General features: G+C 37.6%; 3 protein-coding genes and 2 pseudogenes across 3 annotated transcripts; 2 read left to right on the forward strand and 3 right to left on the reverse strand.

The window, feature by feature from the left end:
* Nucleotides 1-9,869: 9,869 nt before the first annotated feature.
* On the reverse strand, nt 9,870-10,863 carry LOC141587275 (protein P21-like; annotated as a pseudogene).
* A 16,084-nt stretch (nt 10,864-26,947) lies between these two features.
* Nucleotides 26,948-27,968, reverse strand: LOC141587276 (protein P21-like). Its single transcript, XM_074408726.1, has one exon. It carries the CDS (start codon nt 27,834-27,836, stop codon nt 27,156-27,158), a length of 681 nt encoding a protein of 226 aa, XP_074264827.1. The 5' UTR covers nt 27,837-27,968; the 3' UTR covers nt 26,948-27,155.
* A 20,477-nt stretch (nt 27,969-48,445) lies between these two features.
* Nucleotides 48,446-49,066, forward strand: LOC141588667 (uncharacterized). Its single transcript, XM_074410097.1, has one exon. The coding sequence runs from the start codon at nt 48,446-48,448 to the stop codon at nt 49,064-49,066; it is 621 nt and encodes a 206-aa protein (XP_074266198.1).
* Nucleotides 49,067-52,123: 3,057 nt separating this feature from the next.
* Nucleotides 52,124-54,974, forward strand: LOC141588668 (uncharacterized). The gene is made up of 3 exons (XM_074410098.1): nt 52,124-52,246; nt 54,036-54,179; nt 54,276-54,974. Exons 1-3 carry the CDS (start codon nt 52,124-52,126, stop codon nt 54,972-54,974), a joined length of 966 nt encoding a protein of 321 aa, XP_074266199.1.
* A 1,098-nt stretch (nt 54,975-56,072) lies between these two features.
* LOC141587277 (thaumatin-like protein) lies at nt 56,073-56,949 on the reverse strand (annotated as a pseudogene).
* Between the last annotated feature and the right edge of the window lie 15,140 nt (nt 56,950-72,089).

The raw sequence follows: 72,089 nt of genomic DNA on the forward strand, positions 1-72,089 counted from the left end.
GACAGGGCGAGCGGTGGGAAGTACGTTTAGCTTGTGAATGATCACCTCCGCCACGCCGGCATCTCGGCCGCCGAGTAGGCGAAGACGTCTTTGTTTTCCCTCGCAGATCTAGGAGAGCGGCTCGAATTTCGGTTCCTGTGTCGACGCCGATAGTCACGGTGCGGCCTGGATCAATCTCTACCTCCTCGGTCTCCGCTCCCTCTATCATGCCGACGGTGGTATCCATGGATTTGCTATCCTGTCGTAAGGATGGGCTTTTCCCCTTTTCTGATTTCTTCGCCGCTTTGAAGGATTGCAGGTTGCACCCTCTGGCGGATACTTGGATATTCACCACCTCGTCGTCCTCGTTCTTCGAGGTGAGTTTATGCGCTTCCCCCCGGTCCGAGACATACATCAATGTCGAGCCGGATAGACATCACGCGTCGCCCGCACTCGGGTGTCTCGGCCTATGAGGACGTTGTAGGCGGATGAACCGTCAATGACCACGAATTCCGACATAACGCTCCCGGGCCGCATCTCGCTCTCCGAACATTCACGCGGTCCCGATTGATCCTGTGGGTACCATGCGGCCCAGAGAAGCAGTACAAATGGGCTGGTACAGGGGTCAAGTCTTCAACCCTCGCACCGAGGCTAAGAAAGCATTCTCCGTACATAATATTTGTGTACGCGCCTGTGTCAATTAGGCACCTTTTTACCAAGTGGTTGGCTATGTCCGGTGGATCGTAAGCGGGTCGGTTTGTGAGGAGCGACGACTCCTTCGTAATCCTTCTTTCCGATGGTCATATCGGGGATGTTGGAAGCGGGGGTTGCTAAGTTGGGCACAAAGTTGACGGCTTGATATAGCTCATTTAGGTGCCGTTTGTACCTACGAGCGGACTCGCCGCTCTCGTCGTCCCCGATGACGACATTAATTACTCCTTTCCGTTCTAAAGCGGGTCTCTTATTTGATCCGCCGGCAATATATTTGCCTAGGCTCCCCTTCCGGATCAGTTCCTCAATGGCATCTTTCAGATGTCGACAATCGTTGTTAAGTGGCGGTGGTGGAGCGTGGTACTCGCAGATTGGCTTGTGTCACCGTCGCCCCTCGGCCTAGGGGCCTTTCCCACTTCGACCTTCGCCCCGCTAGGCGAAGACTTCGCGCGGATACAACTAGGGGGGTGTGATCATTGTACTGCTTTCGGTAGTATGGTGCCGAACTCCCCCCGGCGCCCGTCGAGTTCTGTTTCCTGGTGGGTTTATCGGACCGTGACCTATTATCGCCACGGCGCCTTTCTTCCGGGCTGTCCTCCCGCGGCTTTTCTTTTCGAAGGTTGAGTCTCGCTGGGCCTACCCAGGTTTTGTGGTAGTCTTCTACTTTGATGGCACGATCGGTCATCTTCCCGACGGCATTTAGGCCCAAACCCCCGTGTTTGATGAGCTCGTCTTTTAAGTTTCCCTTTGGGAGGCCTTTCATTAGCGCGAAAGCCGCCAGTTCGGGGTTGATCTCCCGAATCTGTTGAACCTTGCCGTCGAACCTTTTCACGTAGCTTCGTAGAGACTCGCCCTCCTCCTGTTTGATAGTTAGGAGGTCCGATGTCTCCATGGCCCTCCTTTTGTTACAAGAGTACTGGGCCAAGAAGGCGTCCTTTAGGTCGGCGAAACAATATACCGAGCCGTCGGGAAGCCCCTTGTACCAACTCTGAGCCAATCCAAGTAGGGTCGTTGGGAAGACCCGGCACCAGACCTCGTCGGGCTGCTCCCATACCGACATGTGAGACTCAAAGGCCTCGGCGTGGTCGGTTGGGTCACTATCTCCTTTGTATGTGAGCGTCGGTAACCTCAGCTTGGGTGGCACGGCGGTCTCTAGAACATAATCACTGAGAGGCTGCTTGACTACGTGTCGGATGACACGCGGCGACCGACTCCTCGTGTTCCTGGTCCGGCTTCTCTCCTCGTAGCGGGAAGGACTCCTTCTTCGACTCGGACTTCTTCTACGGCTCTCCTGAGTCGGACTTCGCTGGTTCCCCCGGGGTGTTCCCCGTCGGTGTGGCGGCGACGCTGTCCTCTCCCGAGTGCGAGATGGACTTATGTTCACCACGACCACTCTGGGCTCCTCCGGCGTCTTGATAGGGTCTGCTTCTCCCAGTGCTTCGTTCAAATTTCTTGGAGTCACGCCCTGGGCCCTGGTTTTTTGGACGGTTTCCGCCGCTCGTGTCGGCGAGCCTGCGTGAGTTGGTGCACTCCCAATCAGGTCCAGGAGTGTCTTTGATTTTGCTATGTCAACCACTGTCCCATGATGGTGACCTGGTTGGGCGGCGATCGTCCGGCGCTATCGGCATTCCGAATTCCGGTTGGACTACTCCTCCGGTGGAGGGCTGCACTACTCCAGAATGGTGAAATGTATCATCCTGGTGTGGCTCGGTTTCGTCGGTCACGACTACATGTTGTTTTGACATCCTCTTGGCTTTTGGGGTGGGTTTTTCTTGTGTTTTTGTTTTTGTTGTTTGGGAATGAATGTGACTAGCTTTTAGTGATTCTCCCCACAGACGGCGCCAATTGTTCCGGGTATAGTTCCAGAGCAGATGTTTGATACCACTCGTAGCTAGTAGAATGATGTCCTTGCTGGAATCCTTCCTGCGGTCTCCTGAAACGATGAACAAACTGAGGGCTCGGCTTTGGCCGAGCGTACTCACTCCGACGCTCAAGTCAGTAAACTTAGAGGGGTAAGTTGTTGTTACTTGGCTAAGAGTGTATTGTAGAGAGATAAGGAAGATATTACCAGATGAATAGTGGTTATTAGGTCAATTTGTGGGATCCTTTCCTCAATGAAGGTTGAGGAGTATTTATAGGCATTCACCTTTTGTCACGTAGTGGCCAGGTGGCCACGTGACAAAAGGTGAAAAGACCGTTGTACCCTCGGCCGATGGACCTGTGGCAGGCTCGCCGAGGGTCTTGGATATGAGTACGCGGATTTGGGTCTCTACCGGCTAGTTGTCCGGCCGGGACCCAGGTGACAGGCCGATGGGATGCATCGGCTAGACTGTCTAAGTCGTTGACTTTGCTGTGGATACCCTTGACCTTGCTCAATATTGTTGACTTGGTCAGCGGTGCAGAATATGCCCCATCAAAAATAATTACACATTATAAAAATATATAACAAAGTTAAAGAGTTATTTTGTGTCATGATAAAGGTCATGAAAACGCATAAATGGGTACAGATTAGTGTTGTATCAATAACTTATTTAGAGACCATCTCAATCTCTCAATTTTTTTTGTTAGTTAATGACAATTTATATGGATGAGATTTGATTATGAGTAAGTTGACATTGTTTAAACCTGAATAAGGAGTCTACACTAGAGGGTTTTAATTATTTTAAGTTGTGTATTTAGCATTAACGAACATGAATAAGGGGTTTACACTTGGAGTGTAAAGGGCCAATTTCCAATCGCAAATTATATTACGAGACCGTTGTATGGTGCGACGAAATAACAATGACCATTTTATGGTAAAAATTTAGTATTTTATATTAAAAAGTTACCGCTAAAATGTGAGTAAAATGACCACTTTTTTTAAAAACAATCAATTTTTACATAAAATGTTTACTATTTCTTATAAATTGGTCACTTTTGTCGGTCTCATCATACGACGGTTACACACAATAAAGACGCAATCTAAATTGGAAACACAAGTAATACTTTAAATACTTTTTTATGATTTAATTTAATAAATAGTAAACCATTCTTTCAATAAATAGTAACTCACGGTTCACACATAGACGTGTGAAAAAAATTGCTTTGAATCGAATTGCACGTTATTTTTTTTTTTTTAGTAGTATGGTTAATTAGGGAATTTTCAATATATGTGGATGTTTGGTTGCCTATTGAAAAACGTATGAATTGTGAATTATGTAAAGATTAAGTTGGTTCGTTATCTCATATATTCAATTTATAAAATTTGGAACTATACTTAACAAATGGTAAACAGGGCAGGATGACTATAAATATACATATTAGGCTAAATCGGGGATGATATATTTTGATTTGGTTTTTTTTTGTTTTTTTTTTTGTTGAACTATGTTGAATTCTTATCATCTAACATGTGATAGTTCGGTTTTTAGTAATAATGATTATGTTATTATCATATACTCCGTATATATTTATTCATGTTTCCACGTTATGATCAATAATTTGAAGTTAAAACTTTTCACGTATGCTTATGACTATTTTACTCATATTTAGATATTTTACGCATATACACAAATTATTTTCAAATAACTTTGAATAATGTTTAAAAAATATTTACAAATATCCCCGTGCAACTTTGCACGGGTTTTAAGCTAGTACTCTTATATATTCTGAAATTTCGCACATTATGGATTTGCATATAGGTACGTATACTTAGCTTAATTAGTAATCTCTCTTAATACAAGAACTGTTTTGGAAATATAAGGGTTAGAATATAAAACCCACACATGAGTGTTCACACTATTGGAGAAAACGAGATTATATCACCTTATGACTAAAAGAGTTAGGCCCTGTTCTTTTGGATTGAAACTTATTTGATCTGAACTGAACTGAACTTATAGGATCTGAACTGAACTTAACTTAACTTATAGGATCTCGAATCGAACTTATTGATCTCGAATCGAATCGAACTTATAGGATCTCGAATCGAATCGAACTTATAGGATCTCGAATCAACCTATAGGATTCGAATCGAATCGAATGCAGAACTTATAGGATCGAATCGTATTTAAATTAAGTGATGTATATGATCTCGAATCGAACTTATAGGATCTCGAATCGAATCGAATCGAACTTATAGGATTCGAATTGAACTTATAAGATTCGAATCGAATCGAACTTATAGAATTCGAATCGAACTTATAGGATCTCGAATCGAATCGAATCGAACTTATAGAATCGAATCGAACTTATAGGATTCGAATCGAATCGAATCGAACTTATAGGATCTGAAGTGAACTTATATTAAGTGACTTTAAGTCCAAAAGAACAGGGTCTTACTCCTCTAATGCAATTCACAAATTCTCATTTATGACGGGCATATCCGCCGCAAACTTGCGACGGGCCAAATATAACCCACATGAGGAGATAAGACAAAAGCAAATTGTTTAGGGATTAACATTCTCTTTTGTCTTATCTACCCATGTGGGTAGTATTTGACCCGTCGTAAGCTTGTGACGGATATACCTGTCACAAGGGAGACTTGCTTAATGCATTTTTGTTTTAGGATTGAACTTCCATTGTGCTGTCGAGTAGTTCATCTCTCCTCCATTTGGTTGTTTGGGTGCGGCTCGACCCGTTTTCATGTTCTGTGGAGGATCTTTTGGAGGATTCGTTAATTCCCACTCCACTAAGCTCCCACGGTTTCGCCTTGGGTTTTAGAAGGACTTCACGTGTCCCACATTGTTGGAGAAAAAGAGATTCATGGCCGTATATTAGCGTGTTTAACCGGTTCTAAGAATCAGGGCCCAAACGACAAAGGGCCCAAAATAGAACCGGGTCCAAACGACAAAGAGCCCAAAATATATACTCCATCTATCTCGATCAATAGTTATCTATTACTTTTGTCATAAAGATTAAGGAAACAAATATGGATGAATTTTCGACCACACAAATCACTTGACCCCACATGCACATGCGCATGAGCCACAAAAGGTTGCCAAAAATACAAATATATAACTATTCAATGATACACCCAAAAATGGAAATAGAAACCTTTGATCGGCACGGAGGGAGTAGTATGTTTCAGTGTAAGTAAACATACACAATACCTTGTAGCCTAGCGGCAAAGTTGTACTCTCTTTGTCCCGATTATTTGTTGTCCTTTTTCATATTGGGGTGTCTCAGTCAATTCTTATCCTTTCTATTTTAAGAATAAGTTTGATGGGCAATTTGATTATTGGCCCTCTCCTCTTTCCTTAGTTTTTACGCCAAAATCAAATAACAACAAATAATCGGGAGGGATTATTTTTTTTTTCTGACAAACAACGCGGGATAAAATCCCTAGATACTGCATGGTTTTGTTCTCTTTTTGAATTAAGTGGGCCCACTATTATTTATGCATTGTAAATTAGGGCAGAGTACGGATCGGGTATTTGATCCAAGGTGCTAGTTCGGATCGGATATCCATATTAAAAATCCTGAAGTTAGATATCCAATATTCAAATCAAATGTTTCGGATATCCAATGTTCGGGTATCCAAAATAATCGGATCGGATGCGGATATCCATCGGATATCCATACTTTTGAATTTACTTTAAAATTAAGTTTGAAACACGATTATATTCAAAGCCTTACATGATGATTTTCTTTAGTATTCTTATTTCAATGTTCTCGACATAAAATTTAAGTACACCTAGATATTTCTCTAATATTTTAAACATTAATTAAGTTGTTGTATCAAATAAAATTTTATTTTCTCGAAATTATACTAGAAAACTATAGTTTCGGATCGGATCGGATATCCAAATGTTTTAATTTTAATATCCATATCCAAACCAAAACCAAAGATTTCGGATCAGATATCCAAACCAAACTTAACTTTCGGATCGGATATCCAAACATTCGGATCAGATTCGGATCGGATATCGGATCAATTTGAATAATCGGATTTTTTGCTCAGCCCTATTGTAAATTGTACTCCATTCACGACCATTTTTCTTGAAAATTCATAATTGTACTTGCAATTTATTAGATAAGTTTTACTTTTAAATTGGAGATTTAAAGATTTACTAGTTTTAAACCCGTGCAAAATTGTACGGCATGTATTTGAGCCGGTATTAATATTTTTGTATGTTTTTTTTTTTGCCTTTCTATTGTACTTATATAGTTGGTCTAAATCAGCGATCTACATAATTAATGTTTAAACTTGTTACAAATACTTGTTCATATGAAATGATTTAAGAGAAAATAACAAAGGATATATTTTTTTAAAAAAAATATATCGTACTATTTAGTTTTTAAAAATTATGCATGTAATTTATTCGCATTATATGTAATTCAATCCCGTAACTAAATGTAATTCCTTCTCGTAATTATGTAATTTTATTATTATTATTATTTTTAAATTATGTAATTCATTTATTTGTAATTAGTTTCATTTATTCCAATTTGTAATTCATTCCGCTTATATGCTATTAAATTCATTTATTCGGAATGTATAAAATTATTTCATAGTATTATTTCATAATATTTGTTCTAAGACGGAATTTGTCGCATGTTTGTATAGCCGGAATTCTGAAGAAATAAATACAATGCACACTAACGGGTCCCATCATAACATGTATTTCCAAAAAAAATTTAAAAAAAATAAAAGCCTGAATTAATGACGTGGCACGCCCTGGATTGAGTATTGTCTTCTGAATTAATAAAGATAAGATTTTACAACTAAAATAATAAAAATGAAATGTTTTTTTTTGTCGCGGAAAAATCACAATATCTTTTGAAACGTAATTGATCGTATACAATACAATAACTATAGATAGGATCCTTATTTAAAATGGAAAATGAAAGGACGTCATCGGGGGACACTCAATTTGGGCGTCATTCTCTCACATGGGGTACGTGAGGACCCATTAAATTAAAAATGCATGTGAGAGGGTGACACTCAATTTGGACGCCACCCGATAACGCCGTATCACTGCCCCTCGAGCTCTACCATTGCGTGACTCCCATCTTTTCTCAAGAGACCCAATTAAGAGGCATCAGTTTAGCATTTTGAAATAGGGCCCCGTAAATTCATTTAACGGCCATGTAAAGATTGTACCGCTTTATAACTAAGGGTACTTTCTGTTGTCAATTAGTTTTTTGGCGTTGATCAGGAGTATCCCTATCGACAATTGGGGCAATCTCTTTCGAGTTAGTGAAGGCAATTTAATGGGTTAACACCTCCCAAGTTTGCCTTTTTCATTCGCAAGAGTTAGGAATCGAACTCCTGACCACTTGTTTAAGAGATGAGAGCCCTTAGCCCCTTACCACTCACACCAGCCAACTTTGATTATTATCAATTAGTTTTAGGATAAAACCTATGTTATGTTATTAAGTGGTTTATTTCTCCTCCATTTGGGTGTGACCCGACCCGTTTTCATGTTTTGACGATAAATATCTTTAATTCAACGATTATATTTCTAAGTGGAAATAAGCCTTTGAAACAAATATTCTTTATATAATATTCCCTCCATTCAATTATTTCACACCATAACCTTCTATTTTGTACATTATTCACAATGAAACATTCAATTTCAATTTTCTCTCAATATATAAATGAAAATATATTTATGTGAGATCTTATTTATTCGTCTTTACGAGTACAATAAAAATATCTAATTTTTATATTTTTGCAAAACCTTAGCTAATGATATCAGACTATTGATTTCTTATTCTCTTCATTCATAAGGATATCACTTATCAATACGCGAAAGTGATAATTAGCCCCTTAAGTTTGGTCAATTATGAGACAACCCTCATAAATTACAAATGTAATCCCTCTGTCACGGTTATTTGTTGTCCTATTTCATTTTGGGTGTCTCAGTCAATTGTTGTCCTATTCCATTTTGGAGTGCCTCGGTTAATTGTTATCCTTTCTATTAGAGTAAATTATCAATTACACCCACGTCAAATACACATTTTTACATTTACTCCCACGTCAATTTTTTTTATTAAATTACACCCAAGTTAATAGCTCAGTTTACAAATTGCACCCAATATCGGAATCCGGCCACTTTTCCGTCAAAATTCAATTTTTTTTAAAAAAAAATTGATTTTAGGACGATTTTGCCCTTGTTCTTTCCTCTTCTTCTTCCTTTTCTTGACTGTTCTAATTTATTCTTCCTCTTTCTTTATTTATTCTTCATCTTTCTTCTTCTTCCATTTCATTTTCTCCGGATTTATTATTATTTTTCTTTCTTCAAATTTCTTTTTTTAATTTCTTCTTTCTTCTTCTTTCATTTCAAGTTCTCCAGATTTATCAACCCAAATGCACATTATGAATTAGGGATAAATAACATAAAGTAAATAATTTCCCTCACATCAAACAAATCCAATCAAAATAAAAAGCAGAAGAATGAATTAGGCGGTGCGAATCTGGGTTGATGAGCAACTCTTGGTGGTCGTGCTTGAGCTCGGTGTACGAATTGCAGGTGGTTTGGGGAGATTTTTCAATATTTGTTGGGTTTGGGGAATAAAGCAGACAACAACAAAAAGTCGAAAACAACCACCCAAAAAGTCAATTGATAAAATTAAGGGGAAATAATTAGAAGTAAAATGGAGGAGATATCAATTAAGGTTGGATCAATGCTTATTGATTTTAATTTGTGTATGGAGTATAGGTGTTTGGATTTTTTATTTATTTGATAAGGAAAAAATGATTGAAATCGGGGAAGGCTTCATGGTTATTGTTGTAATGGAGGAGGAAGAAGATGAAGTTGTAATGGAGGAGAAAAATGAAGCTCAAAGGTGGAGGAGGAAATAGGGGAAGTAACTCAAAATCACACAAAATCAGACTAATAGATTCGGGGGCAAAATTGTCATTTCATAATTTTTTTCGCCGGAAAATGGGGTTGGGTGCAATTTATAAACTGAGCTATTAACTTGGGTGTAATTTAAAAAAAAAATTTGACGTGGGAGTAAATGTAAAAATGTGTATTTGGCGTGGGTGTAATTGATAATTTACTCTTTCTATTATGATAATAAACTTGATGAGCAATTTGATCATTCACACTTAGTTTGTTCCACTTGTCATTTAATAATTAACTCCTCCCTTTTCTTTCGCTTTTGTGCTAAAACTAAAGGACAACAATTGAGCGGAACGGAGAAATAATAATTAGGCTCCATAATTTTAATTAAAAATTGAAATTCAACCCAATAAGTTAACTAGCATGTAGTCTGTATTCATCAACGTTACTCCACGTAACATTTCAGTAACTCACTGAAATGCATTAATATTACAATATACGGATAATCATCATTTATTCATACATAATATTGTCCTTTTAAGATACTCATACATAATTACTCCGAACATATTCCCTTCAATAATCAACAAGTAATTAATTACTCAAGGGCAAAAAGTTACCGCGTAATTAGTACCACTGGGACAAGTAAAAGTACTAGTAGCATCATCTTTAGGGTAACTATAAGCACTAGGGCAAGCATTCTTGAAATACTGTGAAAATGGCGTAGGTCCACAACTACCTGAATTGCAACAATATTGGTCTGTCTTGAAAACCGTGCATGGGTTGTTACACCCACCTGGGGCCTGTAGCTGACTTGGGCACTGCCCAATCAGGTTGGCCCGACAAGTTGGCCCGGAGGTGCAACCATTGGATACGGGCAGGAATGTCATGGGCACGTTAAAACCGTCGACTAACGATATGTCAAAAAAGTCGAGGTTGTTAAATTGCTTAAGGGCGTATTCAGCTAGGGTGTTCGGTGGTGTACCGTAACCGGTGCACTGGAGGACCCCACCGCAGTCTCCGGTGGTGCAGCGGAGTCCGTTGCCCCCGGTTGAGGTGCACCCGGTCCGGGGCCAAACACGGGCTCTGTCGACCCGGGTTGGCACCGATAGTCCAGGTATCACCCTGGTTCATCTGTCGCCCACCACCTGGGACGGCAGCGGCCCAGACTGGAAAATTACAATTACTTTTAATTGTGAAAGTAGCAGCATGGGTGTGTGTAAGGAAAAGGGATGTCGCTAAGACGAGACACAAAATTAGGACGGAGTTCAAGTGACTCATCTTTTGTGACCGGGGAAGAAGTATGTGAAGTGTTTTGTCTAAATTATTTGAGGAGTAGTGAGTAGTGTGAATTTATTAGTTAAGATGGCTTGGTTTATATAGAAAAAATGGCAAGAATGGATCTTTGAATATGCTATGTTTTGAGTCCTCTATCTGACTTTTCTCGTCATTTAAAATCGTTGCCAATAACTCTACTCCGTATTTGTTTATAAGATTTATTTGTTCTATATAAAATTAGTGGCGTGATCAATTGTGATAACACTGATCAAAAGATTTCTAGACTTTTTTAATGTCAATTGAATTCAAAAGATAATGATAGGGCGTCACCTGGTGGTGCCCAATGATGAGTTAGGCGCCACCAGGTGGGCTAACTCATTTTCAATAAATTTATTATCAATACATTTTCGCAGTGGTGGACGCCAATTACGAATATGCATTCATGCATGCATGATGCATTCACTGACTGGGAGTTTATACCGCTTATAGTCAGTTCTGCCAAACTGCTGAATTTCCTCGTCTCAACTCTCATTGTCAATACACATTTGCGGCAATATCTGTTATACACCAACAGTCTAAACTATTTGTTCCAGCTGCCGTTTACGACTAATGGGACTTGTAACTTGTTTGCACAATAAATTAGCGCCTAACAATTTTATCGGAAATTCGGCAACTTCCTAAACTAAACCATTGAACGTAAAGTTATGTATTTATGTTAAACACAGCATACAAGAATTTCTGGGAATTTGAGGAAAAAGGTACCATATTATCGGTTGTATAAGAATATTGTACAACTGTATTGAATTTAATTGAGTTTATGTATATATTTTTTTGAAACTTTTAAAAAACTTTGGGTTATATTTTCATATTTTAATATTAAAACTAAATAAAATTGAGCCTATATGATTATTTTTGAGTGTCGTTATAATTTTTGGAGTTCAATAGTTGTATAAGAGAGCTCGTACACTTTACATTTAAAAGTCAAATCAATAGTATATATATAATCCGCAAAACAAGGGATTTCAATGTAATTAAATAAATCTATACAAATTAATTATAATATATAATTTTTAATCGATAGTGCCGTGTGATAGGCCTAGGAACTTCAATGTATATATTATATAGATTTTGGTTGGAGTATAAATTAAGAAAATACCAGAATATCGTGATTTTCCTTAAAATAAAGGGTTATTTTACGAGAATAATCCAAACTAAGGCCCCTCTTCTCATATTAACCCAAACTAATGTTTAACTCAGAAAAATCCAAACTATTGCATCATTTAACTTGTACTAATCTCATCCCATATTTGACCTGATACAACCTGTTGCCCAACAGGTCATGAGGTGAGCCCACTGCTTTTCTATTTTTTCTTCTTCCTTTCTTCATGGTCATTCACATCTTCTTCCTTCTACATTTCTTCATTCTCTCTGCAACTTTTACAAAAGCCAAAACCCCTCCAAGTTCTTCACCTTCCTTCTCTCCATTTTTATGTAACCCTAAAATTGCAAATGTTTCCCAGATATAATAACAAAACGGTTGTCTTCATCATAACCTCCTTAACCCTGTAATTCTTATTTAATGCTTATTTAGGACAATTCAACCGTTAAACCACCCTAAAATTCCAAATTTCAAGTATACTTCACTGTTACAATCAAGATTTTTCAAAAATGGAAGCAAACTGGCTCATATCCTGAATTATATCCCAAATTAAGTATCAATTATAAGCAAATATCTCGATTTAATGAACTAAAAATACCGAATTAGGCCTAATAATTACCATGTGAGAGTGAAGAGAATCAAAGCCCCAATTGAAATAATGGCGCAAAACGCCATAGATTGAAAGCATTCAACCAGCAATTCAATTCAAATTTGACGATTAATCAATTATTCTCGCTGTATTAATTGGGGAAGAACAGGGAAAAGTGAGGAGGCAGAAAAGAGAATAAGGTATTGTGAAGGAATTAATTGGCGCAAATGGAAGTTCATATGTTTTTCATATTGCCCAGATTTTCTAGGTTATGTTTTAATTTGGTGAAGAATTTTAATTTTTGTTTTATTTTTGTTAAATGTGACTTGATTAGTAGGTAGCCGGTTACCGGTTTTATTGTGAGAAAAATGAGGGCATAATTCGGATTATTATAAGAAGGAAGGACATAAGTTGGATTATTCTTATGAAATAATCCTAAAATAAACATGTCTCATTTATGATATTAATTAGTATAAAGATGTTAATTATTTAATATACACAAATATAATATAAGTATGGTATATTTTGGAAACTATTAAAAGTAAATAATCAAGTTAGAATTCCAAAAAATATAATATTCCATAATTAAAATAATTAGCATATTGATTGGTCAAACATGCTAAAACCCTTGAATGTGCAAAAAATTGGCCAATATGCCGTTTACCAAACAGCGCCATAAGCCTCTTAAAATTGCATGCCTAAATAATAAAAATAATTCTGTTAGTAGTGAAAGGAATTGTAGTAACATTAGATATAGTAATATTAGCAATCACTCATTTGAATATTCAAATTAACAATATTAACAGCGAGCTAGAGTAGTGAAAATAATAGACGTAACAACGAGAGTAGTGAAATTATCAATATTAATGTGGCACTAGTGAAAGTAAAAATAATTATGTAACAATACTAACAACAAAGAAGGTATATATTAACAATTAGCAAACCAATCGATTTAATTAAAATATTAATAGCAGGAGTCGTGAATTTGTCTCATAATTTATTTCATCGTAATTTTAAGATATGTCATAGAAAAATATATTAATGATAAATTTATGAGTTATGCAACTCTAATGTAGTTTTATTTAATTAAAAATATATTTTATTGATAGATAGAGATAACTCGGACAAAATTGGGTACAATACTAATCAATACTATATATTAATTCCAGAAACCAAGGGACTTTAATGTAATTAAATAAATTTATACAAATTTATTATATTATATAGTTTTAAATCAATAGCACTGTGCGATTGACATGAACAAGGGATTTCAATGTAAATATAATATAGTTTTGGTTGATGGTATAAATTTAGAGAACACCGGAATATGGTGATTTTCCTTAAAATAAACATGCCCACTTATGGCATTAATTAGTATAAATATGATAATTGTTTAAACATAAACAAATGTAATATAAGTATATTATATTTTGGAAAATATTAAAGATTAAATAAATCAAGCTAGATTTACAAAAAAAATATAATATTCCATAATTATTTCGACTTAATTAATTTATTGCATATATGTAATGAGAGTAATAAAAGTAACCTTGGATATAGTAATCACTCATTGGATACTTAAAGAGTAAAATTAATAATTCTGTTAGTAGTGAAAAGAATTGTAGTAATAAAATTGGATATAATAATATGATAGTAATCACTCATTTGAATAGTCAAAGTAATTATATTAGCAGCGAACGGGTGTAGTGAAAGTAACAAAAGTAGCAACAAGAGTAGTGGAATTATCAATATTAATGTACAAGTAGTGAAAGTAACAATAATTACGGCGAGAATAGTGAAACTAAAAGTAATAATAACGAATGTAATAAAAGTAACAATACTAAGAACAAAATAAAGTATATATGAACAATTAGCTAAGGAATCGATTTAAGTAAAATAGTAATAGCGGGATTAGTGAATTTGTCTCATAATTTATTTCATTGCAATTTTAAGATATACTCCGTATCATAAAAAAATATATTAATGATATATTTATAAATTATGCAACCTTAAAGTAGTTTTAGTTAATTGAAAATATTATTTAATGCTAAATAGTGTAAATATTATATAGTTTTGGTTGAAGTATAAATTTAGAGAATATCAAAATATGGTGATTTTCCTTAAAATAAACCTGCTCCATTTATGTTATTAATTAATATATCATATAATTATACAATTATTTAACATACACAAATATAATATAAGTAGGTTATGTTTTGGAACTATTAAAAGTTAAATAAATCAAGCTAGATTTCCAAAAAATACAATATTCTATAATTATTTCGATTTGATTTAATGCATATATGTATTATATTTATAAATAGATAACCTCTTAAAATTGCATGACTAAATAGTAATAGTAATTATGTTAGTAGTGAAAATAATTGTACTAACATTGGATATAATAATATGTTAGTAATCACTCATTTGAATAGTTAAAGTAACTATATTAGCAAGAAGAGTAGTGAAGTAATAGAAGTAATAACGGTAGTAGTGAAATTATCAATATTCATACAACAGTAGTGAAAGTAACAATAATTACGGCGGGAGTAGTGAAAGTAACCGTAGTAATAATGAATGTAATAAAAGTAACAATATTAACAACAAAAGAAAGCATAAATGAGCAATTAGCTAACTAATCGATTTAAATAAAATATTAATAGCGGGAGTAGTGAATTTGTCTCATAATTTATTTCATCGTAATTTTAATATATGGTATAGAAAAATATATTAAAGATAAATTTACAAATTATGCAACTTTAAAGTAGTTTTATTTATTATAAAGCTTAGAATTCTATCACAAGTTTAAGCCCATCTATTAGAGTGTTTAAAAGATTCTAGGAACCGGAGATCAAAAGACAAAGGGTCCCTCATATATGTTTCAATGTAAATAAGGTAAAGTCATTGTTGTTTTTAACAAACCACGAGGGATCAATTCCTGGTGCTGCACATTTGTTCACTACCATTTTCTCAAGAATACATATTTGTTTTATATTAATATTTTTTTTTTGGAGATAATTTGTTGGATACTTTTTACCTTTTTAATTGAAGATTTAAAAATTAATTTTACAATTAATAGAAATGAGATGTACCTTTTTTTTGGTCGCGAAAAAATATTCATAGATACTAGGGATATCACAGGGACGGGTTTTGGTGAGTCTCGCGCTCCACACTCATCCCACTTAGGGAGGATGCTGATAATGATTGGTGGGTGGTGGGACGGAGATGGGTATCAAAAGCATCATCTGACGGCTGTCGCGGGTCGTGGGACCGGTGCGAGTATCACAGTATCACATGAGACCCTCGGCAGCCTCCCCACGCCCACTTTGCAAAATTTGCGGGCTTTACTAGTAGTTAATTAAATGTTAACTTGTTTTAGACCACTTTGCGAACTTTGCGGCCTTAAAAACTACTACTCGCACGGGTGGTAAGGCGGGTGTGGGTACACATTTCAGTTCGCGGATACGGGTGCGGGACACAATTCCTCTGAACCCACCCCGTCTCAATGACCTCCCTACTCACGATAATTACCAATATACTGTATTCATCAACAATATAGTCGTACTATATTGTGAACGGTTTTTTATTATTTAGCAAGAATAAAAATCGACCCTATACGGCTATACCACTTGTTTATTAAGTGTATAAGGCCTTATTCCGTACCCTAACTTTAATTTGTGACAAGGTAATTACGCGTTGTACGATTTGAGTTGTAGGACAATGAAGGCTCATTTATTAGTCCGAGACTACAAACGTTGTCGAATTCGTTAGCTTATGGAGTTATCATCGTGTTATTTCATCCACTCAATCTCAGTCCTGTCCAAATGACTTTGATTAATCAGTTTGACATTTCAAAACATCTTGAGGTTTACGGAAACGTTTTCCACATCCAATGTCGAATTTTTCCATTCCTGAGCACGACTGGCTTGACAACTACTCTATACGAGAATATAAAACAATACTCTATAAAAATAGGGTGATGCTACCGTTATATTTAATGTAACTCAAATACAAGCTAATTTTATGCTTATTTTATCTCTCACAACTAAAACGATAGCTGATTTATGATCATTACCCTAAAAAGAATAGCATATGAATTAGAGAGTTTCAGATTTTGTTATTCAAGCACATCCGATAGTTGAGCCGAGTTAATATTAGCACCTCGAAAAGCTTGGGATCGGTGTGGATTGTATAATATTTTGCTCTTATTTTAGAGACACTAGAATTTTGGAGAAAGGATGCCTCTAAATTATTGAGAGATCACTTTTATCGTACTTCTTTATGTATTTTACTCTTTTTATTATTTATTATTTATTGTGACTCAAAATGTTTTTTTTTTATTTGGTACATGCATGTTTACATAATAATCATAACTCTTTTTATCATATATTGTAACCATTTTTATTAGTACCTCATATTAAAGTATACATACCTATTTTATTACATTTTATACCATTTTAATTTGTAAACAGTATCCCAATAAGTTTATTCAGAAACCGTCTCACTGAAGAACTAATCTTTTATAAAAAAAATAATTTATCGTTCATATATATTTGTTTCACCCTATCAAATGTGTGTATTAACTCCCCCAATAATATTTTAAAAAATAACCTTCAAATCCCAGTTACTAAAGTATATCAAAAGAAAAAATAAAACTTTTAATAACAATTATATATAAGCATGACTTAAGTTTAATTCAATTCAAGTTAGACTTAGTTTAAGTTTTTTTTTTTTTTTTTTTTTTTTGGATAAAGGGGAGCATTAGAATTAAAATAAACGGTTCAAGAGTTTACAATACATCACGGGGGCGGGTCTGGGGATAGAGGCACGCAGGCCAAAACAGAATCAGAAATACAGAGTTCAACAACAAAAGGAGGGGGGTAATCCCACTCAAAGCAGCCTAACGAGGAACTGGTGTCACAGAAGGAATGATGGGCAAGGGCATCAGCAACACGGTTAGCCGTCCTTTTTTCAAAAACCAGCGTCAAATGGGGGGAGTCCTGCAAGAGGTCCCTACACTCAAGAATAATGTTAGAATACGGACCACAGGGGGGGGAGGGGCGTAAAATAGAGGTCACCGCATCAAGACAATCAGAAGCAATCAGGACATTGTTCACATGGACTCTAGAGCGAATGATCCCATCACGGATGGCAAGAACCTCACTAAGGAAAGGGTTAGGGGCAAGGAGGCGGGTGGACCAACCAGATACCCAGGAACCAGAAGGATCTCTAATAACACACCCCAGGCTAGCAAAGGAGGAGGAGGGGGAAAAGGCCGCATCAACGTTGGCTTTAAGCCAACCAAGCGGCGGAGGGGCCCAGCTCAAAGAGTAGCTAAAGGCATCAAGGGGGGTGGTAATCACAAGGGGGCCAGGGCGGGTGTGGTCAGAGGCATGGGTCCAGGCAGAGGCCTGGGAGGTCACGGAGGCACAGAAGGAGGATGGGGTAAAAGTGTTGGGAGTGGAGAAGGTAAGGTCACAACGTCTAAGCCAAAGACGCCAAAGGAGGAAAGTGAAGAGGGTATTCCAGGAAGAGGAGCGAGACGAACAGTTAGTAAGGAGCCAAGGTTGAAGATCGGAAGTGAAGAAAGAGTCAGGGACATTAAGGAGAGTCCAACAATGAGAGGCAAAGCAACAGTCTCTCAGGGCATGGAGGGAGGTTTCAGGGATAGAAGGGTTGGGACACAAGGAGCAAGATGGGCTGGGGAGGATGTTTCTCCCAAAGAGAGAGGCTTAGTTTAAGTTTGCATGCTTGATAATGAGTTCAATTATTTCAAACTCGAATGACCTCAAGATTGACTTTAACTCGAGTTTTGTTTCATGGCTACAAATCGAGCAACATTTGACTTGGTTAATTCATTGTTGCCTCTAAAAACGCAACGATATGTGCTAGAATAATACGAACGAATTCGACGGTCCAATTGATTACGCATTCATATGCTTGTATAGTTGTGTATATGGTTCGTACTTCTTACAACTTTTGTTATCTTACTATAAAACAGTACCTCATGCGGAAGAATCAGAAAATCGACAACTAAACGTCTGGATAAATTACGTACGGAGAATATAGTAACATTTCAAAAAAAAAAAAATGTTTAGTTACATTTACTCAGTTGATTTTACTTACATTAATTTTGCTCATTAACAAAAATATAATTATTAGTTTCACCACATCAACAAGGTCACTAACAATACCATCGCATCAAAGTTTTAAGGGGCATTTGGTTGAAGAAATTGGGTTGAGGTTGGAATAAATTTGATCCATTTTAATATTTGATCCTGAAAAGGTACCTGAAACCTGATAAGGTGACTGAAATTAAAAAGGTACCTGAAAAGTTAGCTTAAAATTGGAAACTGATAAGGTAGCTGATTAATTGTAAAGTGTTTGTAAAACTAATCAAAAAGAATCGATTTTTGTAAAATGACATAAAAGGACATTAATAATTATAATAAATTAATTTAAATAAAGGGTAAATATGTAAAGTAGAACATTTCAGCTACCTGAAACTTTAAAAAGCTACCTGGAGTAGCTTTTCATTTCAGGTACCTAAAAAGTCTGAAATGACTTTACCAAACAGTACTAGGTAAAACAACTACTTGAAATTAGACCTGTCAAACGGGTCGGGCGGGTCGGGTCCCGGGTCGGGTCATACGGGTCGGGTCAAATACGGGTCGGGTCATACGGGTCACGGGTCGGGTTAGGGTCAAAATACGGGTCAAGAAATAATTTTTAACGTCTTTTTTAAACGATTTTTTTAATTTAAAAAATATTTTTTTAAAAATTAAATATATTTTAAATTATTATATTAGTCATATTCATCATATACAATAATTATATTGATATAATTATTAAAATAAAGTTTTTTAATAATTATTTTATTATTAAATATTATAAAAGTTATATAAAATTGACTTTTTAGTTGACTTTTTAATTTTAAATAATAAAAAAATAATTTTTTAACTATATTTTCAAATATAATATATAAATAATAATATTTTTAATAAAATTCATGATTTTCCTTGACCAACGGTCGACCCGCTCAAGTCGGGTCTCGACCCTAAAATAACGGGTCATTTCGGGTTCGGGTCAAACGGGTCGCGGGTCGAGAAAACCGGGTTTGTAACCCTAAGAAAACGGGTCGGGTCGGGTCGGGTTTACGGGTCGGGTCGAGTTTTGACAGGTCTACTTGAAATATTAGTCAAATCAGGTTGCTTGGTCAAATCAGGTACCTGAAATGACTTGTCAAACATAGCCTTAGCGATCTTACTTTTACATTAAGAATGCAAAGAAAATATTTATTTAAAAAAAAAGGAAAATTCACGCATTGGTGTTGAGATTTAACATTTTGCACAAAATACAGAATTTTTTTATCCGGAAAATTTTAAAAAACCATAACTCGTGTTTACAAGTTTAGAAAGTGCCAAAGTTTTCTTTAAATCGATCATCTTTCGAAGTACTACGATTTGAAAAAAAGAAATTTGTCGAGTTTGGAACTCGTGACTAGAGGTGGCAAACGGGTCAATCAGATCAGTTTCGGTTCGAGTTCTTTCGGATTGAGTTATTTCGGTTTATCTTTTTTCGATTTCAGTTCGGTTCAACTTAGGCTGGATTCAGTTTTCACTTTTAATCGGTTGTAAATATTTTGGGTCGGTTCAGGTTCAAGTTGGGTCAATATCGGTGCAAATAAGGTTCGAGTCGGGTCAATATCAGAGCATAAAATATTCGAGCCAGGTCATAATCGAATCAGATGTCATTGGATTAGGTCTTTATTCAAACATTGGATATAATACGAATAATGTTTTTAAAAAAAGTAATAAATAATGTTTTTTTTGTAAAAGTACGATATAATATTAATTCATTGACGTCAAAGGAGTGATACTTATGTACAAAATGACGCCCTATATTGACCCAACTCGAACTTGAACCGACCCGAAATATCTACAACCGATTAAAAGTAAAACTGAATCCAACCTAAGTTGAACCTGTTGGAATATCTGTCCTCCGACAATAATGCGATCACAATTGTCGATCATAATGATCACATGTCTAAATCTCATTTTAAGAATACATGTGAGATGTAATATTTTACAGTCAACTGGTCCACACATATCGGTAATGATTGGCTGACTAGAGTTTGACATTACTGTCGTGCGACGGTGGTGATCAGTTGATCCCTTTAGGTCATACCTATAGGGAAATACTCTTAATTGATTATTTAATTAATCGTATGCCGAGATGAGTTAATTAAATTGCTTAAAAATTGACGGATGATTTTGTGAGTAAAATTAACGTGTCTTATTGTAATTCGATTATATTAGATACGGTCTAAGTAATTGAATTGTTTTATTACTTAGATAAAATTATTGTTTACGAAACAATTTGGAATTGAAATTGAATGAATAATTTATTATAAATACAAGACGTTGTAATTTATAATTTGATAAACCGTTTTGGTACAAGTAATTATTTAATTACTAGTCGATTTTGTAAATGACATATTTTATGAGTATGTTGATTTTTAATATGTTAAAAATACATTACAAATTCACATGTCAAGTAACATGTCACATATGTCACAATTGACAAATGACAAAATAAAATGGACCTTCCATTTTATTTTGTATGTACCGAAAATTCGAGGGAGTATTAGTGGAAAAATTATGTTGATTATTTTAATAAGAGAAAACATAATTATTAAAGCCTAATCTCTAGCCATGCAACCCTACAAGCTTTTGCGAAGAGCAAAAATAAAAGGCATTGGGCATGTTACCCAAGGCCAATAATTTCGGCCACCATAGGGGAAAACAAAAGAGTTTTTCTTTTTCTAGTGTAAGAAAAATGCATACTCTCTACAATTTGTGAAAATTCTAGAGAAATAAACTCCAAATAATTCCTCCTTTCCACCGAAATAGTAGAGAGACAAATTAATATTTTGTGTCAATTTTTAGGTTAGACTTTTATTATTACTAGATCATAATAATATTTGTTATTGAGAGGTTTCCTTGGGTATTCACTTTTGGGAGAGATTATATACTTGAATCTTTGTTCATCCATTATTTGGAATGCTCAAGAACTAACAAGAAGGAGATCTTGTTGGTGCCCTTTTAATCCGAAATTTATAGTAAGGAAAACGATTTCTTCACTTATCTATTTTAGTTTGCATGCATAAGATTTGTATTTAATTTTATGACTAAATTAAAATGTAACATATATGAATATGTAAAGTAATGAGATATAGATTTCTAACAAGCGGTATCATGAGCCTTAGGTTGTTTGCATGCAAATCGGTTATAGTTTTTCCGAGTTATACGATTAACATATAAAACTTATAAATTTGTGTTATTATGATATATCACGAAATAAATTATTCATGTTGAAGTTTCTGGTCCTAAAATGTATTTAGGATTTTTTGGTTAATTTATGGATTTTTATTGTTCATTTTATATAATAATGGCATTAAAATGTGATTTTATGATAAAAATGTCATTTTCGGACTAAAATTAGCTAAATTTCGAATTTTCCAGTGGTTTTTGGATATATTTTCACATATATTATTTTTAGATGACCTGTAAATTTTCAGAATTTTTTGGAGCTTTTATGCTCGAAATATGGATTTTTCATGATAAAAATCGAATTTAAATGAAAAATAGGTTAATATGAGAAATATTTCGAATCTAGTCATAAAAATTTGGTATGTTATCACATGCAATTTTACAAGATGTGTGTAAAATAATAGGCTATAATGAAGTCTTTATGCATGATTTATGAATTTTTGATGAAAAATAGCATAAATAGTGACTTTAATTAGTGAATAATTGATAAAACATACTTCATGACTAAAGAAAAACGTCACATGTTGCATTTTATTACCTATTTCAGATCTAAAATTGAAAAGTTGATAAATATAATTTTTCTCATGTTTTTATGATTATTATTGATAAATCCGATAAACCGCAACATTATTTTTCCGATAAATTTTCGAAATTTTAACCTAAGTTTTTGAATATTATGAGTGTCATGGTATTTTTCCAGAATGTTCATGAGTTTAAATTTCAAATTTCAAATTTATTTGAAATTTTTATGATTTATTTGGAGTTTATGGCTTTTTATTGTAATTTTGAGTCCATTAATGAACAAATTTTAAGAAATAAAAGTTAATTATTGTCAAAATGTTAGTGGAGACTAATTTGAGTCCTAAGTTGGTTAGGGTAATTAACTTGTGCATAAATATGATTTTATGTAATTTATTGTGATTTTTAAAAGGTTGAATCACGCAAATCCGTAAAAACCGTTTAATATACGATATTGGCTCCTTAAAGGCGATTTAGCATAAAATTGGGCATGTTCATACATATTATAATGCTGCATTTTATTTATGATTGTCATAATTTTATTTTATGTAATTTTGAATTATGTAATTTTAGTTAGTATGGCCTTAGTTTTTAATTGGTATTACCCGAAATGTATGGGAATATCGATTCGGTTGTAATTTATTGTGATCTCGTATCACCATTTTGTAATTTAATAGATTTATTTTTATTTTAATTACAAATGTATAATAGGAAATTATGTAATTTGTTATGTAATTTAATTATTCCGGAGATCCTTGAAGACGGTGTCACTCGAAAAGAAAATCCATTAAAGACGGTGTTACCTCGAGATGCGTGCCTCAACCGAAGTTCAAGGGACCAATGGAGTTGGTTTCCGAATATGTAATAGTTAATTAGATTTTCTATTTTAGGAAGGCCATACTAGGATTTATTTTTATGCTTTGCATTTTATTTATATGTCGCATGCATCGCTAAATCGCCATAACTAAAACATGCATCATCATTTTAATCGAGTTTATCGACCGTGTCAATTACAATTATCGTAGTTCACCGCTTTAGTTCACTTAAAACGTGATAGATAATAAATTGACATGACATCTCGCTAAAACAAACAATTGAGACTTAGCCTTACCAAAAAGTAGAAACCATGAAAACCTATTTCGTGAGGGAGTGCACTCGGCCACACCGGGGTACAAACCTTATTACATAGGGGAAGTGGGTGATAAATGTCTATCCACCGAATTCATGTTGAAGAGGGTTTCATCGGCCACACCGTGCCCAAGTTAATGTGGGTTTGGATCATGGACACATTTATTCGAAATTTGGATTGAACTCAACAAAAGTTTTTGATAAGGGTTTCATCGGCCACACCGTGCCCTTGTCGGATGTGTTTTGGGCTAAAGATAAATGTTAATGTAATTTTATCGACCAAGAGTTCTAAAAGTAGAATCGATTAAAGAGTTAATCCACCGAGTTATATTGATAAGGGATTCATCGGCCGCACCATGCCCAAGTTAATATGAATTTGGATATTGGAATCATTTATCATAGTTGGGTAGAGGTCATTATGTAAATGCTTTACTTGTCATTTACAAGTATTAATAAAACGATAAATGTTAAGTTTTCCACTATTCCGTTATTATATTGTTCTATTTCTTTACCACAATTCATATACGATATCATTTCGATTTTAATTCAAATCTCCATTAAAACATCGTAACTAAAGACAAATATGAATTTTCTTCTAAAACCTCATATGAACCATTGCTAAGGATCTCTTGTGAAGAGTATAGATAAAAGTTATTCATTATCAAACAGGTTTTTAATTCTTGACTAACACATCTACTTACAATGGATTGTTTTTCATATACTTAATTGAATTAAATACCTTGAAGCGATAAATTGTTTTGGTAATTAGATTTGTCAGAAATCGTAATAGACCAAAATACCGCAACCACTTCAATGAAAGTTTTAAGACTAAACGAACGAATGAAGAGTAGTCTTCATGAAATTAAATTTTGCTTCTCTAAGCAAAGACTCATTGAAATGAGTGGGGGCATTCTCTTAAACCGTTAAGAAAAGGATAAGGTTCTAAGAAGTAAAATTAGAATCAAAATTGATATAAGGTAATGTTAAAGGTAACGTTATTGAGAATAACAATACTAAACCTATCAATCCCGACCGATAAAGTTTCCATTGTCTTAATTGTTGGACGCTAGAAAGGAAACTACCCCAAATTATTGAAGAATCAACAAGTTAGTTGTGGGACATCTAATCGGACCTTCTTCTTTAAATGTTTATTTGATTGACATAAATTTTGCTAGTACTACTTCGTCAATATTAGAAACCGGTGGTGGTTTTCATCATTGTTCTTGATACATAGGATGATTAAAATATGACGACTAGCAACAATGATGTTGAGAGGTAGAGTCATTGTGTACTCAATCTAGTTTTGGGTTTAGAGTTGTACTTAATTGTGACTATTAAGTGCATAAACTCTAAATAAGAATATAAATTTGTTAAGATACAAAAGAGGTTTCACTTTTGTGACCCTATACACCACGATTTGATGTATGGCTAGCCCATTATCAAGGTGAATATATTCTAAACCAAACTAGAATGATATATCATGTAGATGATGCAAGACCCAAATTGGTAACCCAAGATTAAACCTTAGATTCTGGAATGATGAACGCAAAGAGTTATCGAGTACTCTTGAAACCATTAGATCTTATGGTATATGCGTATCTTGTATTCAAAGCAAGATGTCTCGTGTCTTTTGGTTGAAAAGGAGATCGAGGTTGTAAACCATTGATCCGAAATAGGTTGATCATTTTCTTTTACCAACGATTTAAGTTGACGCTAATGTGTTCACTTAATAAGGTAAATAGAGAAATTTTTGAAGAAGTTCAAAGAGTTCGAGGAATCACGATTTAGTCGTGATGGGATTATCAAAGTGAAGACTTTGATATAATCCAAAGGAAATGTGATATAGTATCACAAAATTAATCTCTCTCAGCACACATTATGGGATAATGTGTGGTTGGATAAGAAATCAAACGCTATTCGATATGGTTTGGACTTCAATCAAGTTTACTTTGAGTTACTTGATCCTTTTGGGGATTTTATCATTTTGTCTAAATTATTTTTCCACTAAGTCTAAATTATATGAAATCTACTCCTTCTATTATCAATTGATTTTAAAAGTTAAAACCTCCTTGTGTTGTCGAGTGGTTAGTTTTTCCTCCCGTTTGAGTGTGGCCCAACCCATTTTCATGTTTTGACAATAAGTATCTTTAATTCAACGATTATATTTCTAAGTGGAAATAAGCCTTGGAAACAAATTTTTTTTGTATAGTAGTGTAGAAAAAGTAACCAGAAGGCAGAAACAAGGGATGTAGAAGATTTCGGAGATTAGTCTATGACTCGTTTTCAAATTCTTTGTTTTTTGGATGAAATGAACTTAGATTTTAAAACAGTTAAATTTAAGACGAGATAAATATAAGGGATAAGACAAAAGCAGAGTTTTAGGGACTAGCAAAATAATTATCCTAGCGAACAAACCAACTGGTATGTTATTTGACCGGTTTTAGTTAAGATGGATATGACATATGTTGGCTTAAGAGAGACTAACTGATAACTCGTCTTGGCGTTCGATTTTACACAGGGTATCTATACTTGCCATTTAAATTTTATTTTGTGTATAATTGTTGCCTAATGCGTATATTTATCATTTATGATACATTTGGTAAAATATTTCTTAAAATCATGTTTTAAGATAAAATTTATCAACTAAATTATAATTTATAAGCATATCCTAGATCCATTATTCCTGTTATTATTGCTATTGTTAACTACTCTCGCTACTATTAGTTTCACATTTATTACTCTCGCGATTACTACAATTATTTTTATTACAAACAAATGTTAATTTTGTATTTAATTTTTTAAAATTTGGCTATACATAATATAGAAAGGTATAATGTCACCGCAAAATTACTAATGTGAGTAATGTCACTTATTTTTGTGAGATTGTGAATAATAACATACCTTTATTAGACGTAATTTATATAGTTGTGGCATTAACAAAAAATTTAGTTCCAAACAATTTTTCTTTCACAAAAAGTGTAGTGCTTATAGTTATCCTGGAAACTTTTTTCTTTCACATTAATTTTTCAATATGGATAAACCGAAATTAAAGGGACCATGCAAATTTGTTTTTCTAATCCGCCACTTGTTTCATGCACACTTACTTTTATTACTTAATCTTATCAAATTTATATATTTAAAAGGGTTTTTCTAACGTGTGCCCTAAGGGCACACATTAAGAAAATAAATATGGGAAGATTCATTAGATATCCTCACTAATTATGGTAACACTAAGTTTATTCTTACATTTCTCATGAGAATATGTTGTGAATCTTTCCTTATATACTCGTATTACATTAATTAAACAAATTATAAGACAGATTGACTATTTTAACTACTATTACTAATGCGTTTACCGTTTTACTACTCTCACCACTACCATTGCTACTTTGACTGCCTTGTTGCTATTATAGTTACTTTTATAACTCGAATTTAAAGGTGTTCACTTGTCCGAAATTGAACTGGACCTAATCGGAACGGATAGAAAGAATCCAGAGATCATACAATCCCATATCCCAAAACCAGAAACCACTGAAATGTAATAATATTACAATATATATAGGGATAATCATTTATTCATACATAATATTGTCCGTACGACTCACATAGTCACATACATATTTAATACTCCGTACATATGTTCCCTTCAATAATGCCACTCCGTACTCAAGAGAAGGCATAATGTCACTCCGTACTCAAGGGCAAAAAGTTACGGCGTAATTAGTACCACTAGCACAAGTAAAAGTACTAGTAGGATCATCTTTAGGGTAACTATAAGCACTAGGGCAGGCATTTTTGAAATACTGTGAAAAATTGGTAGGTCCACAGCTACCTGAATTGCAACAATATTCGTCGGTCTTGAAAACCGTGCATGGGTTGTTGCACCCGCCTGGGGCCTTTAGCTGGCTTGGGCATTGGCCAATAAGGTCGGCCTGACAAGTCGGCCCGGAGGTACAACCATTGGATACGGGTAAGAATGTCATGGGCACGTTGAAACCGTCGACTAATGATATGTCGAAAAAATCGCGACTGCTGCCTTGACCAAGGGTGTATTCGGCTAGGGTGTTCGGTGGTGAGCCGTAACCGGTGCATTGGAGGACCCCACCACAGTCTCCGGTGGTGCAGCTAAGCCCGTTGGCCCCATTTGCGGTGCACCCGGTCCGGGCCCAAATGCGAGCTCCGGCCTGGCCCGGGTTAGCGCTGATGGTCCAGGTATCACCCTGGTTCATCTGTCGCCCACCACCTGGGACGGCAGCAGCCCAAACTGGAAAATTACAATTACTTTTGATTGTGAATGTAGCAGCATGAGTGCCTGTAATGAAGAGGGATGTCACTAGGACGATACAGAAAATTAGGACGGAGTTCAAGTGACTCATTTTTGTGGGTGGGGGAAGTATGTGTAGTGTTTTTTCTATTGTAAGTGGTGAGTGGTGTGATTTTGTAGTTAAGATGGTTTGCCTTATATAGAAAAATTGGCAACGATTGATCTTTGGCCTTTGGGTATGTTTTTGTTTTGAGTCCTCTTTGTGACTTTTCCCAACTTGGATTAGATTTAATGTGTACGACTCTTCATCACAAATCGTCGGCATTACATTAGAGTCATACGGAGTATTGGACACTCCCTCACTGAGTCACTGATATGGCCATATGAGTATATTAGTTGTAATAAACCGAGTTAGAGCATCTACAATAGAGAATATGTTATTTTTCTCTTTCCTTCTATTTTTTTGACACCTCATTTTCTCTTTCATTCATCTCATTTCTCACCATCACTATCCTCTTCCATTATTTTTCCCCACAATAGAGAGGATCCTCATATATTACCTCTCATACTCTAAATAATCTCTAAAATTTTAAAAAAGAAAAAAACAAAAGTATTGTTATATAAAAGACAAATAGTGATTGGTGGGTGGACACTAGGGCCAAGGTAAGTTTTGCTCTAGTTTCCTCTAAAACTAGAGAAAGTAAGCAATTTCCTCTTGCTAAGAGGACATGTAAAATGTATCTCATAATAGAGAGAATGTCCTCTTAGAGGTAAGAGAGTGTTAAGAGAACCTCACCCCTCTCTATTGTGGATGCTCTAAATGCCAATAGTATGGATATACAGTACTTTGTTAGTATCTTCTTTCTTTTTGTGATTAATGCCGTAGAGGCGTAGAGGTACACAACTCACAGAAAAGTGTGATACATACCTATTCTCATTATTATCGATCAAATGTAACGTTATGATTGAGAGATAATATGAGTAACCATCGCACCAAGTCAAATTAATTATTGTATTATGATTCCAATATTAAAAGAGTATAGAATGGAGTAAACCTGTTATCGATAGAATATGTAAATCTCATGACAGAGGACACTTTCTATCACAAGAATATGATCATTTTACTAACAAAGTATTATAACGTGAAAAATTGTTTTAGTAACTTTTTGTCTAACACAAAATCTCATTTGTGACGGCACGTATTGTTGAACAAACAGATTTTGGCTCCACCAAAATAGGAACCGAAGCCTAGTCTTCATTTGGTTGTTTCTTTGTTATGCAAATAATCACATGTGCCTCGTACTCTCTCCTACTTTGTAGCAATTAGTTTCTCTCTATTAGTTGCATAGCTAACTCATCGTACCTATATATACAATGCTTGTACATCAGTTTTTAATCATCAATTACAATACAATTCCTTCTTATATCTTATATGGTATCACGACCTTCATCGATCCTAACCATCGTCCTTGTTGTCCTTCACGCAACCACCATGTCGACCCACCAAAACTCGCTCATTCCCAACACCGATGACCCAACCAAACCACTTATCTCGATCTCCTTTCCGACTTGTATCAAACTTACACCATCTACCTACCGCGCTTGGCAACACCAAATCACTCGTCTCCTTCGCGGGTATGGTCTCTTCTCATACCTCGATGGAACCAACCAACCTCCACCCACCACCATCACCCCTGCTGCAACTGAGGCTAAACCTAACCCGGACCCTATTCCCAACCCAGCCTTTACCACATGGTTTAAGCAAGACAATCTTATCTTAGGAGCCCTAGCCGGTACCTTAGACGAATCCGTCGCCACGATTATCCTTGATGCCAATACCTCACACGAGGCATGGCAAATTCTTGCCAAGACCTATGCTAATCCTTCTCGAGGACACATCCTTCAACTCAAGGATCGTCTTCGTCACCTCACCCTCGGAGATAGCACCATCTCCGAATACATGCTTGCTATAAAATATTGCACCAATCAACTAGCACACCTCGGCAAACCCATGGATGCCGAGGATATCACTGACCAAATAATTCAAGGTCTCCCATCTGCCCAATACAAGACCGTCATCGACGCCGTTCGTGGTCGAGACACACCTATTTCCTTTGAGGATTTTCATGAACGCCTTCTTCAACAAGAACTTGTTGTTAAGCGAGAACCTACTGTCACCAATTTTCCACCCACTGCTAATGTTGCATCTCGCAACTACAACCATACTCGCACCTATGAGCCCAACTACAACCACAACCGAACCCACGACTCAGCCCACCCACCAATCCACCAACCAACACAACCCGAGACCCTTTAAGGGTCGTTGCCAATACTGTCGCGAAACGGGTCATGTCATTAGTGATTGCCCTAACTTTAAACACGACTATCCTATGGTCTCCTTCCCGCCACCGAAAACCACTCGGCCTCAAGCCCACACTGCCACTGCCTCAACTCCGTCTACCTCAGCCTATCTTGTTGACAGTGGTGCTAGTCATCATGTAACCAAAGACCTTGAAAACTTTGCCCTCCATAGCCCCTATGATGGTCCAGACGACCTCGTTATAGGAGACGGGTCCGCTCTTCCGATTACGCACCATGGTTCATTTTCTACTCTTTCTACCTCTCGTTCAATTTTCTTTAACAATGTGCTTGTAGTACCATCGATTTCTCAAAATCTTTTATCCGTCTCACAATTTTGTGTTGATAATAATGCCATCGCGTGTTTCTCACCCATTTCATTTTGTTTTAAGGATCGCTTGACGGGTGAAATTATCATCCAAGGACCGTTTCAAGATGGCGTCTATCAATGGCAACCACCCACCTCCAAACCGAGTACCTTCACTAGTCTTCGTTTGTCTCCCGGCAGCCTGTGGCATGCTCGTCTGGGACACCCTTCCAATGCTACTCTTCGTCGTTTAAATTCCATTTACAATTTTCGTATTTCCAATTATTTGCATTGTAACTCATGCTTAGTTAATAAAAGCCACAAATTACCATTTGCGACATCCACTTTAAATTCCGCTGCCTCATTTGATTTAGTCTTTTCAGACGTGTGGACATCACCGGTCCCCTCAATTGACTCCTACAAATACTACGTAATTTTCGTCGATCATTATTCTCATTATTTTTGGCTATATCCAATTAAACACAAATCTGACACATTAATTACCTTTACTCGTTTCAAAAATATTATTAAAAATTATTTTCAAAAACCTATTAAACAATTTTATTCCGATAATGGAGGTGAATATAAAAAGCTCAACCCTCGGCTCCTTGATGCCGGTATTACTCACCTCACATCCCCACCACACACACCCGAGCACAATGGTTTTGCCGAAAGACGTCATCGCCACATTGTTGAAACCGGTCTCGCGCGCTCCTCACCCATGCTCAAATGCCCAATCAATTCTGGCCTTATGCATTTGCGACGGCTACATATTTAATCAACCGTCTGCCAACAACCACTCTCCAAAATAAAACACCCTATCAAATAATCTTTAATCAAGACCCAAACTACAAAAAATTAAGACCATTTGGTTGCCTTTGCTATCCATGGCTCAAACCATATACCACTCACAAACTCGATCCCAAATCCGCTCCTTGTGTTTTTGTTGGTTACTCAAATACTCAAAGTGCATATCTTTGCTATGAACCCGTCAACCAAAAACTATATACCTCCCGACATGTCCGCTTCATTGCGCATATATTTCCATACACTGACCTTGCTAAAACCAAACCTTCATCCCTTCCTTCTACTGATGAATGGTGCGAATTAGCTCTCCCTCTACTCGACCCATCCCTCCCTATTCCTCACACCCCTACTGCCACTCACCCTCCTACTCCCAATCGACCTCCCTCCCCTAACCCGCAACCTGGCTCCCCACCTGTGCCTCCCTCCAACTCCTCCTCCCTCACCCCGTCATCAACTCCCTCTGACCCTACACCCACCACCGCAACCCGTATCTCCACCCCTAATCCTTCTACAGCATCCTCGCCCTCTCCTCCTCCCCCTCCACCCCCACCTCCACCTCCTTTCACCTCTCGGCCTACAATCCGCCTTTGTAACAACATTGTAAACCCGAACCCGAAATATGCTAAAACTGCCATCATACCCAGCTCTCATGTCACCCCCACCACAACTAAACAAGCCTTAGTTGATCCTCGATGGCGCAATGCCATGATTGATGAACATCAAGATCTTCTCCGTAACGAAACCTGGACCCTTGTTCCTCGCTCCCAAGCCCAAAACATTGTTGGTTGCAAGTGGGTATACCGCGTGAAGTACAACCCGGATGGTACTCTAAAACAATACAAAGCCCGCCTCGTTGCAAAAGGTTTCCATCAGCGGCCTGGGATTGACTACTCCGAAACCTTTAGTCCCGTTATTAAACCCGCCACCATTCGTATTGTTCTCTCAATTGCTGTTGCCAAACGATGGTCCCTCCATCAACTTGATGTCAATAATTCTTTTCTTCAAGGTAAACTGACTTATTCCGTCTTTATGGACCAACCACCCGGGTTTGTAAACACGGATAGACCTGACCATGTATGTCATCTTCGGAAAGCAATTTACGGCCTAAAACAAGCTCCCCGAGCTTGGTACACCGAGCTTAAAACATATCTTTTAAGCCTCAATTTTAAAAACTCCGTCACTGACCCATCGCTATTTATTTTAAATACCAACCAAATTGTTTTATTTGTTCTCGTATATGTTGACGACATAATCGTAACTGGTCCAAACCCGTCACACATTCGCACCTTCATTGATGAAATTTCCCGTAAATTTTTATTAAAGGATCTCGGTCCTTTAACATTTTTCCTTGGCATTGAGGTGACCCCGACCACGACTGGCCTTCACCTTAATCAAACCAAATATATTTCCGACCTACTTCACAAATTCAAAATGGATGAATGCAAACCCGCGACTACACCCATGTTAGCCCACTCTCAGCTTGTTAAAGAACCCAACAAACCCATTGAAAACATTGCTGATTATAGAGCAATTGTTTGGAGTTTACAATATTTATCCTTAACCCGACCGGACATTTCCTTTTCCGTAAACAAGCTCACACAATTCCTCACCCATCCAACTTCCTCCCATTGGCTCGCCCTAAAACGTGTTCTACGCTATCTCAAGGGCACATTCCACCGAGGTCTTCACCTTCACCACTCTACACCCCTTAACCTCCATGCCTACTGTGATGCGGACTTTGCCGGAGATTCCGAAGATTATGTCTCAACCACTGGTTACATAGTATATCTCGGCAAAAACCCTATTTCGTGGTCTTCGAAGAAACAGCGGGCATTATCGTGCTCGACTACTGAAGCAGAGTTCAGAGCCGTTGCAGCCACCTCCTCGGAAATTTTATGGCTCGTCTCTGTCCTACATGAGCTCGGTGTAGCTCACCCCTCGTCGCCCGTTATCTACTGTGACAATCTTTCAGCAACACACTATTCGGCGAACCCCGTGTTTCACTCACGCATGAAGCATTTGGCCATATCGTTTCACTTTGTCAAAGAACAAGTTCGAAAGGGTTCAATTCGTATCCAACACATTAATGGGGATGATCAGTTAGCTGATACGTTAACAAAGCCGTTGCACAAACCGCGTTTCCTCACTCTTTCATCCAAGATTGGTCTCCATCTCCGACCGTCCATCTTACGGGGGAGTGTTGAACAAACAGATTTTGGCTCCACCAAAATAGGAACCGAAGCCTAGTCTTCTGCTGGTTGTTTCTTTGTTATGCAAATAATCACATGTGCCTATACTCTTAGTTTCTCTCTATTAGTTGCATAACTAACCTACTGTACCTATATATACAATGTTTGTACATCAGTTTTTAATCATCAAATACAATACAATTCCTTCTTATATCTTATACGTATTCGTCACTTTGGAGTGACGGATACCATTTTCTCTCACAAATGATCCAAATAGAGGAGAGAGGGAAGCACATGGGGGTGCCCCGGCCCCACATTGTTCCCTTATTCGTTTTGTGAGCGGCATTATCCGTCACTTACTCCGACCCGTCTTCAGCAAGACTTCCTGTTTATCTAAAATTGTCATGGCTACATTTTCATTTTAAATGGGTTACATTTTATCCCGTCTTCAACTTGTGACGAAGTATTACGGTTGATTTATTGATTTTAGAATTAGATGCTCGAATTTATGAATACATTTCCGAAGTGGTCGACGCCAATGACGAATATGCATGCATGCATTCACTGACTTGGAGTTTATACCGCTTAATTATTAGCTAGTTCTGCCAAATTTAACTGCTGAAATTTCCTCGTCTCAATCAACTCTCATTGTGAACACACATTTGCGGCAATATTTAATTTGTTATATTCTAGCATGACAAACTACTGTTCAAGCTGCCGTTTACGACTAATACGACTTGTTTGTACAATAAATTAGTGGCTAACAATTTTATCGGAAACTCGTTAAATCTAAAAATTGTTTACCAAGTAGAAGAATTTGCGAGACTTTATGGAAAAAAAGGGATTACATCACTGGTGTTTTAAGAGTATTGTACAATCATGTTAAATCTATTTGAGTTTGCATATTTTTTTAGAGCTTTTAAAAACTTTTAGGTTACATTTCAACATATTTTTTGACATTAAATTAAAATAATTGAGACTATAATGTGTTGTTTTTGAGTTTAATTATAAATTTTGGAGCTTAATATTATACTCCATAAAGGAACTCATAAATTTTACAATAAAGTTTTGAACTTTACATTTAAACTCAAAAAATTTATCATAAAGTTCAGAAAGTATACCATAAGGCATAAGTTGTAATACAAGTGATATTAGTGTCTATCTATTAAATTTGTGGTCTAGTGTCAATTCAACAAATTAACATTTTCAAATTGTGTGCATATATAATTGTTCCGGGTGTAATTCCAGATCAGTGTTGTTTATCACGCAAGCTTGGTGAATGGATGTCCTTCCTTGCCTTGACTCTTCCTCTCGGTCTCTCCTGAAACGATGAACAAACTGAGGGCTCGGCTTTGCACCGAGCGTACTCACTCCGACGCTCAAGTCAGTGAACTTAAAGGGATTAAGTTGTATGTTACTTGACAAAGTATATTGTAGAGAGATAAGGGAGTTTATACCAGATGAATAGTGAGTTTTAGGTTAGATTGTGGATCCTTTCCTCAATGAGGGTTGAGGAGTATTTATAGACTTCCACCTTTTGTCACATAGTGACCAAGTGGCCAAGTGGCTAGCAGGTGGAAAGACTGATCTACCCTCGGCCGAGGGACCCATGGCAGGCCGACGGGCCCTGTTGACTCCATGCCGAGGGGTCTTGGATATGAGTACGCGGATATGTGCCCCGGCTGGCTAGTTGTCCCAGCCGAGACCCAAGAGACAGGCCGACAGGCTGCGTCGGTTAGACTGTCTAAGTCGTTGACTTGCTGTGGATATCTTTGACCTTGCTCAATATGTTGACTCGGTCAGCGGGTGCAGAATATACCCCATCAATTTGCCCCCAACGTAGTCTATGCCGTGGTATGGACCTTCGATTAGTGTTGAGCGTATTCTGCGCAAGTTGAAATTTTCTGCCCCGGCTTCTTCTACCTCGGCTTGGTTCTGCTTAGGCCGTACCGTATCATATCCCCCCTCCACATGGATGTGTAATGGACATCAGATGTGGAAAAGAAAGTGGCGCTGGCCGAGATCGAGGTTGTGAGTGCCGTGTGCTTTTGATTGCCCCCGGCCGGTGCTGCCAAGCTTGGTTGAATCAGCGGGCCGTTTGGCAAGTAGATACCAAGGGGCGTGTTGAAGAAGATACGTCGATTGGCATTCTGTCAAGGAGCGTGTTGAAGAAGTTTTTTAACTGTTTGTCGATTGACATTTCATGGCTGCATACTTGACATGTGTCTCGTTGTTGATTGGTTGACGCTTCATGGGCTTTGCCCTGATTGGTCGGATTGAGTGGGCTTTGCCCTATAAATAGGAGAGTTAGCCCCTGAATTTGGCCTTCCAAATTCATTCTCTCAAAAAATTTTCTTCTTCTCGCTTAGTTTTCTTTGACGAAACTTCTCTCTAGTCTTCGAAGCGTTACTCGGCGTAACACTCTTCCCAAGGTAAACAAAAAAATTTATCAACTTTTAATTGTTTAAGTTTTTTTGTTGTGAACATGTCTTCTGCTGATGCCGGACCTAGTAATCCTGCGCCGGGGGGTTCCCTGTCGCGTCTTGATGAAGAGGAGGCACTAGCCGCCGTTCCGATAAGGTCTGGGGGCCCTAGGCCTCCTTCTCCTGAAGTTGATCCAAAAGTTCTGGAGGATTGGGAGGATGATGATGACGTTGATGATGACGGTGATGGTGAGGAAAGGGCTCATCCTGATGACGAGAGGCCGTACGTCCTGGATCACGGCGACGCCTGTAAGGTCGGCCCCGACCGTGCTTGGACCCACAAATTTGCCGGTTGTTCGGTCCCGACTTCTTCGAACATCATTTCTCCTTGGCGGGGAGTATAAGATTGCTATTCCTAGAGAGGGTCGGCCGTCTGTTGCCCTCCTCCATTTGTATCGGCGTATACATCGGACACCGGAGTATGGGCTCGGTTTCCTACGAATGAATACGTTATGGCCATAATTAAAGCCATGAACGTCGCCGTGGCCCAACTGCACCCGTTGGCCATTAGGACTATAGTCGGCTTTGTGTGGCTCTGCCTTTTCAAGGGGGAGGTCCCAACGGTTAACTTATTCCGCCGGCTTCATCACCTTCGTACCGTCGGCCCCCGGTCGCGTTGGGTGGTACGTGCGTGCGACGGAGCGGGTTACGTCTCCGTTGATAAGCTTTCTTCCTGCAAAGACTGGAAGGCGCGGTGGGTGTACGTTGAGGTTCCGAAGGATTATCCATCGCCGGTCCTTCCAAAGACCGCGTCAATTTGCGGTGCGAGAGTAAGGGGAGCATGACAAATGGGTCTCCGGAGTAAGCTTAAGATGGACGCTTGGGTCCCTCTTAATTCGGATGAGAAGCGGGCGATGAGGTGTTTGAGGTGAGAAGAATGGGGTCCGAAGGGATGGATGGCCCCGACGCGGATCGTTCTTCGGGATGAGCCGCTCGCCACGTCGGCCTCATACCGGCCCTCGAACGGGGTGAGTGGGGTCGGTGTGAGGCCCATCTCTCGCTTTTAATGTTTGTTTTTGAACTTTGATTTATTTCTTCTACTTAACCCTTGCTTCGTTTCCTTTGGGACCGTTTTGGCCCGGATGCATCTCGAAGATATCCTTAGGAGAATGGGACTTGATAAGGACAAGCAAGTTGTTGATTTCCATCCTAAGGCCCAGACCCGTGATCGCAGACCGGCGCCAAATGATCTCATGGATCAGCAGCTGAAGGGCTTAGATACGACGGTGGCCTGGCGAAGGTTCTTTGGTAACATATCGCGCGAACGCAGAAAACAAAGTTTTCGGCGGCGACGGCGTCAACATCAGTTCCACCTCCAATCCCTTCGGTTCAAAAGGAGACGGTGGAGATCGTCGATATCACCGAGGAGGTGGTCACCTTGGCAGTGGAATCTCCTCCCTTCCGCAAGAGGAAAGAGACTATCGTTGTTGCATATTTTGCCGCATTTTGCTTCGCCTTCTCGTCACTCGTTGCCGAGGCCGGCAAAGAAATGGGTCCTCCGCCAAGAAGGCCAAGCACGGTACCGATCTATCCTGTAGCTCGGACTTAGCCGGTTCATTAGGCGTTCCCGATGACAGCTCTCCGGTATGTCCATGAATGTTGACATGGATGCTTTGGTTGAATTTTTGTAGATCAACCACCGCCGTCTACCGGACACACCTGTTGAACGGCGTCTTTGAGAAGCGAACTGCGCGGGCGGTGGTAAAGATGCCACCGTCGTCTCCTCCTTCCCGAAGCCTACCCCCCCGCTTGATTAGGTCGGAGGGCCCGAGTTTGTCCAGGATCTTTGTCGGAAGTGGGTGAAGTGGCGGTGCTCATATTATGGAGCAAGAAAAGGTCATGGTGAAGTTGCCCCCACGGCTTGATCGGCTCGGGCTTGAGCTCGCCCGCGCTGTGAAGGAAGGCCGAGAGGGCCAAGGCCGAGGCTGAAAAGGCGGTCCGTCCGAGAGAAAACTTAGGGAGGACGCCGAAAGGCGGTCCCTTGCCGAGAGAGCCAAGGCCGAGGCCGCAGGGCCGAAGCCGCTAAGCTTTTCGGAGGAGCGTAACAAGCTTGAGCCGTCGCCGACTTCAATGCTAAGAAGAGGGAGGAATGGAGGTCCATGTTTAAGGCCTAGGAGAAGGCGCTTGAGAATAAGCGGGCTATCATCGCCCGAGGAGTTGGACATTGAGACGCTCCAAAGCGAGATTCTTCCTAACATGTGCGCCCAACACCGGACTGGCCGAAGAAGCCGCCAGGGAAGTGATATGGGAGCTCTTTCTTGATGGCTCCTTTCCGTGGCAAAAATTTGACGAGCTGCTTGATGACAAGCTTGAAGCTAAGGAGAAGGCCGCGGAGGCGAAGGCCGCTGAGGAGGCAAGGGTGAAGAAGGAGGAAGAGGAGGCCGCGGAGAAGGCGGCCCATGATGAGAAGGCGAAGGCGGCCAAGGAGGAGGCTGAGAGAATGAGGGGAGGCCGGTAAGGCCGAAGCCGCAAGACAGTTCGGGTCGCCTACCAAAGATGATTCTGCGACGTCGCCGATGGCAAGCGGAATGAGCATAGGGAGACGGGCGGTCGTCACGGGTTCACCCTAAGCATCTCGGATAGCTTCACTGTACATTCGGGGGCCAATTATTAAGCCTTTCCTCCCTGCCATCTTTTGGCGCTTCAAATGATATGTCTGTAACCTTTTATTCTTCTTTTCCTTGTTTTTTGTAAAACTTTGGTAGGTTGTGTTTTGGCTTATCCCTATGGGGACGGCCGTCATCTGTATTCTCCTTACTTGTAATCATTTTCAATAAAGCTTGTTTATTGGCCCTCGGTTTGGCCGGGGCTTTGATCACAATCCTTCACTTGTCTTCTTACGTTATTAATTGAGCGCTTTTTCGTTTTTACCTTCGGCCTGGCCGAGGCGGTTAGAATGCGTATCTCAATCGTGTGTTTAACGTTTTTTAAACATGTTGGCATGTTGGTCGCTTCCTCTTTCACTCTCGGTCTGGCCGAGGCGTCCGATTTGCGTTTTCCAACCGCCGCTGTGAACATGTTAGCGTATCGACCGTTGTGTCCCCTGCCAGGCCTTCGGTTGGCCGAGGCGGCTAAAGGTTACGGCTCGACAGCGTTCGTATCTGTAGACATATTGATCGCTTCCTCTGCCAGGCCTTCGGTTGGCCGAGGCGCTAGCTAAGTGCGTCTCAACTGTACTTATACGTTCCTAAGGCATGTTGGTCGCTTTCGCGAGTATCAATCGCGCGCTGGTTGGATCGCCGTGACGTCTACTTCTTGGGGTGACTGCCCGGCTTGGGCCGTGGCGTCTACCTCGAAATGACTACGGAGGGGATAAACACTTTGATGGAAAACTTGGATGATTTTTCAATAGATATAAACACGCGTTGGGGTGCCAACAACAGTTTTTGGACACCTCCGCCGCTATACAAAGTATTTCCTGAGGTTGTCAGTGTTCCAATGGCTCATCAAAGGCACACCCTCCATATCGTCGGCCCGGTATGTACCCGGCCTCATTTCTTCAACCACTTTGTAAGGACCCTCCCAGTTGGCCGTCAATTTACCATGAATGTTCCCTTTGTTGGTGGCGGCCGACTTTCTTAGGACTAGATCCCCTACTTTTAAGTCCCTTTTGTGGACTCTTCGGTTGTAGGCTCTTCTCATTCGGTTTTGGTATCTTTGCTAAGTTGAGGCGTCTTGTATCTCGGATTTCTTCGACCAGGTCTAGGGAGGTTCTCAGACCTTCCTCATTTTCAACCGGGTTAAAGGTGGCCGTTCGAATGTCTTCGCATTGCTGCTTCAATTGGCAGATCGCTTCGGACCGTAGACTAAGTGGAATGGACTGCACCCGTTGCTTCTTTCTCCGTGGTCCGGAGGGACCACGGGATGCCGGGTAGTTCATCGGCCCATCTTCCCTTTAGGTCTTCAACTTTCTTCTTCAAACCGTTGAGGATTGTTTTATTGGTCGCCTCACTTTGTCCGTTGCTCTGTGGGTGGCAGACGGAGGAGTATGCAAATTTGATACCAAGTTCTTCCAACCAGTTCATTATTGTGTCACTCCAAAACTCTCGGCCGTGGTCAAATACCATGACTTGGAGTAACCCAAAACGAGTTATGACATTTTCCCAGATTACCTTTCTTACGGCCGCCGTGGTCTTGGCAGGTACCGCTACAGCTTCAACCCATTTGGTGAAGTAGTCAACGGCGACAATCAAGTATTTTCTTCCTCCGGATGCCTTTGGAAATGGCCCCAGTAGATCCATCCCCCACTGTGCAAAAGGAAGGGGACTAATTACCTGCGGGTCTCGGGAAGGTGCATGTATCACGGAGCATGCATTTGTGAGTTGTTGCACTTTTTGGTTTTGGCTCGGAATCCTCAAGCATGGTGGGCCAGAAGTAGCCGGCTCGGAGAGCTTTGTGGGCTAGTGTTCTTGCCTCCATGTGATGACCACAGATGCCTTCGTGAATTTCTGTCAGTATTAGCTCCGCGTCGACTGGGCCGACACATTTCAAGAGTGGCCTTATCATGGACCTCCTGTATAATTCTCCTTCAAATACCAAGTACCTTGCTGCGATCCTCTTTATCTTCTGTGAGAGACTGCGGTCCTCCGGTAACTCATTCATCAGTTTGTACTTCATTATCGGAGTCATCCACGTTGTCTCGGCCTCTATGTCGCCCACCATGCCGACGGTCTCAGTAATGCTTTTGGCATTCCCGATGTCCACCAAAGACGGTTCGACCGACATTCTTGATGGTTGAACGGCAAGCTTTGAGAGAGCGTCGGCTCGGTTGTTCTCGGACCTGGGAATGCATTGTATACGGAAAGATTTCAATTTTGAAGTGTCGCTTTTACCCTTTCCAGGTATCTTACCATCCCGTCGTCTCGAGTCTCGTACTCTCCTCTGATTTGATTAGCCACTAAAAGTGAATCTGTTTTCAAAATGATGTGTTCCGCCCCGACAGCTCTAGCTAGCTCGACTCCAGTTATCACCGCCTCGTATTCGGATTCGTTGTTTGAGGCCGAGAAGGTAAATTTCAAGGCGTACTCAAACTCGTCCCCGTTTGGGCTGATGATAAGTATGCCGGCTCCTGAGCTGTTCGCCGTAGAGGACCCGTCGGTGTATACTTCCCAAACTCCGGGGTTTGGTTCTTCTTGATATGTGCACTCGGCGGAAGTCGCAAGTGCTGTCCCTTTATCGAGGGCCTCGGCTTGTACTGAATGCCGGCCGGATAGCTCTGCCCATTTGATGAGCCTGCCGGACTGTTCAAATTTTTCCAATGCTTTCTCCAATGGTTGGTCGGTTAAGACCGTCACGGGATGTGCGTCGAAGTAAGGTTTCAGTTTCCTTGCGGCAACGACGACAGCAAAGGCTGCTTTTTCAATCAGTGGGTAGTTTCTTTCGGCGGGCAACAATGTATGGCTGACAAAGTAGATTGGGTGTTGCTGTTTGTCTTCTTCTCGATGATCACGACCGACCGTGGCCGAGGTAAGCGATATGTATAGATATAGCGTCTCCCCAAAGATCGGCACGGACGGGGTTGGGAGAGTTTGAAGATGAGCTTTCGATTGCCTGAAAGCCGTGCTCGTTCCTCCCCAGTGAAGTCTTTATTTCCCTTCAACACTTTGAAGAATGGGGTGCTCTTGTCGGTTGACCGAGAGATGAAAAGCAAGAGCCGCCATCCTCCCGGTCAAGCATCATAACCTCTTTTCGATTCCTCGGCTCCGGCAGTCCAGATGTGCTTGGACTTTTTCTCGGATTGGCATCAATTCCCCTGGCGCTGACAAGCACGCCGAGGAACTTACCTGACCGGACACCGAAGTTGAATTTCATTGGGTTAAGTTTCATCTTGTATTTCCTTAGTGAACAAAATGTCTCGTGTAAATCGGCTAAGTGCTCATTTGTCGACTTGCTTTTTACAATAGCATCGTCGACGTAAGCCTCAATGTTTCGCCCTTTCTGATTTTGGAACACTTTGTCCACCAGTCTTGTGTAAGTTGCGCCGACGTTCTTCAAACCGAACGGCATCATTTTATACATGTATGTGCCGTTACCGGTGATGAATGCACATTTAGGCATGTCTTCTTTGGCCATGAATACCGATGATACCACGAGAAGGCGTCCACAGGCTCGGCATAGTGTAGCCTCTTTGTGGCGTCGATTAAACTATCTATTCGAGGCAAGGGATAACAATCTTTGGGGCACGCTTTATTAAGATTGGTAAAATATACACACATCCTCCACGCCCCCGATGATTTCTTCACCATTACAACATTAGCTAACCACTCAGGATAAGTACAAGGCATGATAAAGCCCGCCGCTAGTAATTTATCTACCTCGGCTTTGATGGCCTCATCCTTCTACCGAGGAGTTCCTCATCTTCTCCCGCTTGACGGGCGAGCGGTGGAGAGTACGTTCGGCTTGTGAACAATTACCTCCGGCTCACGCTGGCATCTCGGCTGCCGAGTAAGCGAAGACGTCTTTGTTCTTCCTCGCCAGGTCTAGGAGAGCGGCCCGAATTTTGGCTCCAGGTTGACACCGCGATTACGGTGCGCCCTTGGTCAATTTCCACTTCTTCGGTCTCGGCTCCTTCGACCATGCCGACAGTGGCATCCATGAGGTCGCCCTCCTGTTGTAAGGATGGACTTTTCCCCTTCTCTGACTTCTTCGCCACTTTGAGGGATTGCATGTTGCACCCTCTGGCAGATATCTGGACGTTGACTACTTCGTCTTTTTCGTCCTTTGAGACGAGCTTATGCGCTTCCCCCCGGTCCGAGACATACATCAGTGTCAGGGCCCGGATGGACATTACTGCATCGGCCTCGCTCAGAGTGACTCGGCCTATGAGAACGTTGTAGGCGGACGAGCCGTCAATGACCACGAACTCAGATAGGACATTCTTAGCCGCATTCCCCTCGCCGAACATCACCGGCAGTCTGATTGACCCCAGGGGTACCAGGCCGGCCCCGGAAAAACTGTACAACGGATTGGTGCAGGGGCTCAAGTCCTCAATCTTCAGACCGAGATTGAGAAAGCACTCCCTGAACATGATGTTCGTGTAGGCGCCTGTGTCAATCAGGCACCTCTTGACCAGGTGGTTGGCTATGTCCAAGTGGACTACAAGTGGGTTGCTGTGCGGGGCGATGACTCCCTCGTAGTCCTTCTTCCCAATAGTCATATCGGGGATGTTGGAAGCGGGGATCACTGTTTTGGGCACAAAGTTGATGGCCTGATATAGCTCGTTCAGGTGCCGTTTGTGCTCATGAGCGGACCCACCGTTCTCGTTGCCCCCGATGACAACATGGATTACTCCTATCCGTTCAAAGACGGATTTTTTATTTGAGCCGCCGGTATTAGTCTTTTGGCCTCCGGCAACATATTTGCTGAGGCTCCCCTTCCGGATCAGCTCTTCAATGGCATTCTTCAGATGCTGGCAATTGTCAGTTAAGTGACCGGTGTGGCCGTGGTACTCACGATCGCTCGTGTCACCGTCCCCCTTGCCTTGGGAGGCCTTTCCCACTTCGACCCTCGTTCTTGCTCGGGGAGAAGACCTCGGCGGCAGATACGACCGGGGGTGTGACCATTGTACCGCTTTTGGTAGTACGGTCCGAACTCCCCCGCGCCCGCCGAGTTCATTTCTGGCGGACTTGTCGACCGTGACCTATTATTGTCACGGCGTCCTTCATCCGGTTGTCCTCCCGCGGCTCTTACTCTCCGAGTGCCCGGCCTCGCCGGGGCCTACCTGTGTTTTGTGATAGTCCTCCACCTTTATGGCTTGGTCGGCCATCTTCCTGGTGGAGTCTAGGTTCAGGCCTCCGCACTTGATGAGCTCGTTCTTTAAGTCTCCTCTCGGGAGGCCTTTCATCAGTGCGAAGGCCGCCGGTTCATTGCTCACTCACGAATCTGCTGAACCTTGGCGTCGAACCTCTTCACATAACTTCGGAGAGACTCGCCTCCCTCCTGTTTGATAGTCAGGAGATCCGATGTCTCGACGGCCCTTCTCTTATTGCAAGAATACTGGGCCAAAAATATGTCCCTTAGGTCGCCATAACAGTATATGGACCCATTGGGTAGCCCCTTGTACCAACTTTGTGCCATCCCATGCAGGGTCGTTGGGAAGACTCGGCACCAAACCTCATCAGGCTGCTCCCACACCGACATGTAAAATTCGAAAGCCTCGGCATGGTCGGTTGGGTCGCTTTCTCCTTTGTATAATATGGGCGGCAACTTTAGCTTAGTCGCCACCGGGACCTCTAGGACATAGGGGTTGAGGGGCTGTCTGACCACGTGTCGAATGACACGCGGCGATCGACTCCTCGCATCCTTAGTCCGGCTCCTCTCCCCGTGGTGGGAAGGGCTTCTTCTCCGACTCTGGTGAGTCAGGCTTCTTCTCCGACTCTGGTGAGTCGGACTTCTTCTCCGACTCTGGTGAGTCGGACTTCTTTCACTCCTCCGGGGCGGAGCCTCGTCGGTCTTTGCGGCGACATCGTCCTCCCGCAAGTGCGGGAAGGACTCGAGTCTACCACCGGCACTCGGGCTCCCCCGGCGTCTTGACATGGTCAGCTTCCTCCAATGCTCCGTTCAAGTTTCTCGGAGTCACTTTTTGGGCCCTGGTCTCCTGTGGGGGTGCCGCCGCTCTAGTCGTTGTGACAGTGTGAGTCGGCGTGCTACCCATTAGTTCCAGGAGTAGCTTCAGTTTAGCTGCATCAACCACATGTCCCATGATAGTGACTTGGTCGGCGGGCAGCGGTGTATCTTGTTCCTTTGGCATCCCGTTCCTCGTATCAGTGATACGGCCGGTAGGGGGATCGCCCGATTTCGAGTTGTGGAATGTGTCATCTTGGTAGAATTCAGTTTCCACAAGCACCATCTCTGGTTGTTTCGACATCTTTTTAGCTTGTTGGGTGGGTTTTGTTTTGTTTGGGAATGAATGTGACTAGCTTCTAGTATCTCTTCCCCACAGACGGCGCCAATTGTTCCGGGTGTAATTCCAGAGCAGTGTTGTTTACCACGCAAGCTTGGTGAATGGATGTCCTTCCTTGCCTTGACTCTTCCTCTCGGTCTCTCCTGAAACGATGAACAAACTGAGGGCTCGGCTTTGCACCGAGCGTACTCACTCCGACGCTCAAGTCAGTGAACTTAAAGGGATTAAGTTGTATGTTACTTGACAAAGTATATTGTAGAGAGATAAGGGAGTTTATACCAGATGAATAGTGAGTTTTAGGTTAGATTGTGGATCCTTTCCTCAATGAGGGTTGAGGAGTATTTATAGACTTCCACCTTTTGTCACGTAGTGGCCAAGTGGCTAGCAGGTGGAAAGACTGATCTACCCTCGGCCGAGGGACCCATGGCAGGCCGGCGGGCCCTGTTGACTCCATGCCGAGGGGTCTTGGATATGAGTACGCGGATATGTGCCCCGGCTGGCTAGTTGTCCCAGTCGAGACCCAAGAGACAGGCCGACAGGCTGCGGTGGTTAGACTGTCTAAGTCGTTGACTTGCTGTGGATATCTTTGACCTTGCTCAATATGTTGACTCGGTCAGCGGGTGCAGAATATGCCCCATCAATAATTCTTTGTATTGTACGGATTATGTTTTATGAATAAGTGAAAAAAAGGAACATACATTGTACTACCTCCAACTTTTTTAGTTTTGAGCATATATGTATATTTTTTGAGCTTATTACCTCAAGCTTTATTTGTTTTTGAGCATATATATATTTTTTTTGAGCTTATTAAAATTTATAAGTTAGATTTTAATTTTTTTCCATCAAAATTAAAATTTTACTAAATTTATATGTAATGTTTTTGAGTTTTATTGTAATTTTTTTAGAGCTGAATGTTTAAATGAATAAACTCAGAAACTTTATAGTAAAACTTGTAACTTTTAAAACAAAACTCAAAATTTTTATTATAATGATCAAAAAATATAGAATTTGTGGTAATACATTAAATGTATGATCCATGAAAACCATCAAACCTCCATTGATGAAGGAGAAGATGAAGATGGCTATTACAGTAATATTGAAGTATTTAGAGAAGGAAAAGAGAGATAAAGCTTTGTATATTATTGATACAATATTATGTGTAAGATATATGGATTACAATGAATGATCTTGCTTATATACTAAGACCTCTAACCGACTAACAAACTTAGTTGGTGGTTAGTTACATGATCATTGACTATTCAACTAACACCTAACTTATATTGTCTACATTCCCCCCTCAAGATGGACTACAAGAGGACAATTGTAGGCCAAGCTTGGCAGCCAGAATATGATGTTCACTGGTACCCAGAGGTTTAGTCATTATGTCAGCTAGCTGCTTCTTTGTGCCAACATGCTGAGTTTTCAGAAATCCTTCCATTTGCTTGTCCCTAACAAAATGGCAATCAACATTGATGTGTTTTGTCCTCTCGTGAAACACAGGATGCTGAGCTATGCACTGTGCAGCTTTATTATCACAGTACAATGGAATTGGAAATTTAATAGGAACTTGTAGCTCTTGTAACAAACTAGCAGTCCAAACCAACTCACTTGTTGTGTAGCTCATACTTCTATATTCTGCTTCAGCAGAACTCTTACTCACGGTCTTTTGCTTTTTAGTTTTCCATGAAATTAGAGAAATACCTAAGAAAACACAGTACCCACTCAGGGACCTGCTGCTAAATGCACAGGTTGCCCAGTCTGCATCAGTGTAGGCCTGCAATTCCAGTGAGGCAGATGCTGAGTAAAACAGTCCTACATTAATGGTACCCTTCAAGTACTTGACCAAATGTTGTGCTGCAACATAGTGTTCATCTCTTGGAGCACTTAAGAATTGACTCAAATGTTGGACTACATATGAGATGTCTGGTCTGGTCAGACTAAGATACAACATCCTACCAATCAATCTCCTATACTTCTCTGGTTCTGATAGAAGTCTCCCTTTGTCAGTGGACAACTTAAGGCCTTTCTGCAATGGAAATGATACTGGCTTGGAGTCTTCAAAACCAACATCTTGAATTATGTCAATGATGTATTTCCTTTGATTTAATAAGATTCCACGTTCATTTCTTGCAACTTCTAAACCCAAAAAATACCTCATTAAGCCCAAGTCTTTAATTGTGAATTTGGAATGCAACTGATCCTTCAACTGTTGTATTGTTGCAGTGTCTTCACCAGTCACCAACACATTATCTACATAAACCAATACAACCAAAAACTTCTTTGTAGTTGAATCAATTCTTGTAAATAAAGAATAATCCAATTTGGACTGAATGAATCCCAAATCTATGAGATACTTAGTCAACTCAAGGTTCCATTGCCTTGATGCTTGCTTAGCTTAAGGCCATACAATGATCTCTTGAGCTTACAAACTTGCCCCTCCTTTGCAAGTGTATACCCCAATGGAGGCTTCATATACACTTCTTCATCCAAAAAGCCATAAAGAAATGCATTGTTAATATCAAGTTGGTGCAATGGCCAACCCTTAATAGCTGCTAATGCCAATAATATCCTTACTGTTGAGAATTTTGCAACAGGAGAGAAGGTCAATTTATAGTGTCTATCCTTGACTTGATTATAGCCCTTTGCTACTAACCTTGCCTTATACCTCTCAATAGACCCATCTGGTTTATACTTAATTTTATAAACCCATTTAGGCCATGTTCTTTCTGGCTTTTTAAAGCTGAATCGAATCGAATCGAATGGAGCTGAGGTGAATCGAACTGAGCTGAATAACGAATCGAATGGAGCCGATGAATGAATCGAATCGAATCGAATTGAAATAATCGAATCAATAGAGCTAAGCCGAATCGAATAAATCGAATAAAAAGTGAATTGAATGAATCGAATCGAAATAATTATATTAATAATAATAATATTTAATATTATTGTTATAATTAACTATAATAATAATAATAATAATAATAATAATAATAATAATAATAATAATAATCATAGTATAATACTAATATTAATATTTATAGGAAAAAAATTATAATATTATATATGAATAATCATAAATTATAATAATGAAAAAATAGTAATTTTTACTAATAATATTCTTAATAACAATAATAAATAATAATGTCAATATTAATAATGATATTGGTAAAAATAATTGTTTCGATTAAAAACACTCAAGTAAGCGTTGCTAGAATCCGGGTCGGGTCAACGCGCTCCTTTCAGATGACACCTCGAGCCTATGCTTGCTCTCTTCGAATGGATCTTGCATGCGTAACAAACAGGGCCTCAGAGGGTTCGCAAGAGGTCCTTCTCTGATGCCTTATGGTATTGGTGGATAGTCGGGACCTTGCTTGAAGCTAAGGTCTCTGTTCCCTCTCATAGTAGCTCGAATAGTCTTACTTCTAGAGAGAGGAAGTTGTTGGTGAGAAGTATTTTACCATTAATTGGTGAATAATGAGGTATTTATAGTTTTCTATGTGTACCTCAAGTGATGGCTTGTCAAGCATGGTTACCAGATTCGCTATGAATACGCCTTACCTATTCGCGATTCGTTTATAGAAAATGTGTTATATGTATTTTCAGTAATCAACTTGATAGAAGTCGCTTTTAACGATTCGTGATTCGTAGGATACCAATTCAAGCGAATCCGTAACCATGTTGGCAAGTGTGTTGACTTGTATGACCCCGTATTGGCTAGTGAGTCAAGTCGGTTGGATGCGCCCCATCAAGTCTGTTGGGAAAGCCTACAACCTCCTAAGGCCTAAATTCCCTACTCAAGCTTGTTATAGAGCAGTTCAGGACCCTCTTATTCAGTCCAGGCATAAGTTTACTCTTCTGCTAGCTCTCCAAAGGAAGCTTGCTACTGTGGATCAGCTTTGCAAAAGAGGGATTAGCCTTGCCAATAGATGCTGCCTGTGCAAGGAAAATGCTGAATCCAGTAGGCATTTGTTCTTTGCCTGTCCTTATTCCCAGACTGTTCTTTCTTCACTTTTCTCTTGGATGGGACTCCATCTTAGGGATGTGCAGCTTAGAAGCCTTATTCTTTGGCACCACCGAAGTAAACCCAAGCAACATTGGAGGAACAGGTGGTTCAAATGTGGTCTTGCTGCAGCAACTTATTACATCTGGATGGAAAGAAATTATCGTCTTTTTGAAGGCAAGGAAAGGCAACCCCTCTGCCTCTTCAAGGATATTAAGCTTTGTGTCCAAATTTTCCTTTTGCACAAATCATCACCCCCTGAACATACTGCAATTATAGAGGCATTGAATGTATAGAGATTCTTTTTCACCTTTGTTGTTTAGTGGCTATGCTTTGTAAGAACCTCATGTAATCCTATTTTGGAAATATATGAGAATATCCTTCTTGCAAAAAAAAAAAAAAATTATAATAACAACAACAACAATAATAATAATAATAATATTAACATTAATAACATTATTATTCATTTTAACAATAACAATAATAATACCAATAATAATTATAATAATAATAACAACAACAACAACAACAACAACAACAACAATAATATTAACATTAATAACATTATTATTCGTTTTAATAATAATATTCATAATAATAATGATAATAGTAATTATAATAAATAAATTATTATCAATAATATTATTAATTATAATTATAATAATAATAAAGAATAAAGAATAATAATATTTAAAAAATAGTATTATTGATAATAAAATTAGTAATAATTATTAAATTTAAGATGAGTAAAGCTGAAATGAGCTGAACTTAATGGAGCCGAATCGAATCGAATCAATCGAATGGAGTTAGTGAGCTGAATCGAATCAATGGAGCTAAATGAATCGAATCGAATTGAGTGAATCGAATCGAATCGAATGAATGAACTAAATAGAAATGAATGAATCTGAAGTGGGCTGAAAATAAGCCAAAAAGAACATGGCCTTACTCCCTATAGCCTTTTTATTTGAAGGCAAGGTAGTTAATTCCCAAGTGTGATTTGCCTCAAGTGCCTGCATCTTTTGATTCATTGCTAGAACCCATTTATCATCTTTACAGGCTTGATGATAATAACTTGGTTCATGTGACTCAACCACATTACACAAGGACATGACATAATCCTTGTCAAATGTAGTCAGCTCGCTTAGAATAGTTGCTTGAAAAGCAGTGGATTTCTTTGTCTTCTGTGGAGGGCAATGATAATCTGAGAGTAAAACAGAAGGAATCCTGGGTCTAGCAGACTTCCTGATGAGCTGACTTTGCTGATTAGACATAGGAGCTAAGCAACATCATTATCAGATGTGTTGTTGTCCACAGTAGTTGTTGTGATGGCATAACTCAAATTGTTGTGTATGCAAAGCAGTAGAGACTTCATTAGTCATAGTAGTGACCACGGGGTCTTCTAATATCTCGGATGAACTAGAAGAAGCTTCGTGTTGATAGATTGTAAAAACTCAATTTGGCATAGCATACTCTGCAGAGGAAACAGTAGGTGCTTTGGCCTGTATTGGAACTTGAAAAGGATACACCCCTTCCCTGAATATGACATCTCTGCTGGAAAAAATAGTGTGTGTATCTAAATCATACAACTTATAACCCTTCTGGTTATAAGGATACCCAATAAACAAAATATTTTCTGGCTCTCTTTTGAAACTTGTCCATTGTTATAGGAGGCATAGAAGCAAAGCACAAACTACCAAATATCCTAAGTTCATCATACTTAGGTTTTTCTTTGAACAAAATCTCATAAGGAGTTTGCCAATTCAATACAGTAGTGGGCATTTTATTAATCAAATAGGTTGTTGTCAGTAAACACTCACCCCAAAATTTAATAGGAACTTTAGATTGTAATTGGAGTGCCCTGGCAGTGTCTAATAAGTGCCTATGTTTTCTCTCCACCCGTCCATTCTGTTGTGGTCTACCAACAATAGATCTTTGATGCACAATCCCCTTACTAGTAAAATAGTCTTTACAATATGTTTGAAGAAATTCTGTCCCATTGTCTGATCTTATCACTCTAATGTTTTTATCAAATTGTGTCTTAACATAAGATATAAACCCTTAGCCATAACAGAATTGACTATCCCCTGAACAAAATCTGGTGAAACATGAACATTAGAAGGCACCTGATTATGCCCAGAATATCCCAAAGAACTTCCAGCAGTATACTCATGCATCAGTGGTTGTGCAACAGAAAAGGGGGCAACATCCTGATAGTGGCAATCTTGTTCAGAGGAAACAAGTTCAGCATTATGAGCAGCTTTAGAAAAACCTGCCTCTATATATATTCGAATTACCCTTCTTGGCATTATAAGCTTTAAACTTATAACATCGTTCTTTGATATGCCCTTTAGTGTTGCAGAAAGTACAAGTCTTGCGTCTCCAGCACTCATCAATAGTGTGACCAGACCTGCCACAAAACGCACAGTATTTGTCATCCTCAGAACCAGCATAAACATCATCTTTAGCACGTTTCTTGCTACCCTCTTCTTTAGCAGAGTAACACTGAGTTCTTTTCTTAGCAGCATAAGCAACTGACTCCACAGCAACACCAGAAGTTACATCATTAATTGACTTCTGACGTTCAATATTTTGAAGCATCCCTAATGCTTTGTTGATGGGAGGCAAAGGATCTAGGGTGAGAATATTAGTCTGCAGTTGTTCAAACCCATAATTTAGCCCCATCAATAGCTGGATTAACTTGGTCTGAGTTTCCCTATCCAACAACCTTTTAAGCAATTGACATGTGCAATTCTTCATGGCACCACATGTACACTGAGGAATAGGGTCCATAGTATCAATATTTTCCCACAAATTCTTGATTTTACCATAATAATCAAGAAGTGAGGAAGTATCTTGAGCAATGTTACTCAAATCCTTTTTAAGAGCATATAAATCCAGGACATTCAACTGACCATAACGCTCAAGAATATCAGACCATAAAGACTGAGCAGATGCATCATACTGTAGATTGTTTATTAAAGGCTTAGCAATTGAGTTTTTAATCCAACGAGAGACGAGAATATCGCATCTTACCCAGGCATTATGCTTCTTATCAGAGGCAGGTGGACAAGAACATTCTCCAGTTATGAACCCAACTTTGTTTTTGGAAAGAAGAGCAGAGATGATCTCACGCTGCCACTGAATGAAATTGGAGCCATCAAAGAGAAAAGACGATAAAATTAAGCTCGGCTGATCAGTTTGAGAAAGAAACAAAGGATTGTCTAATGGCGAATACAGCGTCTCCTCAGACATGATTAAGGAAAGAGTGATGTAAACTGGAAGAAAAAATAAGAGATTTATGAAGAATTTATTGTGCGGAAGCGTTAAAGAATAGGATCTTATAAGCTGATACCATGAAAACCATCAAACCTCCATTGATGAAGGAGAAGATGAAGATGGCTATTACAGTGATATTGAAGTATTTAGAGAAGGAAAAGAGAGAGAAAGCTTTGTATATTATTGATACAATATTATGTGTAAGATATATGGATTACAATGAATGATCTTGCTTATATACTAAGATCTCTAACCGACTAACAAACTTAGTTGGTGGTTAGTTACATGTTAGTTACATGATCATTGACTAGTCAACTAACACCTAACTTATATTGTCTACAATCCACCTACTGTGAATAAGAGGTTACCTTAGGGGATCAAAGACTCGGAGAGGTATTTTGAACACGAGTATGATTTCCTATATATAAGGAATATAATATTATTCTAATTTAATTGAAGTCATAATATGGTAATATTGTGATTGTCTTAGAACACAACAATATAAATTTAGAAATTATCTTTAGATATTCTATTAATTATAACTTTCTATTTGAGTTAACCTTAAGAAAAGGACCTAAACTATTGATTTGTTTCCAGTTAAAGATCTCAACTATTAAATTTTCCAGTTAAGGACTTCAATGCTTAAAGCGTCAACTTTCCGTTAACTAATCTACTTTTTTGTGTTTAGAGCATTATTCGTCACCTTGATAATTCTGCTTTTGAAAAATGTCGTTGATATCACATGCTATTATAGTGCATTTCTTTAATGAGTTCAATTATTCATCTACTCTAGAGAAATGTTCATATTACTTGTCAATTAATTTCTTTGTTTCATCTTTTCAATACTATATATTAATTCCAGAAACTAAGGAACTTCAATGTAATTAAAGAAAGTTATACAAATTAATTATACTATATAGTTTTAAATCACTAGCACCGTGCGATGGACTTGAACAAGGGACTTCAATGTAAATATTATATAGTTTTGGTTGAAGTATAAATTTAGAGAACCCGGAATATGGTAGTTTTCCTTAAAATAAACATGGCCCACTTATGTTATTAATTAGTATAAAGATGTTAATTATTTTAAAATAAACAAATATAATATAAGTATATATTATATTTTGGAAACTATTAAAAAGTAAATAAATCAAGCTAAATTTCCAAAGAATATAATATTCCACAATTATTTCGACTTAATTAATTTAATGCATATATGTAATATATTTACTGCATATATGTAATATATTTATTTTGAGTAGTGAGAGTAATAAAAGTAACCTTAATTGGATATAGTAATCACTCATTGGATACTGAAAGAGTAAAAGTAATTATGTTAGTAGTGAAAAGAATTGTAGTAACATTAAATATAGTAATATGATAGTAATCACTCATTTGAATAGTCAAAGTAACATATTAGCATCGAGCGGGAGTCGTGAAAATAACAGAAATAACAACGGGAGTAGTGAAATTATCAATACTAATGTACAAATAGTGAAAGTAACAATAATTAGGTAACAATAATTACGGCGGGAGTAGTGAAAGTAAAACTAATAATAATGAATGTAATAAAAGTTAACAATTCTAAGAACAAAAAGAAGTATATATGAAAAATTAGCTAAGCTATCGATTTAAGTAAAATATTAATAGCGGGAGCAGTGAATTTTTCTCATAATTTATTTCACTGTAATTTTAAGATATACTCCGTATCATAGAAAAATATATTTATGATATTTATGAGTTATGCAACTTTAAAATAGTTTTACTTAATTGAAAATATATTTTAATGCTAAATACATGTAGCCCGGAAAAAGCCGGGTACCCATACTAGTCAATTTTAATTATCAAAACCACTAGCCACTCTCTAATACTTTTAGATATTAGGGCAACACGTCGAAACCCTGAGTTGTGACCTAGTTACTAAATTTTGAGATTAACTCGGCGGCTACATTTTGCCACGCATTAAGAGAAGAATACTGATTGTAATAGGCGAGAAATATGCGCTTAGAAGTCGGAATTGTAGAAACTAATGTAGATGAGATAAGGAAATTCTCGGAGTGTATTTTGGAAATTGGAGATGGGTTGGCCGGGGGTCCAAATGATGGTGATCTTGACATAAAGTTCCCCGACGATGTACTTATTCAACACGTGACAAATCTAATTGCCTCCATATTAGGTATCACTTATCCAGCTCTTTAAAACCGGTTATGGGACCCTGATTATCTTCAGGAAAGGGCAATACTTGCACCGACTCATGAAATAGTTGAAGATGTAAATGATTATGTGTTATCACTTATTGATGGGCAAGCGAGACTTTACTTAAGCTTTGATGAGATGAGTAAAGATGATGCAGCTATAGGTGAGCCTAACCTTTTTTCCACAGAATTTTTGAACAGTATTAAATGTATTGGCCTCCCTAACCATGAATTGAGATTGGAAATAGGTGTTATGGTTATGTTGCTTAGAAATATTGATCAATCACGTGGCTTATGCAATGGCACTAGATTAATAGTGACAGTTTTAGGGGCTCGCGTAATTAGATGTACAGTTTTAACTGGTAGTCATAAAGGTGATCAAGTGCATATTGCCCGTATTACACTTACGCCTTCAGATTCCAGTAAATTTCCAGTTCGCTTCAGTAAAAGGCAGTTTTCCATTGCTGTTTGTTTTGCAATGACGATAAACAAAAGTCAAGGACGGTCTTTATCTCAAATGAGCATTTATCTGCCAAGACCAGTCTTCAGTCATGGACAACTTTATGTCGCAATATCCAGGGTTACAAGCAAACAAGGCCTGAAGCTTTTGATCTGCGATGATAATAAGCGCACATCGAATACGACAACCAACGTAGTTTACAATGAAATTTTTGAATATTTATGGAGTCATATTACTTTTACATTTGTAGCATATTTTGTTGTCGTTTGGTAGTACTTAGTAACTTCAATTATATGTAAGTCAAATATCAAATTATGGACTATTTACATTGTCACCGCATTGCACATTTAATCACGTTCATTTATATATTCCCGTATCCAATAATAGCGCATGTAGTTACGACCCATACATTTGTTACACGGGTTTAAAACTAGGATAAACTATTAAATCATCAATACAATTATCAAACTATGTCATTCTTTACAATTAGGACAAGACGCAAAACAGGAAAGGGAGATAAGTAGCTCATCTTGTTTCTTAATTGTTTGTAGGAGCGAGTTTTGCGAATTTGTACGTACTGTGGATAGTTTGGTTTATGTAGAAAAATGGCAAGGAATGGATCTTTAGTCATGGTTCGACTTTTTTATTTTCCATTTTCTTCTTTCATTTATTATTTTGTACGACTTTGCAAGTCTCTCTCCTTATTGTTTTCGTGTAAAATCGGCTGTCAAGGTTGAGTTAGAGTTAACTGGTTGATGTTTGGATATCGTGTTGTGGAGCTGAATAATTTCGTGACTCACCCAATAAAATTTCCAGGTCACTATTCTAAGTGTCAATTCGAGTTTATATTTTAAAAGGTATATTTTTCAACCGTCAAAAATAAGCCCAAGCGAAAATTCTAATAGTTCTCATATTTAAACCCCTCTAAAATTAAACAACTACGACTTCAAATAGATGTACAATTGTACGGAGTATATAATACATCATCAATCTAAAGACTTTTGAATAATACTCCGTATAATATACTAGTAGTTTGATAATACAATAAAGGATAATAATATTTAATGAGTTGGAGTTCGGTAGTTAAAACTTGGGTGAAATAACTGATACAACGATTTTAATTTTTTTTTTTATGACTTTGTGTAATACGTCATATGTCAAACGGGGAATACCATCCTAGACTCTTAAAGTCTTAAGAGTATTTTGTTCCATCTTTAAAAGAAAACGCACTCCGTTTTTAACATATAGCTGATTTCTTATTCTCTTCATAATGTTCTCATTTATCAATACACGCGAAAGTGGTAACTAATCCCTTTAACTTTGGCCAAATACTTTGATAAAAAGTGGAATTTAATCCAATAATAGTATCTATTCATCAATGTTACCCCACGTAAGATTTCAATGACTCACTGAAATGCAATAATATTACAATATACGGTAATATTCATTTATTCATACATAATATTATCCTTTTAAGATTCTCATACATAATACTCCGACACATACATTCCCTTCAATAATCAATAAGTAATTAATTACTCAAGGGCAAAAAGTTCTTGCATAATTAGTACCACTGGGACAAGTAAAAGTACTAGTAGCATCATCTTTAGGGTAACTATAAGCACTAGGGCAAGCATTCTTGAAATATTTGTGAAAATGGTGTAGGTCCACAACTACCTCGAATTGCAACAATATTGGTCTGTCTTGAAAAGCGTGCATGGGTTGTTACACCCACTGGGGCCTCGTAGCGACTTGGGCCCGCCAATCGGGTTGGCCGGAGGTGCAACCATTGGATACGGGCAGGAATGTCATGGGCACGTGAAAACCGTCGACTAACAATATGTCAAAAAAGTCGAGGTTGTTAAATTGCTTAAGGGCGTATTCAGCTAGGGTGTTCGGTGGTGTACCGTAACCGGTGCATTGGAGGACCCCACCGCAGTCTCCGGTGGTGCAGCGGAGCCCGTTGCCCCGGGTTGAGGTGCACCCGGTCCGGGCCCAAATACGGGCTCCTGTCTGGCCCGGGTTGGCGCTGATAGTCCAGGTATCACCCTGGTTCATCTGTCGTTCACCGCCTGGGACGTAGCCAGCCCTGATCGGAAAATTACAATTACTTTTAATTGTGAATGTAGCAGCATGGGTGTGTGTAAGGAAGAGGGATGTCACTAAGACGAGACACAAAATTAGGACGGAGTTCAAGTGACTCATCTTTTGTGACTAGGGAAGAAGTATGTGAAGTGTTTTTTCTAAATTATTTTGAGTGTAAGAATTATCATATTAATTCTCTATTATGTGAACCTAATTGCGACGTCGGTCACTCTAATAGATAATAGCTAAATATGATGTTTCGGGTTTTTAGTCGGAGTAATAGACTAAGTGGATTACGGTTAATGTTTACAGGCCATTAACATATTAGGCCCACTTATCTAATTATGCCTCTCCTGCCACCTATATAATAAAAGCTACACCTGTTTGTGGTTTTAACCTAATTCATATTCATTAAGAGAAACACACAAGAAGAGAATTAGAGAATAAGGAAGGCAGGAGAAGGCAAAAGATTGAAGTTTATCTTCTTGTTCATTTCAAGGAATCTTCTTATCAGATCTAATGACTACTCCACGTAAGTATTCATCTGTAATTATCACTGCAGTCAAGATCCTCTAAATTTATGTTTACATGTGGTATCGGAAGCGAGTAATTGTAATTGCGATTTATAGTTCTGATTAATGTTTCAATTATGTCTTTTGAATGAAATTAATGTTTAATTATGATGTTATTATTTTCATTCATGGTTGATTGTTTACTCGTTTGATTATGATTGTTTCCGCTGCCCTAATTGAATTATTTCAATTCTTATGATGCCCTAATTGAATTATTTCAATTCTTATGATGTCCTAATCGAATTATTTCAATTCGTATGATGTTTGTATTTTATTGTTTATGGTTCTTAATCGTACATCTACACTGTTCACCGACAGCACTATTCACGCGCACTGTTTACGCAGAAAGTTACTGTTCATCAGTTTTGAGTGTCGGATTTTGATGTTGTAATAATGTTTTTCGAGTGTAAACGGTGTTCTAAACCAGACTGCATAGCAAGGTTAGCGTTTTTAAGCCTAATTCTGACGTCTTCATTGGTTTCAGGACGTTTTTGGTTAAAAATTATGTTTTTTTTTTGTAATAGTTCTCGATCGAGCTAATGTTTCACTCGATCGAAGCTCTTAAGCATGAATAAGTACCTTCTCGCATTATAGTTTACGATACCTTATGTTTGATTATGTATGCTCGTGTGATATTTATATTATTAAGTACATAAGTTAATATAATTATCATATTGTTGTTGTAAGCCTACATATTATTTGTGTAAATATATCATTTGATATCGAATGTAAGAGACTTTCGCATTATGACAAGTTGAAATTCACCACAGTGATTTCATCTCGTATGTGATCAAATCTCGTAATGGAATCATATTGAACATTCACATTAGGTTGAGGTTCACCACAGTGGACTCAAATTATATAGTGAATTTCCGACTAAGCATCTAATAGGGTAAAGTAACTTGTATTAAGGTTTTACCCACAAGTAACCTGACATTAAAGTAAAACACCCATTAAGGAGAGTAAAGTAACTTGTATTAAGGTTTTACCCACAGGTAACCTGACATTAAAGTGAAACACTCATTAAGGAGAGTATACTCTATTATGTAATTAAACATGTGTAGGTTGTCCACAGATACTATACTTGCTTGATGAATGTTTATGAGTTACTCATTTAAGTTTCAAGTCTTAGTCATAATTGCTATTGTGTGTTAAACTCAAAGCCTAATGTTTTGAGCATTGTTCATAATGCAGTACCGTTGCAAAGCTCTCTCAATAACTATGTCCAAGCTATTCCACAACTTGATGGTACTAATTACTCAGAATGGAAAGAGCATCTCGAGTTCTATTTAGGGATCCTTGAACTCGATCAAGTGCTTATGGTCACTCAAATTGAACCACCGATGCGAGTAAAGAAGTACTTGAAGAGTATAACCGGTGGAAGAAATCTGATAGTCTTTGCCTAAAGTTTTTGCGTCTTACCACCGCACCAAACATTAAGTCCTCCATTTCGGAGACAGTGTAACACGGCCCGGTAAGTACATGGAAATCATTAAGGAACGCTTTCGGACTACCGATAAAGCGGTAGTTGAAAGGCTTATGTCCTGAACTTACCACCGCTAAGTATAATGAGAGTGTAACCACCATGCGGCGGCATGTGTTACACATGATTTAACTCTGGCGGCTAAGTTGGGAAAACTGGGCATGAAAGTTGAGGATCCGTTCCTCGCCGATTTATCATCAACTCTTTGCTCGATAAGTTTGATGCTATCCATCTTCATTACAACACCGTTAAGGAAATTTGGAGTGTTAATGAATTGACCAATAAACCGGTTCAAGAAGCAAAGAAGAATCAAACAGAAAGATGAGGCCGATGCCTTAAGTAAGAGTCTTGGCTTATCCCAGGCACATCATGTGCATCATGTAAGCGGAAAATCTAAGGGTAAGTTTGGAAAGTAAAGGGCATGAAGTCCGGCCCTTCGATAAGTCATGTCTGGATCTGGCATAAAGAAGGATATCAAGAAGCGGGAAAGTTGTTTTTTCCGTAAGAAACCGGGCACTTTCGAATGATCGCATAAAGCGTAAGAATTGGTTCGAAAAGAAGGGTAAGCCTTTGGCTTTAGTATGTTTCGAATCAAATTATGTTGAAGTTCCTTCTAATACATGGTGGCTAGATTCGGCTCTAATGAACATATTTCGAATTCCTTTCGTGGATTCCTTACGACAAGAACCATAAATCCAAATGAGGCCTCCTTATACATGGGGAATAAAGATAAAGCCTCCATAGAAGCCATTGGAAGGTTTAGCTTGGAATTAAGCACTGGATTTAAGTTGAAGTTGGAGGATACCCTTTATGTTCCCTCCTTCGGACGCAATTTAATTTCAGTTTCTAAGTTAGATAATGATGGTTTTAAATTAAGTTTTGGACAAGGTTGTTTCAATATGTTTCGAGACAATATTTTTGTTGGTTCTGGAATTTTGGAAAACGGATTGTATCGAATTTATTTAGATAAATTGTTTTCAGAATCTCTTTGTGTTTCTCATAATGTTTCCCTGCATAATAATGTTAGTTCGAAACGTGGAAGGTCTAATGAAAGTTCCTCCTTCTTGTGGCATAAACGTTTGGCCCATATTTCAAGAGAAAGAATGAGCATATTGGTTAAAGACAATATACTACCTTCTCTTGATTTTATGGATTTTGGGACGTGTGTGGAATGCATTAAGGGTAAGCAAACCAAACACACCAAGAAAGGGTCCACAAGAAGAACTGCTCTTTTAGAAATTATACATACAGACATATGTGGTCCATTTGATGTTCCCTCCATGAGCGGAGAGAAATATTTCATCATCTTTATTGATGATTATTCACGTTATTGTTATCTTTACCTTTTACATGAAAAATCTCAATCAGTAAACGCTTTAGAGGTTTACATTAAGGAGGTGGAAAGGCAATTGGGAAAGAAAGTGAAAATCATAAGGTCAAATAGGGGTGGTGAATATTATGGCAAATATGATGAATCAGGACAACATCCTGGTCCTTTTGCAAAACTCCTTGAAAGTTTGGGTATTGTCTCTCAGTACACAACTCATGGTTCTCCTTGGATGAATGGTGTTGCTGAGAGGCGTAATCGAACCCTATTAGAGGCTGTGAGGACAATGATGAGTAATACCAATCTACCCATGAAGTTGTGGATACATGCCCTTATGACTGCTGTGTATGTTGGAAATCAGGTTCCCAGTAAAGCAGTTTCAAAGACACCATTTGAACTGTGGAAAGGATGGAAACCAAGTCTTCAACACTTACATGTATGGGGATGCCCAGCAGAGGCATGCATTTATAATCCACATGAAAGGAAGCTTGATCCTAAAACCATTAGTGGCTTCTTTATCGGCTATCCAGAAAAGTTCAAAGGGTATAGGTTTTACTGTCCTACACACAAGACAAGAATTGTTGAAACCGGAACTGCCAAATTCCTTGAGAAGAGCGAAGTTAGTGGGAGTGATCAGGTAAGGGATGTCGTTGTCAATGAGGTTAGGGTGGCAATTCCAGTTCCTTTGCCCCCAATTTCTATTGATGAAGTTCCACATAATGATAATGTTGACTCAGTCAATATTGTGGAACCTAATGTTGATGATCCTCCACTCCCGAATGATAACATCGCCACTGAGGTTGTTGATACAAAGACCTAAAATAACATTAAGAAGGTCCACAAGACCTAGAAGGCCAGCTATTTCAGATGACTATGAAGTATATCAATGTGAATTTGACATTAGTGTGGATAATGATCCGGTTACGTTTTCACAAGCTATGAATAGTGATGATTCCGATAAATGGATTAATGCCATGAAAGAAGAGATGGAGTCTATGGCTAAGAATGAGGTCTGGGAGTTGGTCAATTTACCGAGGTCATAAGGTCGTTTACGCAAGTGGGTCTTTAAGACCAAGCGCGACTCCTTAGGTAATATTGAACAACATAAAGCCAGACTGGTAGCTAAAGGCTTTAATCAGAAAGAAGGCATTGATTATAATGAAACCTTCTCTCCAGTTTCTAAGAAGGATTCTTTACGGATCATTTTAGCTTTAGTAGCTCATTTTGACTTAGAGCTACATCAAATGGATGTGAAAACGGCATTCTTGAATGGGAGTTTGGAAGAAGAAGTCTATATGGCTCAGTCTGAAGGCTTCATTATTGATGACCAAGAGGACAAAGTCTGTATATTAAAGAAGTCCATTTATGGGCTTAAGCAAGCTTCTCGACAATGGTATATTAAGTTCCATAATACCATCACCTCCTTTGGGTTTCAAGAAAACACTGTGATAATGCCGCAGCTGTCTTCTTTTCGAAGAATGATAGGTATTCTAAAGGTATAAAACACATGGAAATGAAATACCTATCAGTTAAGGAGGAAGTTCGGAAAAACACTGTGTCAATTGAGCACATCACGACTAGTGCCAATATAGCAGATCCTTTAACTAAGGGGTTACCTCCAAAGACATTTTTAAAGCATGCTACTGATATGGGTCTGGAGGATAATCATTAAGGCTTTTCGTTTGTATTTGAATCATGCTAGTGTTTTGTAATGATGACACTTATGTTTTGATTAATCAACTTATGTTTTCTTATGATGATGATTTTCGAACGATTTTCTGTATCGTATTATTGTTATTGTATACATTATTATTGCACGATTAACAGAATCAGTTCTTTTCCTCAAGGACATTATCGGGGATTATGTTTGCTCCTTGTACAGACTGATTATTCTACTTGATTGGTCCGTAGTACATGGAAGGACCACTTCTCTTGTATAGTAGTGTCTCCGCCATGACTCAACCAGTTGTTCGGAATGATCAGGGTAATTAAGATAAACCCATTATGTATTCATTTAGTTTTCTGCGCGACTTATGACTCTGTTTGCACGTGACATTATGTTTAGGTCAGTAATATGGTCCAAGTGGGAGAATGTAAGAATTATCATATTAATTCTCTATTATGTGGACCTAATTATTGACGTCAGTCACTCTAATAGATAATAGCTAAATATGATGTTTCGGGTTTTTAGCCGGAGTAATAGACTAAGTGGATTACGGTTAATGTTTACGGTGCCATTAACATATTAGGCCCACTTATCTAATTATGCCCCTCCTGCCACCTATATAATAAAAGCTACTTTTTGTTTGTGGTTTTAACCTAATTCATATTTATTAAGAAAACACACAAGAAGAGAATTAGAGAATAAAGAAGGCGGGAGAAGGCAAAAGATTGAAGTTTATCTTCTTGTTGATTTCAAGGAATCTCCTTATCAGATCTAATGACTACCCACGTAAAGTATTCATCCGTAATTATCACTGCAGTCAAGATCCTCTAAATTTATGTTTATAGTAGTGAGTAGTGTGAATTTATTAGTTAAGATGGTTTGGTTTATATAGAAAAAATGGCAAGAATGATCTTTGAATATGCTATGTTTTGAGTCCTCTATCTGACATTCTGACTTTTCTCTACTTGGACTTGTTTAAATGTGCACCTCTCGTCATTTAAAATCGTTGCCAATAACTCTACTCCGTATTTGTTTACAAGATTTATTTGTTCTATATAAAATTAGTGGCGTGATCAATTGTGATAACACTGATCAAAAGATTTCTAGACCTTTTTTAATGTCAATTGAATTTGAAAGATAATGATAGGGCGTCACCTGGTGGTGCCCAATCTCAGCGTAACAATACTAACAACAAAGAAGGTATATATTAACAATTAGCAAACCAATCGATTTAATTAAAATATTAATAGCAGGAGTCGTGAATTTGTCTCATAATTTACTTCATCGTAATTTTAAAATATGTCATAGAAAAATATATTAATGATAAATTTATGAGTTATGCAACTTTAATATAGTTTTATTTAATTAAAAATATATTTTAATGATAGATAGAGATAACTCGGACAAAATTGGGTACAATACTAATCAATACTATATATTAATTCCAGAAACCAATGGACTTTAATGTAATTAAATAAATTTATACAAATTTATTATACTATATAGTTTTAAATCAATAGCACTGTGCGATTGACATGAACAAGGGATTTCAATGTAAATATAATATAGTTTTGGTTGATGGTATAAATTTAGAGAACACCGGAATATGATGATTTTCCTTAAAATAAACATGCCCACTTATGGCATTAATTAGTATAAAGATGTTAATTGTTTAAACATAAACAAATGTAATATAAGTATATTATATTTTGGAAAATATTAAAGAGTAAATAAATCAAGCTAGATTTACAAAAAAAAATATAATATTCCATAATTATTTCGACTTAATTAATTTATTGCATATATGTAATGAGAGTAATAAAAGTAACCTTGGATATAGTAATCACTCATTGGATACTTAAAGAGTAAAATTAATAATCGTTAGTAGTGAAAAGAATTGTAGTAATAAAATTGGATATAATAATATGATAGTAATCACTCATTTGAATAGTCAAAGTAATTATATTAGCAGCGAACGGGTGTAGTGAAAGTAACAAAAGTAGCAACAGGAGTAGTGGAATTATCAGTATTAATGTACAAGTAGTGAAAGTAACAATAATTACGGCGGGAATAGTGAAACTAAAAGTAATAATAACGAATGTAATAAAAGTAACAATACTAAGAACAAAATAAAGTATATATGAACAATTAGCTAAGCAATCGATTTAAGTAAAATAGTAATAGCGGGAGTAGTGAATTTGTCTCATAATTTATTTCATTACAATTTTAAGATATACTCCGTATCATAAAAAATATATTAATGATAAATTTATAAATTATGCAACCTTAAAGTAGTTTTAGTTAATTGAAAATATTATTTAATGCTAAATAGTGTAAATATTATATAGTTTTGGTTGAAGTATAAATTTAGAGAATATCAAAATATGGTGATTTTTCTTAAAATAAACCTGCTCCACTTATGTTATTAATTAGTATATCATATAATTATACAATTATTTAACATACACAAATATAATATAAGTGGGTTATGTTTTGGAACTATTAAAAGTTAAATAAATCAAGCTAGATTTCCAAAAAATACAATAATCTATAATTATTTCGATTTGATTTAATGCATATATGTATTATATTTATATAAATAGATAACCTCTTAAAATTGCATGACTAAATAGTAAAAGTAATTATGTTAGTAGTGTAAATAATTGTACTAACATTGGATATAATAATATGTTAGTAATCACTCATTTGAATAGTTAAAGTAACTATATTAGCAAGGGGAGTAGTGAAAGTAATAAAAGCAATAACGGTAGTAGTGAAATTATCAATATTCATACAACAGTAGTGAAAGTAACAATAATTACGGCGAGAGTAGTGAAAGTAACCGTAGTAATAATGAATGTAATAAAAGTAACAATATTAACAACAAAAGAAAGCATAAATGAACAATTAGCTAACTAATCGATTTAAATAAAATATTAATAGCGGGAGTAGTGAATTTGTCTCATAATTTATTTCATTGTAATTTTAATATATGGTATAGAAAAATATATATTAAAGATAAATTTACAAATCATGCAACTTTAAAGTAGTTTTATTTATTATAAAGCTTAGAATTCTATCACAAGTTTAAGCCCATCTTAGAGTGTTTAAAAGATTCTAGGAACTGGAGATCAAAAGACAAAGGGTCCCTCATATATGTTTCAATGTAAACAAGGTAGTCATTGTTGTTTTTAACAAACCACGAGGGATCAATTCCTGGTGCTGCACATTTGTTCACTACCATTTTCTCAAGAATACATATTTGTTTTAAATTAATATTTTTTTTTTTGGAGATAATTTGTTGGATACTTTTTACCTTTTTTATTGAAGATTTAAAAATTAATTTTACAATTAAAATAATAGAAATGAGATGTACCTTTTTTTTGGTCACAAAAAAATAGTCATAGATACTAGGGATATCACAGGGACGGGTTTTGGTGAGTCTCGCGCTCCACACTCATCCCACTTAGGGAAGATGCTGATAATGATTGGTGGGTGGTGGGACGGAGATGGGTATCAAAAGCATCATCTGATGACTGTCGCGGGTCGTGGGACCGGTGCGAGTATCACAGTATGACATGAGACCCTCGGCACCCTCCCCACGCCCACTTTGCAAACTTTGCGGGCTTTACTAGTAGTTAATTAAATGTTACTCCCTCCCAATACCTATGTTTGCCCCATTTCAATAAAATACTCCACCCATATATTAGAGAAATGGGGCAAACATTGTTATTTGGAGGGAGTAACTTGTTTCAGACCACTTTACGAACTTTGCGGCCTTAAAAACTACTACCCGCACGGGTGGTAAGGCGGGTGTGGGTACACATTTCAGTTCGCGAATACTGGTGCGGGACACAATTCCTCTGCACCCACCCCGTCTCAATGACCTCCCTACTCACGATAATTACCAATATACTGTATTCATCAACAATATAATCGTACTATATTGTGAACGGTTTTTTTATTATTTAGCAAGAATAAAAACCGACCCTATACGGCTATACCACTTGTTTATTAAGTGTATAAGGCCTTATTCCGTACCCTAACTTTAATTTGTCACAGGGTAATTACGCGTTGTACGATTTGAGCTGTAGGACAATGAAGGCTCATTTATTAGTCCGAGACTACAAACGTTGTCGAATTCGTTAGCTTATGGAGTTATCATCGTGTTATTTCATCCACTCAATCTCAGTCCTGTCCAAATGACTTTGATTAATCAGTTTGACATTTCAAAACATCTTGAGGTTTACGGAAACGTTTTCCACATCCAATGTCGAATTTTTCTATTCCTGAGCACGACTGGCTTGACAACTACTCTATACGAGAATATAAAAAAATACTCCATAAAAATAGGGCCATGCTACCATTATATTTAATGTAACTCAAATGCAAGCTAATTTTATGCTTATTTTACTATTCACTCTCACAACTAAAATGAGACTAGAAACGATAGTTGATTTATGATCATTACCCTAAAATGAATAGCATATGAATTAGAGAGTTTCAGATTTTGTTGTTCCAGCACATCCGATAGTTGAGCCGAGTTAATATTAGCACCTCGAAAAGCTTGGGATCGGTGTGGATTGTATAATATTTTGCTCTTATTTTAGAGACACTAGAATTTTGGAGAAAGGATGCCTCTAAATTATTGAGAGATCACTTTTATCGTACTTCTTTATGTATTTTACTCGTTTTATTATTTATTATTTATTGTGACTCAAAATGTTTTTTTTTTATTTGGTACATGCATGTTTACATAATAATCAATTAATCATACCTCTTTTTATCATATATTGTAACCATTTTTATTAGTACCTCATATTAAAGTATACATACCTATTTTATTACATTTTATACCATTTTAATTTGTAAACAGTATCCCAATAAGTTTATTCAGAAACCGTCTCACTGAAGAACTAATCTTTTATAAAAAAAATAATTTATCGTTCATATATATTTGTTTCACCCTATCAAATGTGTGTATTAACTCCCTCAATAATATTTTAAAAAATAACCTTCAAATCCTAAGTTACTAAAGTATATCAAAAGAAAAAATAAAACTTTTAATAACAATTATATATAAGCATGACTTAAGTTTAATTCAATTCAAGTTAGACTTAGTTTAAGTTTGCATGCTTGATAATGAGTTCAATTATTTCAAACTCGAATGACCTCAAGATTGACTTTAACTCGAGTTTTGTTTCATGGCTACAAATCGAGCAACATTTGACTTGGTTAATTCATTGTCGCCTCTAAAAACGCAACGATATGTGCTAGAATAATACGAACGAATTCGACGGTCCAATTGCAATTCAATTTTATTGATTACGCATTCATACGCTTGTATAGTTGTGTATATGGTTCGTACTTCTTACAACTTTTGTTATCTTACTACTCCCTCCGTTTCGGTGAGATGTTTACACTTGCTTTTTACACTAATATCAAGGCAAGGGGCAAAAATACACAACTACCCTTGCTTTTTGCACTGTTCCTAGTGTGTTTTCTACTCAACCCTTTTCCGTGAATTTGGTCTTCCTCCTCACTCTATCTCTGCTGTATCATCTATGCTCTTTCTAACAAAATCCTCTATGCAAAATCATTGAATCAATTAACCTACATAATCAAATAATTGACTCCTTAATTTACACAAGTACTCCTCTTTATTTTTCAAGTCTTTCATCTACCTCGACACACCTACAGACCGAGTCAATGACTCGCACGAGTAGCTTCGACTCGTAACTCGACCCGACCGAGTCAGCCTCGCCGCGTAGGTAGCCATGCGCGATGAGCTTCTGAAGACAAGTGACACCTGCGTCGGCGATCTTAGAGTCAGCTGACGCCGCCGTCGTTGAGGGGTCCGACAAAGGCCGTTGAGGCGGCAGAGGTAGAATCCGGCGAGCTTAGGGTACGATATTTTGCAAGGAAGGTACGAGGACTGTTTAGGCGGGAATCGGATTCAGGCGACGCCATTTTTGTCGGCGATAAGGTCGCCGGAGATGTGATATGGTAGATTGTTATTGGAGATTTATGATGATGTTGATGGTGATTTGATGATCATTTCGTTATGGTGAGTTTTATTAGTAGGTGGTGTGGGCTTGTGGTGTGTCGGATGTTTGGGTTAACATTGTGATGGTCGTAGGTGGTGTGGGTTTGGTAGTGTGTCGGGTGTTTAGGTTAACATGGCGATGTTGTAGGTGATGTGGGCTTGGTGATGTGTCGGGTGGTTTGGGTCCTTTGAGATGAAGGATGAGGGTAAATTTGACATTTAGCACAACCAATTTTCCTAAAATAGAAAGTGTAAACATATCACTTGTACTCCCCGATTAGAAAAGTGTAAACATCTCACCGGAACGGAGGGAGTATAAAACAGTACCTCATGCGGAAGAATCAGAAAATCGACAACTAAACGTCTGGATAAATTACGTACGGAGAATATAGTAACATTTCAAAAAAAAAAATGTTTAGTTACATTTACTCAGTTGATTTTACTTACATTAATTTTGCTCATTAACAAAAATATAATTATTAGTTTCACCACATCAACAAGGTCACTAACAATACCATCGCATCAAAGTTTTAAGGGGCATTTGGTTGAAGAAATTGGGTTGAGGTTGGAATAAATTTGATTTGGAAAATCGACTAAAAACGATAAGGTGATTTGGAATTAAAAGTCGACGAAAAGTTAGCTTTAAAATTGGAAACCGATAAGGTAGGTGATTAATTGTAAAGTGTTTGGTAAAACTAAGCGAAAAAGGATTCGATTTTTGTAAAATGACATAAAAGGACATTAATAATTATAATAAATTAATTTAAATAAAGGGTAAATATGTAAAGTAGAACATTTAAATTTCTGAAACTTTAAAAAAGCTACCGGAGTAGCTTTTCATTTCAGTACCTAAAAAGTCCGAAATGACTTTACCAAACGATCTTAGGTAAAACAACTACTTGAAATATTAGTCAAATCGGGTTCTTGGCCAAATCAGTGACGAAATGAGCATAAACATAGCCTTAGCGATCTTACTTTTACATTAAGAATGCAAAGAAAATATTTATTTAAAAAAAAAAAGGAAAATTCACGCATTAGTGTTGAGATTTAACATTTTGCACAAAATACAGAATTTTTTTATCCGGAAAATTTTAAAAAGCCATAACTCGTGTTTACAAGTTTAGAAAGTGCCAACGTTTTCTTTAAATCGATCATCTTTCGAAGTACTACGATTTGAAAAAAAGAGATTTGTCGAGTTTGGAACTCGTGACTAGAGGTGGCAAACGGGTCAATCAGATCAGTTTCGGTTCGAGTTCTTTCGGATTGGGTTATTTCGGTTTATCTTTTTTCGATTTCAGTTCGGTTCAACTTAGGCTGGATTCAGTTTTCACTTTTAATCGGTTGTAAATATTTCGGGTCGGTTCAGGTTCAAGTTGGGTCAATATCGGTGCAAATAAGATTCGAGTCGGGTCAATATCAGAGCATAAGATATTCGAGCCAGGTCATAATCGAATCAGATGTCATTGGATTAGGTCTTTATTCAAACATTGGATATAATACGAATAATGTTTTTTAAAAAAGTAATAAATAATGTTTTTTTTGTAAAAGTACGATATAATATTAATTCATTGACGTCAAAGGAGTGACACTTATGTACAAAATGACGCCCTATATTGACCCAACTCGAACTTGAACCGACCCGAAATATCTACAACCGATTAAAAGTAAAACTGAATCCAACCTAAGTTGAACCTGTTGGAATATGTGTCCTCCGACAATAATGCGATCACAATTGTCGATCATAATGATCACATGTCTAAATCTCATTTTAAGAATACATGTAGGATGTAATATTTTACAGTCAACTGGTCCACACATATCGGTAATGATTGACTGACTAGAGTTTGACATTCTTGCGTCGTGCGGCGGTGGTGATCGATTGATCCCTTTAGGTCATACCTATAGGGAAATACTCTTAATTGATTATTTAATTAATCGTATGCCGAGACGAGTTAATTAAATTGCTTAAAAATTGACGGATAATTTTGTGAGTAAAATTAACGTGTCTTATTGTAATTCGATTATATTAGATACGGTCTAAGTAATTGAATTGTTTTATTACTTAGATAAAATTATTGTTTACGAAACAATTTGGAATTGAAATTGAATGAATAATTTATTATAAATACAAGACGTTGTAATTTATAATTTGATAAACCGTTTTGGTACAAGTAATTACGAATTACTAGTCGATTTTGTAAATGACATATTTTATGAGTATGTTGATTTTTAATATGTTAAAAATACATTACAAATTCACATGTCAAGTAACATGTCACATATGTCACAATTGACAAATGACAAAATAAAATGGACCTTCCATTTTATTTTGTATGTACCGAAAATTGGAGGGAGTATTAGTGGAAAAATTATGTTGATTATTTTAATAAGAGAAAACATAATTATTAAAGCCTAATCTCTAGCCATGCAACCCTACAAGCTTTTGAGAAGAGCAAAAATAAAAGGCATTGGGCATGCTACCCAAGGCCAATAATTTCGGCCACCATAGGGGAAAACAAAAGAGTTTTTCTTTTCAATTTATTCAATCGTCATTTTACATATAATTTTTCTAGTGTAAGAAAAATGCATACTCTCTACAATTTGTGAAAATTCTAGAGAAATAAACTCCAAATAATTCCTCCTCTCCACCGAAATAGTAGAGAGACAAATTAATATTTTGTGTCAATTTTTAGGTTAGACTTTTATTATTACTAGATCATAATAATATTTGTTATTGAGAGGTTTCCTTGGGTATTCACTTTTGGGAGAGATTCTATACTTGAATCTTTGTTCATCCATTATTTGGAATGCTCAAGAACTAACAAGAAGGAGATCTTGTTGGTGCCCTTTTAATCCGAAATTTATAGTAAGGAAAACGATTTCTTCACTTATCTATTTTAGTTTGCATGCATAAGATTTGTATTTAATTTTATGACTAAATTAAAATGTAACATATATGAATATGTAAAGTAATGAGATATAGATTTCTAACAAGCGGTATCATGAGCCTTAGGTTGTTTGCATGCAAATCGGTTATAGTTTTTCCGAGTTATACGATTAACATATAAAACTTATAAATTTGTGTTATTATGATATATCACGAAATAAATTATGCATGTTAAAGTTTCTGGTCCTAAAATGTGTTTAGGATTTTTTGGTTAATTTATGGATTTTTATTGTTCATTTTATATAATAATGGCATTAAAATGTGATTTTATGATAAAAATGTCATTTTCGGACTAAAATTAGCTAAACTTCGAATTTTCCAGTTGTTTTTGGATATATTTTCACATATATTATTTTTAGATGACCTGTAAATTTTCAGAATTTTTTGGAGCTTTTATGCTCGAAATATGGATTTTTCATGATAAAAATCGAATTTAAATGAAAAATAGGTTAATATGAGAAATATTTCGAATCTTGTCATAGAAATTTGGTATGTTGTCACATGCAATTTTACAAGATGTGTGTAAAATAATAGGCTATAATGAAGTCTTTATGCATGATTTATAAATTTTTGATGAAAAATAGCATAAATAGTGACTTTAATTAGTGAATAATTGATAAAACATACTTCATGACTAAGGAAAAACGTCACATATTTCATTTTATTACCTATTTCAGATCTAAAATTGAAAAGTTGATAAATATAATTTTTCTCATGTTTTTATGATTATTATTGATAAATCCGATAAACCGCAACATTATTTTTCCGATAAATTTTCGAAATTTTAACCTAAGTTTTTGAACATTATGAGTGTCATGGTATTTTTCCAGAATGTTCATGAGTTTAAATTTCAAATTTCAAATTTATTTGAAATTTTTATGATTTATTTGGAGTTTATGGCTTTTTATTATAATTTTGAGTCCATTAATGAACAAATTTTAAGAAATAAAAGTTAATTATTGTCAAAATGTTAGTGGAGACTAATTTGAGTCCTAAGTTGGTTAGGGTAATTAACTTGTGCATAAATATGATTTTATGTAATTTATTGTGATTTTTAAAAGGTTGAATCACGCAAATCCGTAAAAACCGTTTAATATACGATATTGGCTCCTTAAAGGCGATTTAGCATAAAATTGGGCATGTTCATACATATTATAATGCTGCATTTTATTTATGATTGTCATAATTTTATTTTATGTAATTTTGAATTATGTAATTTTACTTAGTATGGCCTTAGTTTTTAATTGGTATTACCCGAAATG

The sequence above is a fragment of the Silene latifolia genome, chromosome 6 (genome assembly GCF_048544455.1).
Source record: "Silene latifolia isolate original U9 population chromosome 6, ASM4854445v1, whole genome shotgun sequence".
In the NCBI taxonomy this organism is placed as follows: domain Eukaryota; kingdom Viridiplantae; phylum Streptophyta; class Magnoliopsida; order Caryophyllales; family Caryophyllaceae; genus Silene; species Silene latifolia.

Coding starts and splice junctions, on each gene's coding strand:
- LOC141587276 (XM_074408726.1), bottom strand. CDS start 27,836: ATGAGTCACTTGAACTCCGTCCTAATTTTCTGTATCGTCCTAGTGACA.
- LOC141588667 (XM_074410097.1), top strand. CDS start 48,446: ATGTTGGCAAGTGTGTTGACTTGTATGACCCCGTATTGGCTAGTGAGT.
- LOC141588668 (XM_074410098.1), top strand. CDS start 52,124: ATGAAAACCATCAAACCTCCATTGATGAAGGAGAAGATGAAGATGGCT. Junction 52,247..54,035: donor TTATTGATACAATATTATGT/GTAAGATATATG, acceptor TGATTGTAATAG/GCGAGAAATATGCGCTTAGA. Junction 54,180..54,275: donor ACATAAAGTTCCCCGACGAT/GTACTTATTCAA, acceptor GATTATCTTCAG/GAAAGGGCAATACTTGCACC.